This window comes from Nycticebus coucang, chromosome 8 (assembly GCF_027406575.1).
Source record: "Nycticebus coucang isolate mNycCou1 chromosome 8, mNycCou1.pri, whole genome shotgun sequence".
Lineage (NCBI taxonomy): Eukaryota > Metazoa > Chordata > Mammalia > Primates > Lorisidae > Nycticebus > Nycticebus coucang.
The window spans coordinates 54,084,401-54,156,489 of NC_069787.1; the positions used below are offsets into that span (position 1 = coordinate 54,084,401).

Sequence of the window (72,089 nt, forward strand, 5' to 3'; positions counted from 1 at the left end):
CTAATGAGGCCTTTTTATTTGGGAAAGGTTGCCCTCACCAGGGATTTATCTCTCTCGTTAGCTAGAACTACATTACACAACCACTTTTAGCTTTTTAGCTGGGGGAGAAGGGGTTTTTTTTCCATCTGTAATAGTGTTTTTCAACCTCTTTTTGTTTCATGGCACAGTTGAACCTATAGTTAAACATTTGCAGCACACTTAAATTACATTGATAACAAAAGAAAAAAAAGACACTTTGCTTTGAGCTTCTTTCAAAAATAATTTTATTAATGATCTCTAAAATTTTTGCAGCACACTGGTTGAAAATCACTGATATAGCTTCAGGAATCGTTTTTTAAGTTTCAGAATATTATAAGGGTACACATGTTTTAATTACATGGACTGCTTTTGTACCACTTGAGTCAAAGTTATAAGTGTGCCCCTCACTCACATAGTGTACATTGTACCCATTAGGTAGGATTTCACCCATCCCCTCCTCCCACTCCCACTGCTTGATTTCCATTGAATTTCACTTCCATCTGTGCTCATTGGTCAGTTCCAATTTACTAGTGAGTATACATAGTGTTTGTTTTTCCATTCTTGCAATACTTCACTTAGGAGAATGGTCCCAAGTTCCACATCAAGATTGTTGCAAAAGATAATTCATTTTTTTGATGACTGAGAAGTACTCCATGGTATACATATACCACATTTTATTAATCCATTCATGTACTCCTGGGTACTTCAGTGAATTTCACATCTTTGCAATTGTGAATTGTGCTATAATACACATTCTAGTGCAAGTGTCTTTTAGATAAAATGACTTTTTTTCTTTAGGTAAATATCTAGTAATGAGATTGCTAAATCAAATGGTAGGTCTACTTTTAGTTGTTTGAGAAATCTCCATACTACTTTCCATAGGGGTTGTACTAGTTTGCAGGCCCACCAAAGGCATATAAATGTTCCTTTGCCTCCACATTCATTCCATCATATATTGTTTTGGGACTTTCTGATAAAAGTCATTTTTACTGGGATTGGGTGATATCTCATTGTGTCACTGTGGTTTCGATTCGCATTTCTCTAATGATTATTGACATTGAACATTTTTTCATGTTTATTGGGCAACACTTTACCAGACTTTAAACTATACTCTAAGGCTATGGTAACCAAAACAGCATGGTACTGGCACAAAAATAGAGACATAGGCCAATGGCACAGAACAGAGAACCCAGATATAAAACCATCCATATACTGCCATATGATCTTTGACAAAGTTGACAGTAATATTATAAAAAGACTGGGGAAAAGAATCCTTATTCAACAAATATGCTGGGAAAATTGGATAGCCACATATACAAGATTGAAACAGGATCCATATCTTTTACCACTGACTAAAATTAATTCAAGATGGATTATAAACTTAAATCCAAGACTCAAAACTATAATAATTCGGCAGCGCCTGTGGCTCAGTCGGTAAGGCGCCGGCCCCATATACCGAGGGTGGTGGGTTCAAACCCGCCCCGGTTGAACTGCAACCAAAAAATAGCTGGGCATTGTGGCGGGCGCCTGTAGTCCCAGCTACTCGGGAGGCTGAGGCAAGAGAATCACTTAAGCCCAGGAGTTGGAGGTTGCTGTGAGCTGTGTGATGCCACGGCACTCTACCGAGGGCCATAAAGTGAGACTCTGTCTCTACAAAAAAAAAAAAAAAAACTATAATAATTCTAGGAGATAATGTTGGCAAAACTCTTCTAGATAATTGGTGTAGGCAAAGAATTTATGAAAAAGACCCCTAAGGTAATCATAGCAACAACAAAAATAAATAAATGGGACTTTATTAAATTAAAAAGATTCTGCACAGCAAACATTCAGAGAAAATAGACTACAGAATGGAGAAAGAGGATTTATATGCTATATATCTAATTAAGGCTGATAACCAGAATTTACAAAGAAATTAGGCAAATCAGTAAAAAGAAATTAAACAACCCCATTAAAAAGTGGTCAAAAGATATGAACAGTAGCTTTTCAAAAGAGACTTATTTTCTTATTTAAAATAAATACAGAAGCTAGGCATAGTGGCTCACTTCTGTAATCTTACCACTATGGGAGGCATGGTGGGAGAATCACTTGAGACCAGAAGTTCAGGACCAGTCTAGGAAATACAATGAGACTCCCATTTCTAAAAAAAATTAGAAAACTTAGCTGGGCATAGTAGCCCATGCCTGTATTCCCTGCTACTCAGGAGGCTGAGGCAGGAGGATCATTTGAACTCAGGAGTTTGAAGTTGCTGTGAGCTATGACACCTGGCACTCCTACCTGGGTGATAGAGCGAGATCCTGTCTCAGAAAGAAAAAAAAATATATATATATAATAACCTAGTAAACTATAGATATTATTAAAATTTTCCTATTTATAGCTTGCTCAAGCCAAGAGAAATATATCTTTCATCTCCTCTATTTCAAGTTTATTTAGCTATAGATTTGAAACTGCCTCCCTCAAGCAAATTTAAATCAGTTCCTAATGTTTTTTTTGTTTGTTTGTTTGTTTTTTGGCCAGGGGTAGGTTTGAACCCGCCACCTCCGGCATATGGGACCGGCGCCCTACTCCTTGAGCCACAGGCGCCGCCCCAATTCCTAATGTTTTACAAAAACATTCATTCTGACAATTGAGATTGATGCCTGGCTTTCCACATCACTCCATTTTTTATGATTGTTTTTTCACATCACTCCTTCTTGTACTCACTCCTCACATCTCTTCTCTCTCCTCTTCAGTCCCCCAGTGCCACAGGTTTGCTGTGATTTTTAAAATATCCAAGTATCAAACTCTTTTATTTTTGTCATCTGTTTGTTTTATTGGTATTGGATCCTTCATTTTGGAGAAAATTTTTTACAGAGGACTAAGATATAAAATAGACAATGCAGATCTGGTCTCTTTCAAATGGGGCGGATGCTTGCTCCCACTGCACCCCCACTTTGGTTATTTACCTTGGCATTTTGGGGAAGCTCTTAGGGGTTTTCAAAGAGGTTCAGGATCTCAATGAATATATCTTAAGAACGCCTAGTTCCATGAAAGAGATAACGATATTAGTTCCCCAATCCAGGAGGTGTATAGAAGCTGTCTGAGTTGACTCAGCTATGGAGAGAGCTGAGGGGTAGACTTTTATGGGGTTCTCCTCTGCACCCACAAGAAATGGATGAGATAATATTCCCTGGCCTGGATCTGGCTGCATAGAACTCTAAACATCTATGAGGACCCAGAGCATGCAATTTAGTTACTCATGTGTCCCTGAATATTTGGATACTTTGACATTTTGACATCATTCCAGTGGTCCAGCTACACAATTCACCTCACCAAATGCAGAGCACATTGTCCATCACCATGCCATTGTATTCATGGTTTCTTCCTCCTGGAATTAACGCCCACCCTTCCATTTCTGCCTTGCTATCTGACTCACCCATCCTCCAAGGTCTTCTCCATGAACACCTCCCCGATTCCTGGGACCAGAATTATTCCCTTGTTTGTTTGTTCATGCTCGCCTTCCCCACATTCTTCTATGTCTCCCTCACATTTCCATCTTGCCTGGGGCAGAGCAGACAGGAGAAATGCTCACTGACTCTCATTGAATAGATGCTGTGTTGATCAAGTCTTGGGTCAGAGGCCACCTGCATTTTGCACTTGGCCTTGCTTCACTGGACAGAAGTGTGCCCTGCTAAGGTAGACCAGGGAAGAACCATGTCCATAGAAAAATTGCATCTTTTCATTTGTTATTTTCTTCTCTTTGGGTGTTCAGTGGAAACAAGGCAAGAGAGAATCATTCTGTTACTTCCACAATAGCCCTACTTTTCTTCCCGATTCTGAGATTCAGCTAGAGTCTGTGAAATGTCTTTTTTGAGTGAGGCAACTTTCATCTTGCTTCTCTGTGATTATAATGAACTATCAACCAACTAATTTTTTTCTTTGAAAATCAAGTTACCTAGTTTGAGTGATCTTATCTATTCATGATCCAGCAGGTTTTTTAAACAGAAAAACCTGTGCAAAACTTTATTTTGGATCTATTGGCACCTTTTGCCTAAGTGGTTGCAAAATGATTTTAATAAATAAAGGGTAGTGTCCATGGGAACTATTTTTATGGGACAAATTATATCTACAAGTATTTATTGAAAACGACATTGTATCCAGTGTGAGTATTAGGACAGATACAAAGATAAATACCATGTTCAAATGAAGGAGACAGGATGCTTGTCCTCAAGTAAGTAATCAAGTACAAGGCAAGAAATGCTGGCCCATGACTAACTAGAAAATTCCTTTGTTGTTTATATCTAGTTTTGTGTTAGGAATTTATGGCATTTTACAAGGAAACATATACTACAGAAAAAAAAAGACTTAGAAGTGAGATAAAAAGACTAGATAAAGGGAAAACAAGGTCAATGAGAGCCAATATTGAGGCTAGTTCACAAAATATCCTCCCTGGAAACTGCTGGAAAGCAAGGACCTTCTCTACTGTACGCACAAAGATATGCCCTGTGCCTAGCACAGTGCCTGGCGGAGGGTCAACAGCTAATAAACAAAGCATGGAAGGAGCACTTCTTCTATTTTAGATGTTGTAGCAACCCTATTAACTCTGCCAAAACATTTGGAGAATCTAAAATTTGAGGCCATCTTTTATGGACTAGACTACATTGAAAAGTTAGAATTTGGAGACCCTGCTGCCCTGTCTTTCATTTAATTTTCCATTAAAATACAAATGGATGTATTTTAAGGAAAAGAATGGAAGGATATGTATTGACTTGCTACACAAGTCTACTGGCTTTTACTTATCTGAAGTATTTCTCCTTCATTTTATCATTATTTTTATACATGTATATACAGGGTGGCCATAAAGCTCATGTAAATTGCACACTATTTAAAATTGCACATAAACTTTATGGTCACCCTATACACACACACATACACACACACACTTTTTTTCAGTAAGTAGTATTTTTCTTCCCATGTTAAGGATTTTCATCTTTCCAACTAAAGATGGATAGAGAACCAGATAAACTCCATCTTCACAATTTTTCTTGCTTCTTGAGCACATGGCATAATATCTTGGGCATAGTGGGCACTTAATAATGACTTTTAAAATTCTTATTCTTTTAGACATTAGTAAGTGCTAACCCTGTACGAGTCAGGACTATATTGTGCAAGCAATGATCTGCTGCAAAGCCTTGTTTTCATACTGACACATACTGGGTAGGGTCCAAAACTCCAGTGCAAAGAAAAAGTACATCAGCGTGCACGTGGGTATCTGTCTTACCATTTTACCACCCTGAGTGCATTCTTTGGCGACCTGATTCTAGACTTTTGTGATGCCAAATTTGAAGTAAGGCAGAAAAAATTAAGACAGGAGCATCTAAAGCAAAGGGGCTGTGATAAAAAGCAAGGGCAAAGCAGGGGACTTAGACATGGAGTGCGAGGAACAGCGGGGAGAGAGAATCTTTCAAGCAACCATAGGTAAGAATAGAAGAAGCAAAGGAATTCTAAAATGTCATAACAGGAATTACAAACTGGTTCTTTAAAAAAGTGGTTCCTATGACAGACAAGTAAAGTTAGAGATACATTTTAATATTATTAATTTTGCTGGCTATCCTATGTTTGTTTATGAGAAACCACACTAGTACTGAATTGCACAGGACCAGGGAATTATTCAGGTTACAATAAGTGATATATTTTTTACTTCAAAATATACATCCTTGGTTACAGCAGTCCTTAGGAAATAACAGAACCTAACCAGGGAGAAGTAGAACAGAGCAAAACTCTTTAAGCATTACTTTGATTTAAAAGATAAATTACAATCTGAAAGATTAAAAAGAGAGAAATTTCATTAGAGCAAGTATTTTCACATAAATTAACAAGTAGTTTGAATGCTATTGACATGTATTAAGTGAATTCTGTTACAAGTATTTAATGCCCAACCAAAAGAAATTCAAAGCCTGTGTATTACTGATGAATTATAAATTAAATCAGAGTCCTTAGAAAATAATCTGGCAATGTATCTTAAGAGATTTAAAACTATCCATACCCTTTGGTGGAGTAATTATCCTAAAGAAAGAATCAAAAATGGAGACAGAATGTGAAATAGGGCTATAATGTGATATTAGATAATCTAATGCAGCCATTAAGAATCAGGTTTTAATGAATATTTAAAGAAAGCAAATATTCATATATATGTGTGCATGTGTGTCTATATATTATGACTTCAACTTTGTAAAAATATGCACATTCAGACAACCACACAGACAAAAGTCTGGAAGGACCTGCTCCAACTGTCAGGTTTAATTGGACTGTTAGAATTACAGAAGAGTTGTTTTGTTTTTTGCTCAGCTTTTTAAAATCAAATTTATGTGGATAGGTATGGCTTTAATAACATGACAAAAATAAACATTTTGGAGAAAAAAAAAAAAACTAGCTCATAACCTAAGCCAGTCTCCATGCTGACATGCAGGTCTATCAAATAGATTTGTCACTGTCTCTTCAAAGAAGGAAATTCTGTTTCAAATTCATCCTTAGCCCAAAGCAGCTAGTTCGATTTTATCAGTCATCAGCAAAGACCTGAAATTAAATAATTTATGATTTTTTTTAGCTTCATCCCTACAGGGCAAGACTCGGCACTATAATGGAATCCATCGCACTGTGTGATTGCTAGAGCTTTTCTAACATGTTGGCTTGGAGAAGCCTCGAGCTGAAGTACTTTGTGATCACCTGGGGCACGTCCATTGGGTCTGACAGTGCTAGAGAGGAAGGCAGAGGTAGAAACATGATAAAGGCGTCACAACACACACATCAGGTAGAAACATGATAAAGGCGTCACAACACACACATCAGGTAGAAACATGATAAAGGCGTCACAACACACACATCGGGCCTGGGCGAGGAGGCCCAGAGCAGACACAAGTGGCAAAGGCAGGTGCAAAGATGATTCTACAAGGGGTTTCCAAGGATCAGATTTGTTTCACAAAAACTTATCTAGTTATCAACTTCAAAGGACAGCCTTTCCCAGACTTCGTCGTTCCCAGACCAGCCTCCTTCTCCCCGCCATCTACTGTTCAGAACAGCCTTTGAGTATCTGCTTTGCATTAGCGTTACCAAAGTAACTCACCATCAGCTTTTTCTAGAATCAGACCAGGACTACTCTTCTGCCCCATTTCACGCTGCTTTCCTTCTGTTGCTGGTGTTAGAGTGGAATTCAATTTGTTCTTCACAAAAGGCCTTTCCATCACTGAATTTCTTGGGACATCCTGATACTTGGTGTTCATTCCCCTGACAAGTAGGTTTTGAGGATGAATGTGGGGTGTGGCTTGTCAAGAGCTTTGAAAACAGATCTGGCAGCGAGGGAGTGGCTGTGAGCTGTGTCCTGGCTCTGTTCAGGATTCAGGGAGATACTAAGACAAGCAGGGAAAACATGGAGCCATTTTACTTTTAGCACTATCATCTCAGTTTCATGTAGTTGGTGGGAGTATGATCAGAAATCACACTGCAAGGATGCCTTTGGAAGCACCTGGGGTACAGGGATTCAGGTAATGATCTATAATAAGGTGATTTGTGAGATGCTGCAATAAAATGCCTTGGTTCAGAGATGATAGAAAGGAAAAGGTCCAGGAGGCTCCACAAGGAGTCATCTCTTGTGGCCATCTGCAGTCTGCCTTGTGCTCATTCACCAGGAAGTAGAAAGAGGGTGAATGCAACGTTTCATGCCCTTTGTCTGGATAGGAGAGGCAGGTAGGGCAGGCCACAGCCTCATGAACAGCCTACCTGTGATACCCTGCACCAAAAGTCGTGTATGCACAATAGTCTGACTATGGATCCTGAAAATACAGGTGTTTTTATTATAGCAGTTTTCACCTTTTAGGCATCTTACAGGTGTTCCTCAAAATGACTATCTACCCAGACTTCCCTCTGGCTTGGCCCCTGGGGACGGGATGTGAGCCATCAATTATTTCTGTGTTCTAGCTGTAGACATGTGGCAGCGTGACGTGCTCCCCTCCACTGGCCATAGCTTCATCCAGGCAGACCAGCCCCGGGCACACACGGTCAGCTTTATCACGTCTCATTCATTCAATCACTTAGGGCAGAAGCACAGAGATAGAGGATACTTCATTCCTGATCATCATCATCTCCTCCTCCTTTTCACTTTACCTGTGCCCTGCAGTTGTGCCAGGTAAATAGTGACTCAGATTCCCCAGTGAGCGAGGCTTCCTCTTAGTATTTCTCATGTATACCTGGCTGCCATGCAAATACTCCAAGTGAGTTGCCTTCCCTTACATGTCCAGGCAGAATCTTTCTCTAGCTTCAGCGTGCATCTGGGTCCATGGAAGCCTGTTAAAAATAGTCTGAAGTGGAGCCCAGAGATCTCCCTTCTCACATGATTCCCAGGGGATTTTGCTGCAGGCAGCTTCTTTGATTCACTCCATGAACATTGAAATGATGGTTAGAAAAGTGGATTTTAGATCAAAGAGCTGGGAATTCATTTTGCATTATTCTGTTTTACTCTGAGAGTAGTTCTCAACCTCATTTTTCGCATGCCTTTGTTCTACTCATCTCTCAGGGGCATTTTTCTGCAGTCACCACACTTTCCAACCCCAAGAATGACTCGTGTTTTCTCCCATCTGCACATAGGCATTGCTTAACATGGACTGTGCCCTGCATTTCCTTTCTGCTATGCTGTAACATTTGATATTTCTTACCTTAAGCACAAGAGAACTAGCATCAGAGAGCCTGACCTCAAAACTCAGCTCTTCTACTTTCTAGCCCATGACTTGGGCAAGTTACTTAACCTCTTCCAGTCTCCTTGTCTGTGAAACAGAGGATTAACATTATTGACTTCCTAGAAGTAAATAATATAAAAGTTAGCATATGCTAATATTGCTTGAATAAATGAAAGTTCTGCACAATGAAGAAGCCAATATGTTGATGAATTATTTCAATATTCTCATTTGGTTCAATAGGTATTTGTTCAACTATTCTGACTGCTTTTGAATCACCCATCAGGGGAAATTTTTTCATTTTCTTCCAAGACAGAAGTGTCTTTAGCCTATGTTAAATATTTCTTCCTTGCCTAATGTCTCCCATTGGAATATTGTAAGTTATTTTTATCTTCTCTTATAGCTTTTCCTTTAAACTATTTTGCTAATGTTTTGTTGTGTTCCCCAGCCCCAGTCCAGAACATCTCAACTGTTGCCACAGGTACTAGAACAAAAACAGGAGCTTTTAGTAAACCAATTAACAGGTGTCATGTACAGGGAACATGCAATTCTCCATGACAAGGTGCCTGCCTAGGGCCTTCTTCTAACAGGAAGGCAGATCAACCACAGTCTGGGTGAGAAGCAAACAGCACCACCTACATTTGAATTGAATTTTCTCTCTCCCAGATTCATAAATGTTGTCAGCCTCTTGTTTTCCTGTGCTTGTGTAATTTTTCCTCCTTTTTTCAACTTACTTTCTCTATTGATTTAAATTAAACTTGGTTGGTGTTTTTTCGAAAAGAAAACATAACCTTGCTGGTTTGGGAGGTTTTTCCAAGGCCTCTCTACTCTAGTAAAATCCTACGTACATAGGTCCTGCAAACCAACATTATTTTTGCTGTAAAAACACCACGTGCATGTTCTGAGACATGAGCCCTCTGTGTAAGATCCCTTCACACATGCAGAAACAGCTGACATTTCAGCACTTCTAAAGAGTGAAGGCAAAGGATCCTGGCTCAGGAAGGTCAGGGCTGTCCTACTGGGGCTGGGCATGGCTTCCCTTGACCCTCAGCTCCAATATGAGCAAAACATGGGCAGTATTCCAGCTTTATACTTTCTCATACAAAGTACATTCCTGAAGATGTATCTCCGATGTATCCCTCCAGTGGAGCAATATATTCTTTTTTAAATTGTTATGTAGTGACATTACTGTAAACTTAGTGGCTTATGACAACACACATTTATTATCTCACCATATTGTGAGTCAGGAGTTCAGTTGGCTCACCTGGGTCCTCTGCTTAGAATCTCATAACAGTTCAGTAAAGGTTTTGGCTGGGGCTGTGGTCTCATCTGAGGCTTGACTGGATAAGGATCCCTTTCTAAGTTCACTCAGGTTGTTGGCAGAATTCAGGTCCTTGCAGCTGTAGGACTGAAGGCTTCTGGCTGGCTGTCAGCTGAGGGTGTCCTCAGTTTCAACAGGCTGTTCCACAGTTCCTTGCTGTATGATGTTCCTTGACATGGCCTCTTGACACCTCAAAGCTAGCAGGGAAGGGAAAGAGAGAAAATTAGGGAAAAGGAGAGATAAAGAGAGCAAGAGCAAGATAGGTGCTACAATCCAGCATAACATCATCCCATTGGCACATACGTCCCGATGTACATCCTGCTATCTTTACCATATTCTGTAGATTAGAAGCAGGTCATGCATCCTGCCCACCAGCCAGGACAGAGGAACACAGAGACCAGACACCAGAAGGTAGAGATTGCATTGGGGAAGGGGCAGCAGTATAAGAATCTATTAGCCACGCACACAAAAAGTGTGTGTTTCTTCTTTCTTAGTTTCTATTACCACTGATCTTAAAAAAAAAGTTCACCATGTGCTTAAATATAAGTATGGCCCAAAGACTTTGATAAGAGTCTTGTTGACTTCCTTTCCCATTAACAGGCCAGACAAGAACCTTCTTCTCAAATTCTTCATGTATCATTATCTTAAACAAAACATAGACCTTTGATACTATTTCCATTCCATATGCTCCAGGTCACTTTAAGATGATTGAGTTTCTGATCTAGAGTTGTTTTCTAAAGAAGGGACTTGGTAAGTGAGCCTGGGTTTCCAGTTGAGTTCTCAAAATTACACCAGTGAGATCATCACTTCACACGCTGTCAGAGAACTTCTGCTTTCGCTGGGTTTTATATCTTCCTGAGTGATGTGATCTCTAATTTTTTCCCGTAGTCAGTGCTAAGCAATACTGAGGACGTCCTAGGAATATAGGGCTCTGGTAAGCGTGTTGGAGATGGACCAACAGGTAGCTGCATGCTGACTGTGTTTTCACAGCTCCTGAGTTGAGAGAGAAGCAATGTTAGTAGCATATGGGAGCATAAGTGTAGGAGGCTCTGCAGTCAGACCCCCTGGGTTAAAAAAGATTTTCTACTGCTCACCTACTACATAATCTGTTATGTAACCTTGGGAAAGTTACCTCGGCTCACTGAGTCTCAGTTTCTCTTTAAAATGGTGACACTAATAATGTCTACACCCTAGGTTGCTATAATGATTACACCAAAGTTGCAGGGAACCTCATTCACATGCAGGACAGTGAGAGTTTTATCCCCTGGGGTTGTGTAATAGAGCACTTAATAAGTGTTCTTGCCTTCCTCTGCTATTAAAATTGTTACACGTGAAATAGTAAGCCCAAATATTTAACAGGGAAATTTATGATTAATTTCCACCTGAATTGTGTGCAGTCATCATCACTACTCCCTCCCCCCATCACTTGAACTCAGAAGCTTCTTTTGTATTATAGTCTTTGAACCACCTCCCCCACTTCTGCTCCCATGGTCCACACTTCTCCTGCTTCAGTCTCTGCTCAGCCCACCCTTCTTCTGAAAGGCTTCCCTGGCCATTCTCTCTAAAGTCATTCCCCCTCGCAATAGTCACTTTCCATCACGCCACTTTAGATTCTTCATTGCGCTGATCTCTGATTTTCTTTATACTTCCAACTTTGATTTTATGCTTCCCTAACTAGAAGGCAAACTAAATGAAAGCAGGGATTTTGTTTGTGTTGAACAGGCAGAACTTTCATCTTTAGCATGGGGCTTAGAACATAACAAGCACTCCAGAAAGACACGAAGGAGTGAGAAAACGAATGAAAATCCATTTTGGTTGTGTCTTCAGAGAGAGCCTGTGGAGGAGATGAGTTTGTTCTGGACAACAATGAAAAGAAAGATAGAGAGATAGAGACAGAAAGAGAGAATAAGATACATGGTAACAGAGCAGGAGATGCTTTTAGGGAACAAAGATTTGACCCTTTTCTCGACTATCAGACTCTGAGCCAGAAGGAGCGTGGAGGATGAAACCTGTACTATCTAAGGTATATATTTGGTTTGTAGATTAAAAGATAATAATGCCTGGCTTATGGGATTTTTGTGATAAATAAATTAATAAGTTTGCTGAAAGTCTTTTGTCAATTATGTAAATGACCTAAAGGATATAAGTAGTTACTTCCATGCTTGGAGATCATAGGGAAGAAAATTTATCCTTTTCTTTTTTAAGACTTCTACACAAAAGAAGAAATATTTCAAATTACCTAAGAATTTAGCATTTTAATTCATTCTCTTTGTGAAAAATTCAAATATTCTAGAATTCAATTTTTTTAAAAATATTAATCCAACTATATCAATAATCACTTTATTTTTTTAGGTTTATTTTATTTTATTTTTATTAAATCATAGCTGTGTACATTGATATAATCATGGGGCATCATTCACTAGCTTCACAGACCGTTTACCAAGTTTCACATATACCCTTGTAAGATGCTCTGCTGGTGTAATCCCATCAATCCCCTTCCCTCTACCCACCTCCCTGCTCCCTCCCCTCCCTTTCCCCCTTCCCCCTATTCTTAGGTTGTAACTGGGTTTCAGCTTTCATGTGAAAACCCTAAATTAGTTTCATAGTAGGGCTGAATACACTGGGTACTTTTTCTTCCATTCTTGAGATACTTTACTAAGAAGAATATGTTCCAGCTCCATCCATGTAAACATGAAAGAGGTAAAGTCTCCATCTTTCTTTAAGGCTGCATAATATTCCAATGGTGTACATATACCACAATTTATTAATCCATTCGTGGATCGATGGGCACTTGGGCTTCTTCCATGACTTAGCAATTATGAATTGGGCTGCAATAGACATTCTGGTACAAATATCTTTGTTATGATGTAATTTTTGGTCTTCTGGGTATATGCCCAGTAGAGGGATTATAGGATAATCTCATTGGAGTTAGATGTTATCTCAAAGTAGTTTTGATTTGCATTTCTCTGATGATTAAACATGATGAGCATTTTTTCATATGTCTGAAGGCCGCGCGCCTGTCTTCTTCAGAGAAGTTTCTCTTCAAATCCCTTGCACAGCCTGTGATGGGATCCCTTGTTCTATTCTTGCTAATGCGGTTGAGTTCTCTGTGGATTCTGGTTATTAAACCTTTGTCGGAGACATAACCTGCAAATATCTTCTCCCATTCTGAGGGCTGTTTGCTTGCTTTACTTACTGTGTTCTTGGCTGTGCAGAAGCTTTTTAGTTTGATTAGGTCCTAGTAGTGTATTTTTGAAGCTGCTTCAATTGCCCAAGGGGTCCTCCTCATAAAATACTCACCCAGACCGATTTCTACAAAACTCTTAGAAGTGATCAAGGAATACAGCAGCGTCTCAGGTTACAAAATCAACATTCATAAATCGGTAGCCTTTATATATACCAACAATAGTCAAGTTGAAAAATACAGTTAAGGACTCTATCCCATTCACAGTAGTGCCAAAGAAGATGAAATATTTGGGAATTTATCTCACAAAGGATGTGAAAGATCTCTATAAAGAGAACTATGAAACTCTAAGAAAAGAAATAGCTGAAAATATTAACAAATGGAAAAACATACCATGCTCATGGCTGGGAAGAATCAATATTGTTAAAATGTCCATACTACCCAAAGCAATACATAATTTCAATGCAATCCCTATTAAAGCTCCACTGTCATACTTTAAAGATCTTGAAAAAACAATACTTTGTTTTATATGGAATCAGAAAAAACCTCGAATAGCCAAGACATTACTCAGAAGTAAAAACAAAGCAGGAGGAATTACACTACCAGACCTCAAACTATACTACAAATTGATAGTGATCAAAACAGCATGGTATTGGCACAAAAACAGAGAAGTAGATGTCTGGAACAGAATAGAGAATCAAGAGATGAACCCAGCTACTTACTATTACTTGATCTTTGACAAGCCAATTAAAAACATTCAATGGGGAAAAGATTCCCTATTTAACAAATGGTGCTGGGTGAACTGGCTGGCAACCTGTAGAAGACTCAAATTGGACCCACACCTTTCACCATTAATATAGATTCTCACTGGATGAAAGATTTAAACTTAAGATATGAAGCTATAAAAATACTAGAAGAAAGTACAGGGAAAACTCTTGAAGTAATCGGCCTGGGTCAATATTTTATGAGGAGGACTCCCCAGGCAATTGAAGCAGTATCAAAAATACGCTACTAGGACCTAATCAAACTAAAAAGCTTCTGCACAGCCAAGAACACAATAAGTATCGCAAGAAGACAGCCCTCAGAATGGGAGAAAATATTTTCAGGCTTCACCTCCGACAAAGGTTTAACAACCAGAATCCACAGAGAACTCAAACGTATTAGCAAGAAGAGAACAAGTGATCCCAGCGCAGGCTGGGTAAAAGACTTGAAGAGAAACTTCTCTAAAGAAGACAGGTGCACGGCCTTCAGACACATGAAAAAATGCTCATCATCCTTAATCATCAGAGAAATGCAAATCAAAACTATTTTGAGATATTACCTAACTCCAGTAAGATTAGCCCACATAACAAAATCCCAAAACCAGAGATGTTGGCGTGGATGTGGAGAAAGGGGCACACTTCTACACTGCTGGTGGGAATGCACACTAATATGTTCCTTTTGGAAGAATGTTTGGAGAATACTCAGAGATCTAAAAATAGACCTGCCATTCTATCCTATATTTCCTTTACTAGGTATATACCCAGAAGACCAAAAATCACGATATAACAAAGACATCTGTTCCAGAATGTTTATTGCAGCCCAATTCATAATTGCTAAGTCATGGTAGAAGCCCAAGTGCCCATCGACCTACAAATGGATTAATAAATCTTGGTACATGCATACCATGGAATATTATGCAGCCTTAAAAAAAGATAGAGACTTTACCTCTTTCATGTTTACGTGGATGGAGCTGGAACATACTCTTCTAAGCAAAGTATCTCAAGAATGGAAGAAAAAGTATCCAATGTATTCAGCCCTACTATGAAGCTAATTTATAGCTTTCATATGCAGGCTATAACTCAACTATAGTACAAGAATATGGGGAAAGGGCCAAAGGAGAGGAGAGGAGAGGGGAGGTTGGGATGGAGGAAGGGTAATTGGTAGGGTCATACCTGCAGGCTATAACTCAACTATAGTACAAGAATATGGGGAAAGGGCCAAAGGAGAGGAGAGGAGAGGGGAGGTTGGGATGGAGGAAGGGTAATTGGTAGGGTCATACCTACGGTGCATCTTAGAATGGGTAGAGGCGAAACTTACTAAATGCAGAATACAAATGTCTTCATACAATATCTAAGAAAATGCCATGAAGGCTATGATAAACTGTTTGATGAAAATATTTCAGATTGTATATGAAACCAGCACATTGTACCCCTTGACTGCACTAATGTACACAGCTATGGTTTAATAAAAATAAATAAATAAATAAATAAAAGCTCTTATGACCTCGTGGGTGTCATCCTGAGATAATAATCATGTAAACAGCAATAATTTATATGTAAATACATTTATCACACCATTGTTTATAATGATGAAAGACCAGACCAATGCAAATGCCCAATGAAGACATGAGTTGCTAAATAATTACATGCCCACAAAAGTGGGATATTGGAAAGCCTTCAAAACTGGTATCTACAAAATGTGTTTTAATGTATGGGAATGTGTTCACAATGCAATGTTAAGTATTAAAAGAAGGCTTAAAATGTAAACGCTTTATGATCTCATCAAAGTGTATTTAAATAGAAAGAAAATAAGACTGAGTACTCACAGTGTTTATATCTGGGCAACAGATGAGTAACGTTTGTCCTCATCTTTACATTTCATTTTCCAAATGTTTCCAAAAAGCACACAATAGGTTTGTCTTTTAGTTTAATTTTTTAATCAAAGATATACACATATATGTATATAGTTTTAAACGTCAGATAGCACCACAAGACTTTAAGATAAAATCAGCAGTTCTCTGCAGCTTCCTTCCCTGTCCCTGAATTCCACTTCCCAGAAAAATGACGTCTTCTGGTGTTCTAGATAATGTAAATAAATTGCTATTCAGTTTTCAGTTTTTCAGTTTTAGGCATTATTGATCGACTTTCTAGAATATAAAGCGATTGAGTTCTCCTTCTACCTTCACCCCATGCTATATATGTAATCTCTTCTTTCCAACTTCTCACTATGGTAATATAATAATGTATTGTTGAATCAATTTTTATTATAAGTTCTGTTCATTCATGACATATACGGTATAATATGACTACATAACTTTTTCTATACAATGTATTTGGTTTTCTGGAATTGATAATAATTGCCTCACTTTTTCCTATCTTTAGATTCCTATCTACCTAGCAATAATTCATCTCCAAACTTTCCAAGAGAATTATTTGCCTTCACTCGACATGGTCATGCCATCAGCAATGCTGAATTGTTGTCTTATCCTCAGTGTCCTTCTGAGCTCTCATTCTTCCTAGGAGACTCATTTTTCCCCTCATAGGCTTTTAGGATGTTTTCTTCATTGTGGTGTTCTGAAATTTTATGATAACTTACCTAATTCTGGGTAATTTTGTATTCATTTTGCCAGTTACTTGATGTCCCTTTCAACCTGAAAATGCAACACCTACAGATTTAAGAAAATATTCTTATTATTGCTTGGAAAATTGTGTTCTCTCATTTCTCTTATCAACAGGCCTTGAAAGTTTTTTGTCTTATTGGTTGGTTTAGTTTAGCTTTGCTTTTACTCTTACGGAAATGCTACAACAAACATGGTTGAGCACGTGCTCACTTGTTCCTTGTACTCACTAGTTAGTTTTGCTGTACTGTAAATACTATGCAGTAAATACTGAGATGCAAAGTAGAATCGCAATATCAGAGGATATGTGCATTTTCAAATTTCGTGAATGAAATGTATGTTTATAATATAGAAAAAAGTCCCAACATAATTGGATAAGTATTTTTCAGTGCTTAATTACAATATATTCATATCCTGGGGTCACATTTGCATTTTATAATGTTCACCCCTTCGTTTGTGATGCTCTCCCCAAGCCAGTTTCTGCCTGTTTCTTCTAGGAAGGAAAGAGCAGACAGAGGCAACTGATAATCCCAGCTCCACCACTCCCTAGCAGGAAGCACCTCTCCAAACTACAGTTGGATTCTTTGCTGTACCCTGTGTTAACATTCTGCAGTCATAAGTCAAGGGGAAGAGGCAGAGTTGTGAGCAATAACCAGAGGGAAGCTCCTACTATCTTCCTCCCATTTCAACCCCTGCCAGTGGTGTGGAACAGAGAGCCAGAGGTAGGGTATGGGCTGCTCTTTAGAAGGCCATGCAGTGAAATGTACATGCTGTGTGTATAGTCTCCATTTTCACACCCGTATGGAGTGAGACAATACTTTCCTGACAGTTGAAAGTGTAGTGTATACAGCAGGTGCCACAAAAATGTAGTGTATACAGCAGGTGCCACAAAAATGTTTTAGTGCTAGTCTTCCTTATAAAGGTTGGTGCTTCTCCCTCTCCTTTCCTCTTTATGACATGTACATTTGGGTTTGGGTAGCTCAAGAGGAATCTTATTCTTAACAAAAACTATGACAGTTCTTCATATAGATTTTCCAGGAACTGACCAACATTCTTTTGCTAATAAATGTCTTGACCACAACTGGTCTGTGAAGGTGTGCATTTTTAAATAATGAACCAGCAATTCAAAATGGGCTTAAACAAAATCCCACACAAGCAAGCAGAGTTTCACACACCAAGATCATTCTGTCCTCTTTGTTTTGTATGGAACAAAAAGGCATCCAGACCCTCAAGCTTAGAGCGTTTCAATAAGTCACCCTCATGGGAAAGGGTCACGATTAAACCCACTCCAGTTCCTCCTGAGTTTTAGCTTACTCTCAAGGTAAAGAGAGTAAATTGCGTTGATCCATTGATTCATTCCAAAGCATGTAAACAGAAACGCCAAGTCTTGTCTTATTGCTATATGTGGGACATGTGAAATCCGAAGGGTGATCTTCAGTCTAGTAAAAAGTCATGGATTTCATCCATTCACAAAGAAAAGTCATGGGTTTCATCCATTCACAAAGAAAAGTCATGGGTTTCATCCATTCACAAAGAAAAACATACCGGTCTAGATATTCCCCCAGAAAGTGTGCAAATTCTCTTAAGTCAAAAAGTAACTGAAAATTCTCCGTAAATATCTATGTTTTCCTCCTTACACATGGGTCTAACCTAAAAATACATAAAAACTGTACAAACAAAACAGAAGTTTCCTCGATGGTCTCAGCTCCATTGAAGGAAACAATTCTCTTCAATCTGTGGGACAGTTTAATGATGATGGCGAGTTTTTCCCTGTTATTCTTATACAGGCTACTGTGTTTGTTATCTTTATTATGAAAGCTGTTTTCATGTCCTTGTTCATGATCATAGAGCCTATCACTGCCTCTGATAGCCTTTGATTGTTCCAGATCACAGACCACCTCATTTTTGACCTTTGCATTATCCTCCACGTGGATAGAAAGAATGGAGGTTGTCTTTGGGAGTTAGCAGCATAACAAAGTCTCCCAAAAGGATGTGAGTAAACACACACACACATGTGTGTAGGAATAAAAACAATTCTCTTCATCCAATAGCATAACATCTTGGTTTAATGTTACCCGTGTAGGGAAACAGGAAAGAAATTAATGGATGAATTTATTATCACAGTTATTATCAAGTAACCGCAAGTTGGGTCTTGTTTCGTGACCAGCACTAAATCTGTACTTGGCAGAATTTCATCACCGATGGGAAATCTGACAAGCAGGCAGAGAAACCAATAGGATTTTAGAATGTTTTTTGAATTACTCTTTTGATATTCAAAAACCTGTTTATCAAAAACATGGCAAATCTTATCTTCTGTGCAAACGTGGACTCACAGCTTTGCTCACATAGTAAGTGAGCAAAGCACAGTTTAAATTTGCTGAACTTTATTAAATTCTCCAGAGACAAAAATCAGCTTTTTAAATCCATTCCCGGACTTCTTCTGGCCTAGAGTCCAAACGACGTGCCTCTCACACTTACATGGAATAGTATGTGATGACCTCTAATCAGGAAAATAAATCAAAGAGGATGTCTTCTATCTGTGTAGAAAGAACCTTAACTTAGCATAATGCTATCCTGGCTAGAAAAGGAAAACACGTTTTTCCTAATTTTCTTCTTTCTATATATGCATGTGCACGTATTTTTTTTCCCCCAGCGAAGTCTGCCTGAAAGATCTCCTTACACATTAAGTGAATCCAGGGGGGAATTAGTCTGGCTGGAATGCTTGCTGGAGTTTTGATACTGAAACCACTGCTGTGGCTGCATTTTGGGGAGTTTCATGTTGGTTCTTCAAACTTCCAACAAGCTAAGTCACCTAAAGAAATAACTACCCAGCTAGCACAGCTCAATAAGAAAAGGACCCCCCAAAGGACCCAGAGCTTAGAATGTGCAGGCTATATTTACATTGGTTGTTTATTTGAGTTTCACCATGTTTTGCTGGTGTAGATGTCACAGGAATTGTTCTCCATGTTTTACAAGGAAAGAAATGCCAGAAAGAGGGTGAGTGGCTTGCAGGTCACGGTCAGAACCTTTGGCTTGCCTCACAGATGCTTCAGACATACACAAGAAGTCTTTGGCGAGAAGTAACAATCATTTCTGTAATTCATTTAAGCTTCCCTAGCTTTTAGGCTAGAACGGGTACTAAGAAAACAGCTACTAAATAAATGAACACACCAGCAAATTGCAACAAGAAGGATAAACCAGTTTAAGCCCACAGTGTGCCATGCTCTTTGGTCTCTGCTCCACCTCCAGCAGTCTAACTCGTGGTCACCCCTGTGGCCAGTTTCAGAAAAGCCTACGGTGATGTGGTCTTTGTCATAAGACACAGGCCTGCTATTTCGAAGCTCTCTCCCATGGAGTCCAATTCTCAGGTGTCTGCGTGTTCGTGTGTGAGGGATGTGAACAGCAGTGACAGGACTAAGCAGGAAGCTGCAATACTCATTAGCAGTCACTTCCACAGCATTTGCATTCAGCGGAACAGAAGTGCTAAAACACATTCGCACCTCAGTGACTACAGGTCCATCAGTTAAATGTCAACAGGAAGTATCTGATGGGGATTAGTGGATTATAAACTCTAAGAAAAACTCCTTGCGCGTCCATGAGGCTTCAGGACGAGAGAGACAAAAGCGATATTCTGTGCTTACTAATTGCTTGACAGTATGCAGAGGGTGCCAAAAAAATGTATACGCATTTCAGGAAAAGAAAAAAATCTGTATTAAAATTATAATACTCAAGTCACATTTGACTTCTGCCATTTAAGAGATACTTAAACATGATTTGTATTCATCTTTTGTTATTTTGTATGTGGAATATATATTGGAATACAATTTTTATGTATTCTTTTCTTAAAGTCTGTACATTTTTTGGTACCCTCTTTATACTACATGGTTCCATTTCCTGAAAGTTCCACAGGTCAAACATTCAGAAAACTGAACTGTGTGTAGTAGATAACATATTTGGCTGGAATTTTCACTGTTACTATACTTCACATGACAAGATGGACGCTTGAAGGTCTTTAGCTGATGCTGGTTCCATTTTCATTTGGAATATTGCAAACCCCATTACCTAAAGGCAATGCCGTTAGGTAATGAACCGTAAGTTTAAGGTGGGTTGTCCAAATAAAGAAAGGTAACTGAGATGAACTATTCCCACATTTATATACAAACTGAAACAATTCATTCCTTTTTAAATCTCTAGACCATAGTAAAAAAAAAAAATTTTTTTAAAGTAGCTTATAACAAAGATTATTTAAATAGGCATGTCCCTGTTCAATAGTCTAAATCTTTGGCTATACCACCCAGGTATGCTCATGCCCCTAATTCTAAGCATGAGCTACGAATATTATAACACACACAAACCTCTGCCTTGCCCACCATTAGAATTTTAAGTCCCAGATTAGGACTGGGTTTCTAGTTGAGTACAAATTTCAGTGGGATTTGGAAAAATCCTTTAAATAGATTTTTATTGGTTTTTAAGAACAGGGTTATTTTGTGTTAATAATGGGCATACATTAGGCTTTAGATAATTGCTTTATGTAACTTAGAGTTTTGGATTTCAGCTAAATAAACACTCTGTGTGTTCACAGGTGTATTGTCCTCAAGGGCACTCTGCTTTTAAGGGTGGCAGCTGTTGCCAAGGTGTTGCTGATACAGTTCTGCGTATAATTTATTGGAAACAGGTGCTGGCTTATGATGAAGATAGACAGGAAACTAAAGCAGACAACATGTTTAACCACCATTAAAAAAGTTCAGGTTCGGAGAGACAATGTGTCTGAGATGTTTGGGAGATGTTGCCAGCATCCCAGTGCAAATTTAAAAGCTCCTGCAGATCTCCATAAGGAAGAAATTGGACATGAATTTCAAGCAGCCCAGCCTAATGAGTGCCTGCTGCTCTGCTGCCATATTTAATTGATGACATGAGAAATTTTGAGTTTGTGTAAGGCTAGCAAAAAATCATAAAATACTTTCCTACGCTAATTGTTAAAAATTACTTTCAAATGAGGTAATAACTGAGTTTTCAATGATCTGGACAGTGGATTAAGTTATAATGTGTTTTCTTTATGTTCAGAGTATTTGCTGCAGATTCTGTACCTGGGTCCTTCCGTGTGGGATGATGAGACAGGATGTAGGAGCGGGAAGCCTGAGTGTTCACCCTTTGTCTTTGGATGTTATCCTGCTTGTGGGGCTGGTCAGCAGGTTCAAGGATGGCTGTCAAGTTCTGTGTTTCCCGGCATTGAGCAGGAGTAGCAGTGGACTGCACCTCCCCACTCACTGATCCCTCAGGAAAAGCGAGGAGACATATCAGCTCCTACTCTGCGAGGCCCACCTCCCTGTGAAAAGACATTTGTATATTTTACCAATTAATCCCGCGTCTAATCAGTGTGCCGCAGAATACACATGTGCAATAAACACGCATACTAAATACAGCTGAAAAAGAAGTTGTTAGAAGTGCGTGCACAGTTTTTCAACCTCAAAAACCTAAATATCTTAGCCATTTACATGTTGAAAAGATACCCAAAGGCATTAGACTACATTACGGACTAATGGCCTGCCAAATTTCACTTTTGGGAAAGGAATCCACATTTAAGTTATAACACACAAGTGTAAAAAAGAAGGCAACTGAAACAACAAAATTTGGTTAAAAACATTTTTTGACCTCAGGCTCATACCTTGTGTGCCAAAAATGTTGACAAAACTTTATACCAACACCAGCAGGCATGCATAGTTTAGTATCTGCTTTATGTGAAAAATCATTGACAATTTAATGCTTGCATTAATTTGAAAGAATTTTATGCAGTAGGTAGAAACTTTTACATTACCATTTCTAATCTCTACCAGCCGTCTTATTCCCTACTCAAAGGGAAAGTGACTGACAAGGCTAAAAAACCCCAAATCTGCTAAAGGGCTCATGCAGCTGCTTTTATCACTTTTCCAATAGCCCCATCCTGGCCTGAAAGGCAGGAATTTGTGTTTGCTTGCCGCTTGGAGCCTTCAACGGAGGTTTAGCATAGGAAAGCAAATAGCTGATGTAAAAATAAACCTTTTATTTAAAAAAAAACCTTATAAGGCTCCTTTATTTAGAAGGAGACTCAGTCAAATAAATACAGTGTTAACAAACTTATATAATGAATAATAATATATACTGTAGCAAGTGATGAAATGGAATCCCGAAAAACAAGTGCTGAAATCTGATGATTGATTACCAAACCTATAGGATAAATAAACCTTCTCCAATTAATAGCTAGTCTTGGGGATGAGTTTCTATAGAAATACCCCACAAGGAAAAATACCAATTGCAAAGGTTCAAGGAGAGTCAAGTTCTGAATTTAGCAGTACAGAGTTTAAACACAACACTCTTCCCAGTGTAGTTATGAGTTCGGAGGTCATACCAAGATGAGTCCAAGTTACTGATGGAGAAATGTGCTTTCTCCATCTGAGCTAATGGATTATCCTGGCCATGTGGGACCCGTGTGTCTAAATATCAGACGAAGCTATTTTTAATTTATTAAAAAGGGAATTGAGAACCAACCTGGTTTCCTTGAACGTGTTTCTTGCCAACAAACCAATGAAAGCATCCATTCAGAAATTTTTATTTTCTGACTTTGATTTGCATCCTTATTCTTCTCTCTGAGTCAATGCAGATAGGTTGGTCAGGAGCTTTTTATTGATCTTGGAAGGGAGCTGACTTCAGGTTTGTAACCAGCCATGCTCTGATGTCTGGGCCGCAGAGTTATGGGGAATAAGTACTAATGGGCAACCCAAAGTGGGCAGGTGTGTGCCTGCAACTCTCCCTGCACATCATTTAGCAGGATCTTCCTTTCTAACCAGTAGAAGAAATATCTATTCAAGATCCCATGAATGCTGCTTTATGGCTACGTTTTATCCCTGATCTTGAAATAGAGAAGTTTCCATGGAAACAACCATACCTATTAGACTTGTATCATGAACATCAAGGAGAATTAACCTTATACCCCTGTTGGTCCATGGTTCCATCCATCCATCTTGATTATATATTGTCTACTTATTTCTTCTCATAAAGACACCCTTAATTCTACTTTCTTCAAGAGTGGTGTATTAAGTATGTATTTTATTTTGATAGTGTGCTATCTTGGGGTTTTGCCAACAGTGGAAAGGGCTATCCCTCCCATGTTTAGCTAATTCCTACCACAGTTAGCAAACATAACCTTGGACAGGATGGCTTCCATATGCAAACCAACATGTACCCCAACCAAGCTCTTTACTGGGCTCTCATGGTGACATCAAAAGTGACCAAGTATCCTCATACCCCAACTTTCAGGATCAGGTGCCAGACTACTAAGAGATAGCCCTATGCCCGACAGCCCACCAAAATTATTCCAGCTAGCCAATCCTAAACCCACGTGGCTAGCTTAGCCTGCCTCAACCACTCCTTTCTGTGAAAAACATAATCAAGATTTTTGTCCCATTTCCCCTCACTCCTTTTGCCTCCTGGTTGACCCTGGTATTTCCCATGTGGCCTTATGTGGCACATTATGCTCCTTCCTCTTTGGAACACTCCTTAACAAACTATCCTTTCAATTGCAGTTACCTTCTGAGCTGCTGTCCTAACCATACCAATAATATCAAAACCCAAATTTCATTTTATCATGTTTTGATTTCATAATTATTATATGAAATATACATTATTATTACATAATTAATATAAGGGTGTGTAGGTTATTTTGTTTGCATTTGTAATGTAAAGTCTAAGTTGTAGCTGTGTCCTTCACCTAAGAAGTGTGCAAAACCAGTAGAATCAATATACCTTCCTCAGTGCCTCAAAGCAATGCTGGTAGAATGGGAGGAGCCTGGACTGGCGGGCAAGCATTCCTTACTATACCACAGGCAGAACCAAGTGGCTTTGGCCAAACCCTCCTTAGGTTAAATTTTCACTTCCAGCAACATGGACAAATTCCCACTTGGCTGAATTGCTATAAGGTCACATAGGTTTGCATATATGAAATATCCATGCATGTGCTAGGAAGAGTGAAATCTGATGTCATTTCCCTACTTTACCCTTCCTTATTCAAATTTTATAAACCCCACCATAGAGTACATTCTGCTTGTAATCTCCATGGAACTGGTAGAGACCTCCAAGCGGTCCATTTTCAAGCTTAGTATGAGGAATGAAATGGGGGGTAGTAGCTAAAGGCACAAAAAATATGGTCATATTTTGGGGGGTGACTGCACCCCTCATTGGATGGGTGCTCATAGGAAAATTACTATTCTGTCTGTCTTGGTTTCTTGATCTGTGAATTGGGAATAATTCCCTTTTTCATAGGAAGGTGATTTTTACAACTAGTACTAAATCCTACAGGTTTATAAAATGACTATACTGGAACATCTGAATAGATTGTAAACAACCTGGTATTTTATGTTATCTCATTTCCACGGAGGCTACCTTGAGCTACCAGACAGAAATCTCTGTCTTGGAAGTGGATCGGTGATGAACTGCTTCTTTATTGCCTACTGTTTAACTCTTTTTCACCCTCAGGAAACTTTCTCATGATGGATGTTTTCTAAGTGTGAAGGACAATAATAAGTAAGTCTCATTAATACTTAAATAATAACCAACAGAAAATGATCAAAATGTGTGAAGGGGGACATAGCAGGAGTACACGGACTTCAGAGTCAGTCTCACCTACATTTGAACTTAAACTCTGGTATTCATGTATGATGTTTGCCTCCTCTGAACCTTGTTTGCTCGTGAGTAGAGTAGGAGCAACAAATGGGCCTTACAGCTATAAATGCTGGTGACACAGTAATAGCAACCATGACATTTCAGATCTATGGAGCACTCACCACCTGCCAGGCACTGCAGTCGTTCACTTCAGCTGAAGCAACAGCCTCACAAGGTGTTTACTCTGATCACGAATTAGTTGCAGGTACTGAGGCACAGAGAAGAAAAGTGAGTGTTGGAGCCAGAATCGGCACCCAGGATGCCTGGTCTAGAGCCTGTGTCCTTAACCACTGTATCACGTGATCTCCCGGGAATGTTGCCTCGGAGTTATCAATGAACATTTTTCTTGATGTCAGGTTGCTTTGAGGCCTCTGGGATGAGGAATGTCAAGACCCCTCTCACGGCTCAAGTGCCCACCCACCTTCACTACAGAGCCCCTTCTGTCACCAGCTCATATCTCTCAAAACGCAACACTCCCTCGGCTGCCAAACTCAGGCCTTGGGAGCTAGTAGAAGTGGGGGAGTCCCAAAGGCCAGAGTGGGGGCCAGGCTGCCTAGAGAAGGGGCCCAAGGAAACTTGGAAGCAAGGCTGGAATGAGTCAATCAGTCAGCAAGTATTTATTTAGTGTGAGGCAGCTCGAGGGATCCAGAGAAAGTATTAGACGCCATCCGGTCCCTGGCTGGATTTCTGGAGCAATTCCTGCTCCGTGAGAACCAGGCTGGGCCCGGGGGCCTGCCCAGCTGGTGGGAGCTGCTACAGCCTCCACAGTGGCAGCAGGAGCAGAGGGTAAGAAAAGGAGTCAGGGATGGGCGAGCCGAGTCCGTGTCCCAGCAGGGCCCCGCACATCACCACTCTGAACCTCAGTTTCCACAAATGTACAGTGGTGTAGCACCAGTACATGCCCAGTGGGGCATGCAAGGTATTGACTGGCTGATGCATGGAAGTTTCTAGCCCAGGGCCCGGTACACAGCATGCTCAAAATATGTGGGTTCTTATTCAGATGCATCGATCATGAGACGGTGAAAGGAGATGTGTCCTGGAAGCCTTTTGTGTCCCTCCCCACATCCTTTGACCATCTTTGCTCAGTCATTGCTGTGGCAGCAACTCAACATAGGTAGAGCCGAGCACACTCTCACATGCCATCCAGGATTTTCTCATGAGGTATGAGGTGGGGCGGGGGGGGAGCTCCTGCAAACCTTCCCCCTCCCCCATGGATCTGGGAATGGGAGAGAGTTAACATCTACAGTTAACCCTCCACAAGTGGGAGACAGAGCCTCTCCTCTGTCCTTCAGGCAGACAACTCTGCAGTGGATTCTCCACAGCTCCTCAGAAGGTCTGGCTACTCGTGGGGTCAAGCCCAGTGTGGACAGAAGCTAGAACACACCCTCTGTCCCTGTCTTACTCTTCCCACTCTTCCCCCCCAACCCCCGGTTCCTGGGACCACTCCCCAGAAGAAGCCACTATCTCAGGCTCTGTGTGTGTGTCCGTGAGGGGGCTCCCCATTCAAAATCACAGTGTAGCAAAATGCTCAAGAAACCAGTCAGACTTGGGTGGGAAGTCCAGCTCTCTCACATCACCTAATGCCTGAGAACTGGCGTTTCACCATCTGGAAAATGAGGATACTTCATATTGTAGGTCTTACGTGGTTGGTTAAGGGTTGAAGGAGACATGTATAGAAAGTGCTATGTCTGGGCCCGGTACCCAGAGCTGGCTTCTCAGTAGAACTCAAGACCAGGATTCATGTGGAAGAGATTAACTGGGAGGTGATCCCAGGAAAAGCCAGAGGACGTAGGAGAGGGAAGGGAGGGAAACTAAGCAAGGATGTCAAGGATACCAAGGGTGACTTTGGCTGAATCCCCCCACCCCGAGAATGCTGGCAGCAATGCAGGGGACACACCTCAGAGAGAGGTGGTTGGTTAGAGGCTGTCCCTGGGGGCCTGAAGCTCACAGACACCTCGAGTGTCAGTACTTCCAGGCAATGTAGGCTCCAGCAGGCTGAGGGTGGCTAGCAACAGAGACCGTGGTTAGGCTGTTGGGAGTGAATGCACACTCGGAGCTGTGTGCAGGGAAAAGAAGGGAGATGAGAGGCCCCCAGGGAATACTGGAGGGGCACCAACCACATCAGCCGCAGTACATTAGTGCTGCTATATAGTTATTGAAATTTTTAAAAAAGTTGTCTAGAATAATACCGCGTTTCCCCAAAATAAGACATCCTCCAAAAATAAGACCTACTTACAGGAAAGATAAGACGTCCCCTGAAAATAAGACCTAGCGCATCTTTGGGAGCACACCTTACAATAAGACACTGTCTTATTTTGGGGAAAACAGGGTAGGAAGGACAGTAGAGCACCCAAAGCACCAGTTTTCCAACTCCCTTAGGCCTTTCCTGCCTGGAACTCATCTTCACTAACGTTCAAGAGCATGTCCTCTCTTCAGAACACTAGCCTGCTGACATGGGTCTCCTGACATTTGTCAACAGGACTCAAGGGTTTCCCAGTATGCCGGGGCTGGCAGGAGGGCAGCACTGAGATGCCCTGAAGATGACACGTGAGTTCTCTGTCTCCGTGTAGTTCACACAACTCGAAACTCTATCTGCCTCTAGTGGAGACTGGGCTGGAGGTCAAGGAGCAACAGGCAGAGCAAGGAGACCAGCTGGAGGTGGAGGTGAGCAGAGTCTTCTAAGCATGAGGCAGTGGTGGCCTCAACACAGGAGGTGGGTGCAGATCAGGTGGTCTGGAAGTAGTCTGGCAATGGGCTGGATATGCGGAGGTGCAGTGGATAGGAGGCATCAAGGGTCCCTAACCACGGCTCCCAGAGAATTGGAAGGGTAGGCAGTGGGGACAATCACTAGTATGGGAAGCAGAGGAGAAACGGTCAGTGGTGAAAGACAAGCTTTTGAGGTCTTCTCTACTTGAAATCTGTGAGAGACAGTTAAGTAAAGCTATCACAAGGCAGAAGGCTCTCTGAATCTGCAGCTCAGGATCGGCAATTTGGTGAAGCTATAAATTAGGGTTTTCTCAGAAAGAAGCTGAGCTAAGACCCACCATCCCTGAGCAGCAGCTGTGTGCGGTCTAGCCCACCAGCGGGGACTTGGGGATGAGCACATGCACAGGACTCCTTGGGCTCTGTCTGCAGTGGCGAGCACAGGTGCTGTCACGCTGCTTCCTCCCTTGCCCTTTCATCAGGCTTCCTGAAATTCAGTGTCTAAAACATGTGGCTGAAAGGACATCCCTTTTGGAGAAGAAGGTGTTCAGGGCAGGGGGGAGCTATGAATTGCTTGATTCCCCAATTTCTTTCATCCCAGCCTCTCTTCTGACACTGCAGGGGGACAATGGCCTTTTTGGGTCTCTCTGGCAAAGAGAGTTCAGGTCTTCCCTCCCTCAGCAATAATATCTTTCCTCTCTTATCCCCCTTCCAGCCCAGCCCCATCCCAGTCATAGCAGGCACATCCCTGCCAAGGGAAATGCATTCCAGAGATAAGCTCCAGCTTAAAGAGGCTCTGAATTAGGCCCTGGCCACAGATTCACAATTGAGGTGGCCTTTTTCCTCTTTCAGCAGACTGAGGCTCCTCCCCAGAGAGAGGGCTTTTAAGAAAGCCTCAGAGCTGACCTTCGTCTAATTTGGGCCTTTGGGTGGTTCCTCCGGCCCCAGTTGTCAGCCATAGACCTGTCTCTAGGACAAGGACACTGGTGGTCTTAAAGAGGGGAATGTGACATCCCTCTGGTTCATCAGAGTCAGGCTGGCACAGAAGGCCCCTAGTGGGCAAGGCTAGGGCTTCTCAGCAGACCTGTGAAAGAAATGCCTTACCCAGACTTGGAGACGAGTGAGGGGCTCCATTGCAAGAAGTGATGTCCCATCTGAGTCTTTAATAAGTACATAGGATCACCCAGATATAGAGGCCAGAGAGGGAAGGACACTCCAAGCAGAAGAAATTGCATAAACTGGGCCCAGAGGACAGAAGGGAAATAGTCTACTCGGGTTATCTTTGGCTGGAGCGTAAACTCACAAAGAAGAAAGGAGTGATACGTGTCCCAGGAAGGTGAGGCAGGCCAGGCCCTGCAGTGCCATTTAACCAGGAAGGTGGGTGCTGGGGAGGGAGCAGGAGCTCCAGAAAGGTAGGAATGCTGACTCTGAAGGTCTTTGAGAAGGAAATAATCTGATCATATTTGGACTTTTAGTTTTGGCAACTGAGCAGAGGAGGCTCACTTTGGGAAACAGAGCAGTGGGGACTGGAGGTGGGAGGCGCAGCAGCTGATGTCCCCCTGAGGGATCCATGTGCCCCACCAGAGTAGTGGATGGGCATGAAGGGGTGTGGGTGGAGTTCAGAAGTGTTCAGGAACTAGAGCATGTTGAACCAAGCGACTGAATAGACATAAGGGGCAAGTTAGAGGGAAGAGTAAGGTGAGGGCTGGGGCTCTTCACTGCAATAGAAGATCAGGAAGCAGATGGCAGTGGGGGCGTGACCATCTGATCTGCATGCATGTAGGTAGCCAGGTTTTGCTCAAATCTGGGTCTACAGTTTGCAGCTCACTCTCAGGCTGCTTCCCCATGTCTTTTCATCAGTCTGCCAGCAATGTCGTATCTAAACCATTTTTCTTCATATTTTTATTGTTTCAGGTTAATTTGAGGGTACAAAGAATTAGGTTATAATGTTTGCATTTATTAGGTAGAGTCCTTCTTATAATTGTGTTCTGCCCCCAAGAGGTGTGCCATACACTCTAATATTGTGCCCGTTAAGCGGAAGCACACCCATCCCCTTTGTCCTCCCCTCTCCCCACTCCATCATTCCCTTGCTCCTCCATCTTGAAATGAGATTTTCTCTTATGTGGGCATGAATTAGATCGTCTACTGGCTTCATATTACCCTGTTTTCCCCAAAATAAGACAGTGTCTTATTTTAAGGTGTGCTCCCAAAGATGCTCTAGGTCTTATTTTCAGGGGACGTCTTATCTTTCCTGTAAGCAGGTCTTATTTTTGGAGGATGTCTTATTTTCAGGGAAGCAGGGTAGTATTGAGTACATTGGACACTTGCTTCTCCATTCTTGTGATAATTTACTAAGAAGAACATATTCCACCTCCATCCAGGTGAATACAAAAGATATAAAGCCTCCATCTTTTTATGGCTGAATAGTATTCCATGATATACACATATACCAGAACTTGTTAATCCATTAATGGGTTGGTGGGCATTTAGGTTGTTTCCACATTTTAGTGATTGTAAATTGAGCTGTGATAAACAGTCTAGTGCAAATGTCCTTATGATAAAAGGATTTTTATACTTCTGGATAGATGCCTAGTAATGAGATTGCAGGATCAAATGGGAGGTCTAATTTGAGTTATTTGAGGATTCTCCATACTTCCTTCCAAAAAGGTTGTATTAGTTTGGAGTCCCACCAACAGGCATGTCTAAACCATTTTGTTGAAAGGCCTGCAGAGTAATTTGTGATTATTCAGCCCTATCCCCACACCCCCACTGCTCTAGCCACACACACCCAACTCCCAATCACCAGCACCTATGCTGCCTCGCCTGCTACCTCTCTTGCTGGGAGTTACCATATTCCTGGAGCAAGTCCTCACCCGTGTGTGTGTGTGTGTGTGTGTGTGTGTGTGTGTGTGTGTGTGTGTGTGTGTGTGTTTATTTTTCTGAGAAAGAGTCTCACTCTGTTGCCCTGGGTAGAGTGCTGCAGTGAATAGCTTACAGCAACCTCAAACTCCTGGGTTCAACCAATCCTCCTGCCTCAGCCTCCTGAGCAGCTGGGACTATAGGTACTCACCACCCTGCCCAGCTAGTTTTCTATTTTTTGTAGAGACAAGGTCTGGCTCTTGTTTCGGCTGGTTTTAACTCCTAAAGCTCAAGCAATCCACCTGCGTCGGTCTCCCAGAGTGCTAGGATTTTAGACATGAGCCACTGTGCCTGGCCCTAACCAGTGCTTAAATACCCCAGGTCCCCCAGCCCTCAGGTGGGCAGGTTCCTCAGAAGGGGACGTGCTCCACTGGCTGATGCTCTGTGCTGGCTGACTCCATGCGCTCCCTGGAACAGCAGCTTAGCAGACACTCTTTATCCCTGACATTCCTTCCTGTCCCCACACCTTTGGTGTCCTCACTTCCCAGTCAAGGTCTGTTTAAGGCAGTGGTTCTCAATCTGTGGGTTGTGACCCCTTTTTAACAATGAAAATACATTGCGGCATTAGGAAGGTTGAGAACCACTGGTTTAGGGTGTAATTCAAACCTTGACTTCAGCACCATGGTGAGAACAACGATGGAACAGAATGAGGTTCTTCAGTGAAGTATGTAGAGAAACGGGAGAGAAGCCCTTAAACAGCAGAAGGTCAGTGTGTAAGGGGTGGGCTGGGAGACACCTTGAAAGGAAGCTGGGAAGGCTCAGCCAAGGAAGTGTGAGAAGGAAGTCTCAGGAACTGGGAGCAGGCGGTACACACTGTCCTGCTGATGCGACCATTCTGGAGGTCATTGATGAACCTGGAGAGCAGGGTCAGGAAAGTGAGCAGAAGAATTCAAGCTGCAGGAAGTTAAGGGAGGTGGGAAAAGATAGGTGCCCATTCTATTTCTTCTCCTCCTTCCACTCATCAAATCTTCCCTTTCTCTGACCCCAAAGGGAACTCCTCACTTGCCCCAAAGTTCTTTGCGTCCACTTCAAACCACAGGGCCTTTGCACATTCTTGTCCCTCTCCCTGCTACTCATCTCCCTGAGCTCCAGCACCTTCATGTTGTGAATTTCAGATTCATTAGGATTTTCCTGATGCCCAAGACCCAATTAGCTTCTTTCATTGCTCTCTTAAAGCTCTGTCACTTTTCTTAAAATCATTTATTTCAGCTTGTAATTACCCTTTAATTCATTTCATTATTTAGTCATCTTGCCTACTTGATTTTAAGCTCTGCTTTTCTCACCATTATATCCCCAGGGCCTTGCCTAGTGTTCTCTAGGCATGATTCAGTAAATATGATCAAATGAATGAGCACTCCTTCTGGTTCCTTCCCCATCCTTGATGTTAATAACTTTGGTTCCAAACTGAGAATGAGCATTCTCAACAATATTAACCATCTCACTTTCTTATTCTTCAAATTAAAGTAATACCCCACATCTATATTTCTTCGGTTTGGTTATATGTACCATTGCATTCTTGATTTCCGGTGTGCTCAGAGTTTCCTGTTGGACAGTTTCACAGTCTGCCTCTCCTCAGGTAACATTATGAAGCCGGGGCTTTCTTGGTAGCTTTGGACATAGACAGTCAAAACCAGTGCACCGCTCGGCTGTCAGAGCCTGAGGAAACTTTAATTACAGAAAACATGGACATCATGGGGGATGTTTCTAAGCTTTTCAAACTATAGGTCCCATCTGGAAAATTTCAAAAAGGTTGGCCATTTGGTGTGTTCCATGTTATATAATCCATGCTTCACATGTCTGCCTGTGTTCAAAAAAAAAAAAAAAACTTCAGGACACCATCACTCCAAAGTAACTGGGGTCCTTATGGAAAATTTTCTCAAAATATTCATGGTTATGCCCAAATCCAACTGTGAACCTTGCCTTTGCTTTCCTCTTTGAACATGCATGTGGGAATAAGATCTTGTGCTCACTGAAGATTCTTTTAGTCTTTGGCTGCCCCCATGGCAGGTGGTAATAGCCACTTTAAAACATTGAGATCAGTGCAGTAAAAAAGATTTATGAATATTAATTCTTTTTATAGCAGGTCATAATGTGAGCTGGAAAACAAACAGGGTATGGTTTCATTCCAACGCTTTACTGCGGGAATAGGGTTGGTTGCATGTTGTGGAAAATATTAGTTGGAGATGCTGGTTTGAAAACCAATTTGTTGAGAATGGCTTTGACTATAACTTGCCAGACACCCTGACTTTGTAGAGTCTCTTATGGAGAATAAGGATCACAAATTTTATAGCTGTCATGTTGTTCATAATCAGCAGCTTTACCTAAAGAAAGTTTAAAAGCGTATACTTGAAATGCAGATCCTAAAACACTACAGTGCCTAATATGAAGAAGAAAAATGACAGTGCTTTGCAAATTTTCTAGAGCTATAGTTTAAAAGGTTGAGTGTTCTCCCTGGCTGGTCACTTCTCTATAAGCCCAGTGTGGCCTTCATCTTTACCCCTCCCACGAAATGATGTTCTCAAAAGTCACCAGGTTGGTAAATTTGGTAGCCTTTCTTTGCATTCTTTGCAGTATTTTGACATCCTTGACCCTTTCTTCTCTGACATTCTCCCTTCCCTCCTTACCAGCAAAAAAAAAAAAAAAACCCTCAAAGGCTGTGGAACTACAATTAAGAGCTCACCAAGGTTCAAATCTCAGCTCTACCTTTTACCTGCTCTGTGACTTTGGGCAAGTTAATTCACCTCATTGTTGTCATCTACAAAGTGGGGGTAACATACTCACCAGGGTGAAGGATTCAATGTATATCAAGTACTTGGAATAGTATCTGCTACATTGCAGCTACTCAATTAACACTTTCATTGTTTAATAACATTGCAAGGTCAAAGATAAGCCTGCCCCTGCCTGTTAATTTTTCAATGATATGTTTTTGATGCCTGAGCTGAGTCATCAGTTTCTCTCTTTAATGTTTCGAGTCTTAATTAAGAAATCCTTTCTAATTCCAGAGTCATAAACATATTACTTATGTTTATTTCATTAATTTTATTCTTTTACATTTCCCTTTTAATTCTTATTCCACGGAGAGTTTATTTTTATTTGGAGTGAGGTAGCAATTTAGTTTTAGCTATCCATAGAGGTTATTTGCCAAGGAATCAGTCCTTTCTCCCACTGATTTGTGATGCCATTTCTATATATAATATGCCAACTTTCCAGATGTACCCTGAAATCTATGCAGATGCTCTAATATTCCCTTTATCTACTGTCATGCTCACATTTTATAGATATTCTGTTTTAATTACTATATACAGCTTGGAATATATCTGAATACCCAGCAAGAAGAATCTCCCTGCCCTTTTTTTCTAAATGTTCTTTGTTATCCTTGAACCTTTATTCATCCATATTACTGGGTATCCTAAAAGTCACCCATAAAGTTGCCACCCGTAGGGCAAAATGGGAAATTGTAGCTAACTGTACCTTTATTTCCAAAATTTTACAAAATATTTACAAAATATTCTCTACACATTGGCCACCTCTTTGTAAAGTTTTGTGTTTCAGAATCCATTTCCCCCAAAGAAACTTGAATTTTAATTGGAATTACATTAATTTTCAACTTAATTTGGGACATAGTGATATTATTCTATGTTAAATTACCCACCCTGGGCATAATATTTATGCAGGACTTTCATGTATAAAATAAAATTTAAAATTTTTTCATAAAGATTCTTCATTATTTTTGTTAAATTAGCTTAAAGGAAATACACAGTTTTTTTTTTTTTTTATTGTTGGGGATTCATTGAGGGTACAATAAGCCAGTTACACTGATTGCAATTGTTAGGTAAAGTCCCTCTTGCAATCATGTCTTGCCCCCATGAAGTGTGACACACACTAAGGTCCCAACCCCCTCCCTCCATCCCTCTTTCTGCTTCCCGCCCCATAACCTTAATTGTCATTAATTGTCCTCATATCAAGATTGAGTACATAGGATTCATGCTTCTCCATTCTTGTGATGCTTTACTAAGAATAATGTCTTCCACTTCCATCCAGGTTAATACGAAGGATGTAAAGTCTCCATTTTTCTTAATGGCTGAATAGTATTCCATGGTATACATATACCACAGCTTGTTAATCCATTCCTGGGTCGGTGGGCATTTAGGCTGTTTCCACATTTTGGCGATTGTAAATTGAGCTGCAATAAACAGTCTAGCACAAGTGTCCTTATGATAAAAGGATTTCTTTCCTTCTGGGTAGATGCCCAGTAATGGGATTGCAGGATCAAATGGGAGGTCTAGCTTGAGTGCTTTGAGGTTTCTCCATACTTCCTTCCAGAAGGGTTGTACTAGTTTGCAGTCCTACCAGCAGTGTAAAAGTGTTCCCTTCTCTCCACATCCATACCAGCATCTGCAGTTTTGAGACTTTGTGATGTGGGCCATTCTCACTGGGGTTAGATGATATCTCAGAGTTGTTTTGATTTGCATTTCTCTAATATATAGAGATGATGAACATTTTTTCATGTGTTTGTTAGCCATTCGTCTGTCATCTTTAGAGAAAGTTCTATTCATGTCTCTTGCCCATTGATATATGGGATTGTTGGCCTTTGTCATGTGGATTAATTTGAGTTCTCCATAGATCCTAGTTATCAAACATCTGTCTGATTGAAAATATGCAAATATCCTTTCCCATTGTATAGGTTGTCTCTTTGCTTTGGTTATTGTCTCCTTAGCTGTACAGAAGCTTTTCAGTTTAATGAAGTCCCATTTGTTTATTTTTGTTGTTGTTGCAATTGCCATGGCAGTCTTCTTCATGAAGTCTTCCCCCAGGCCAATATCTTCCAGTGTTTTTCCTATGTTTTCTTTGAGGATTTTTATTATTTCATGCCTTAAATTTAAGTCCTTTATCCATCTTGAATCAATTTTTGTGAGTGGGGAAAGGTGTGGGTCCAGTTTCAGTCTTTAACATGTAGACATCCAGTTCTCCCAACACCATTTATTGAATAGGGAGTCTTTCCCCCAAGGTAAGTTCTTGTTTGGTTTATCAAAGATTAGGTGGTTGTAAGATGTTAGTTTTATTTCTTGGTTTTCAACTCGATTCCAAGTGTCTATGTCTCTGCTTTTGTGCCAGTACCATGCTGTCTTGACCACTATGGCTTTGTAGTACAGACTAAAATCTGGTATGCTGATGCCCCCAGCTTTATTTTTATTACTAAGAACTGCCTTAGCTATACGGGGTTTTTTCCGGTTCCATACAAAACGCAGAATCATTTTTTCCAAATCTTGAAAGTACGATGTAGGTACTTTGATAGGAATGGCATTGAATAGGTAGATTGCTTTGGGAAGTATAGACATTTTAACAATGTTGATTCTTCCCATCCATGAGTATGCTATGTTCTACCATTTGTTAATATCCTCTGCTATTTCCTTTCTGAGGATTTCATAGTTTTCTTTATAGAGGTCCTTCACCTCCTTCATTAGGTATATTCCTAGGTATTTCATTTTCTTTGAAACTATGGTGAAGGGAGTTGTGCCCTTAATTAGCTTCTCATCTTGACTGTTATTGGTGTACACAAAGGCTACTGACTTGTGGACATTGATTTTATATCCTGAAACATTACTGTATTTTTTGATGACTTCTAGGAGTCTTGGGGTTGAGTGTTTGGGGTTCTCTAAGTATAAGATCATGTCGTCAGCAAAGAGGGAGAGTTTGACCTCCTCTGCTCCCATTTGGATTCCCTTTATTTCCTTGTCTTGCCTAATTGTATTGGCTAGAACTTCCAGCACTACATTGAATAGTAAAGGTGACAGAGGACAACCTTGTCTGGTTCCAGTTCTAAGAGGAAAAGCTTTGAGTTTTACTCCATTCAGTAAAATATTGGCTGTGGGTTTGTCATAGATAGCTTCAATCAGTTTTAGAAATGTGCCACCTATGCCTATACTCTTCAGTGTTCTAATTAGAAAAGGATGCTGGATTTTATCAAATGCTTTTTCTGCATCTATTGAGAGGATCATGTGATCTTTATTTTTGCCTCTGTTAATATGGTGGATAACGTTTATGGACTTGCGTATGTTAAACCAGCCTTGCATCCCTGGGATGAAGCCTACTTGACCATGATAAATGACTTTTTTGATGATAAGCTGTAATCTATTGACTAGGATTTTGTTGAGAATTTTTGCGTCTATATTCATGAGTGAGATTGGTCTGAAATTCTCCTTTTTGTTTGGGTCTTTTCCTGGTTTTGGTATCAGGGTGATGTTTGCTTCATAGAATATGTTGGGGAAGATTCCTTCTTCCTCAGTTTTTTGGAATAATTTCTGCAGTACAGGAATAAGCTCTTCCTTGAAGATTTGATAGAATTCTGGAGTGAAGCCATCTGGACCAGGGCATTTTTTGGTTGGAAGATTTTTTATTGTTTCTTTGATCTCAGTGCTTGAAATTGGTCTGTTCAGGAGGTCTGTTTCTTCCTGGCTAAGTTTAGGGAGAGGGTGTGATTCCAAATATTGATCTATTTCCTTCACATTATCAAATTTCTGGGCATAGAGTTTCTGGTAGTATTCAGAGATGATCTCTTGTATCTCTGTGGGATCAGTTGTTATTTCCCGTTTATCGTTTCTGATTGAGGTTACTAGAGATTTTACTTTTCTATTTCTAGTTAGTCTGGCCAATGGTTTATCTATTTTATTTATTTTTTCAAAAAACCAACACCTTGTTTCATTAATTTTCTGAATGATTCTTTTGTTTTCCATTTCATTGATCTTTGATTTGATTTTGGATATTTCTTTTCTTCTACTGAGTTTAGGGTTAGATTGTTCTTCTTTTTCCAATTTTATATGATCTCTTGTGAGATTGTTGATGCGCTCTCTTTCTGTTTTTCGAATATAGGCATCTAAAGCGATGCATTTTCCTCTCAAAACTGCTTTTGCAGTATCCCACAGGTTTTGGTAGCTTGTGTCTTCATTGTTGTTATGCTCAAGGAAGTTAATGATTTCCTGTTTTATTTCTTCCTACACCCATCTGTTATTCAACAGAAGATTGTTTAGTTTCCATGCCTGGGTGGGGTTGAGCATTTTTGTTAGAGTTGAGTTCCACCTTTAGTGCCTTATGGTCTGAGAAGATACAAGGTAAAATTTCAATTCTTTTGATTCTGTTGATATTAGTTTTGTGTCCCAGGATATGATCAATTTTGGAGAATGTTCCATGGGGTGATGAGAAGAATGTATATTCTTTATTTTTGGGGTGGAGTGTTCTATATTACTCTATCAAACACAGTTGTTCTAGGGTCTCATTTAAATCTCTTACATCTTTGTTTAATTTCTGTTTAGAGGATCTGTCCAGCTCTGTAAGAGGAGTGTTAAAGTCCCCTGTTATGATGGTATTATCAGATATCATATTGCTCAGACTGAGTAAGGTCTGCTTCAAGAATCTGGGAGCATTTAAGTTGGGTGCATAGATATTTAGAATTGAAATGTCTTCTTGTTGTAGTTTTCCCTTGACCAATATAAAGTGACCATCTTTGTCTTTTTTGACTTTAGTTGCTTTAAATCCACATGTATCTGAAAATAAGATTGCAACTCCTTTTTTCTTCTGAATTCCATTTGCCTGAAAAATTGTCTTCCAACCCTTGACTCGGAACTTTAATTTGTCTTTTGAAGCCAGGTGTGTTTCTTGCAGACAGCAAATGGATGGCTTGTGTTTTTTAATCCAGTCAGCCAATCTATGTCTCTTCAGTGGGGAATTCAAGCCATTAACATTTATGGAGATAATTGATAAGTGTGGTAGTATTCTATTCATCTTATTTGGTGAGAGTCCATTGCTTAGTTTTATCTTTTGCATCAGTGTGGAGGTTTGGTTCTGTCCTTTGATTTCTGAGTTCTTACTTTGCTGCTGATCCATTGTGGTGGTCAGTGTGCAGAACAGGTTGAAGTATTTCCTGTAGAGCTGGTCTTGTTGTGGCGAATTTCCTCAATGTTTGTATATCCGTAAATGATTTGATGTCTCCGTCAATTTTTAAGCTTTGCTTAGCAGGGTACAGAATTCTGGGCTGAAAATTGTTCTGTTTGAGTAGATTAAATGTAGATGACCATTGTCTTCGTGCTTGGAAAGTTTCATTAGAGAAGTCTGCGGTCACTCTGATGGATTTGCCCCTGTAGGTCAACTGGCGCTTACTCCTGGCAGCTTGCAGAATCTTTTCTTTTGTCTTGACTTTGGACAGGTTCATCACAATGTGTCTTGGAGAAGCTCGGTTAGAGTTGAGGCGACCTGGGGTCCGATATCCCTCTGAAAGCAGTGTGTCAGAATCTTTGGTGATGTTTGGGAAATTTTCTTTTATAATATTCTCTAGTATGGCTTCCATTCCTCTGGGGCATTCTTCTTCCCCTTCTGGAATTCCTATAACTCGTATGTTGGAACGTTTCATAAAATCCCATAATTCTGACAGTGAACGTTCTGCTTTCTCTCTCTTCTTTTCTACCTCTTTTACTATCTGAGTTATCTCAAGAACTTTGTCTTCTACCTCTGAAATTCTTTCTTCTGCATGGTCTAACCTGTTGCTGATACTTTCCATTGCATCTTTAAGTTCCCTAATTGACTGTTTCAGTTCCTTCAGCTCTGCTATATCCTTTTTATATTCTTCATATCGTTCATCTCTTATTTGATTCTGTTTTTGGATTTCCTTTTGGTTATTTTCCACTTTATTAGCAATTTCCTTCATTGTTTCCATCATTTCTTTCATTGTTTTCAACATGTGTATTCTAAATTCCCTTTCTGTCATTCCTAACATTTCTTTACAGGTGGAATCATCTGCAGTATCTACCTCATGGTCCCTTGGTGGGGTTGTTCTGGACTGGTTATTCATGTTGCCTGGAGTTTTCTGCTGATTCTTCCTCATGAGTGATTTCTTTTATCTGTTTCCTTGCCCTAATTTTCCTTTCACTTCCTCTTGCTCTTTAAGTTCTTGTGCCTGTGGACTAAGGGTTACAGGACCAGAAGGGTGAGAAGGTCGAAGAGCAAAAAAGGGATGAAAGAAAGGAGGACCGAGTGATAAGAAAAAAAAGAAAGATAGAGAAAGGAGAGGGGGTGGGTATAAGGAATATTGACAAAAAGAAGAGAGGCACAGAAAGGGAGACAGAGCAATATAGGTGTACAGTAGGGTACTTGGACACAACCTTTAAAAAAAACCACCTTCTGGGGGTGCCCAGTTGGGTGGTTCCCTTGAGGTCAGCAGCTCTTTGCTAACCTGATCAGACACAGTACCCCACCTCCACCCAGTAGAGAGGAAAGACAAAAATGCTATAAATCAAACCAAAACAAGCAAACAGAAAACTTTACGGGGATAAAATTGGGTGAAAAACCAAATGATAGTGGTAGAAACACTAGCAGAAATGAAGTTCTAGTTATTAAAAATGTCAGCAATGGGAAATTATAATTAAACTAGAAAAATTGAGAAAGAAAGAGGGATCTGTATGGAAAAGACTGAAATTAAAAAACAAAAGAACACCAACAACGTCAAAATAAACAAAAAAAACCACCAAACAAAAAAAAAAAAAAAGAAAATAATACACAACCAAAAACAAGGCAGTTTGTATATGTTATTGAATATTGTCTGGGCAACACGTGGTCCTCTGGGGTATGAGATGTTAATCACAGTTCTGATACGACTGGAGGCTGCTGATTTCTCAAGCCCCAGCAGGTAGACACCCTAAATCTCTCTTCAGCCCACTTAAAGGCAGTTTGAACTTGTAAACTTGCTGATCAGAAGCTTTCCCAGCTTTCTCGCTGGAATCACTGCTGAAGTGGCTATCCACTTACCCAGTGTGCCAAAACCGGTCTCACTCTGCCCCCAGGGTTAGGGCTGCAAGGCGGCTCAGACCCCACCCTTAGGCTACTTGGTTGCTGGGGTACCAGCTCCCACCCGTTTCTAGCTCTGCGACCCTGAGGGCGGAGCTTTCTGGGGCAGATCACTGACAATGGTTCCGTGTGACCCACTGCCAAACACTATTAGCTCCGTCTGGCTCAGTGGCTCAGACTGCGGCCCCAGACAATGGCCAAAGTTCTCCGCACTCCCGCTCAGGCTCTCCCCAAGGCAGTTCAACTCAGTGCCAAGTCCAAGGACACCAAAACAGTTCACAGGCAAGGCCTCTCTGGTTTGCAGTCTCGCTGCTACTGAACTTACAGTTGTGGGCAGGTTTAGACAGATTGAACACACGCGACCACTTGCCGGTTTTTCACTGTTTTAGTCCTCCTCTTGGGGTCCAGAAGTCTCTCGCTGACTCCCTGTATCCTCATAGGAGTGATGAAAGGCAGATCCCACCAGCCAGAGATGCCTGGAGTCCTATCTCCCCAGATTCACGGTGCCCAGATGCAAGGAAGCTGTTACTCGGCCGCCATCTTGCTCCGCCTCCCGGAAATCCACAGTTTTAATGGTTATTATAAATTTTCTTGCTTTCTTATACTTTAAACAGGAATTTGCTTTAATAGATGCATATTATTGGTTTGTACAACATTGTCTAGTTTCTAACAATCTTGATGACCTGTATTACTAATTCCAATGGTTTTCTGCTGATTTTCATGGATTTTTATATATGTTATATTTCATCTTTTTCTTTCTAATTCAATATTTTTGTTATTTTATTTTTATTAGCTTATTGCTTTCCCAAATATTTTCTATAGTAGTAGTGGTAATTCTTGTCTTTGTCCTGCCCTAAAATGAAATGCTCCTAAAATTTCTCCATTGAAATTATGTTTTCAATTAATTTTGCAGATTAGGTTTTATCATATTAAGAAAATTCCCTTATATTACTGATTTTCTAAGAGGTTTTTTACCCCATAAGTGGATGCTGAACCTTATTATATGCTTTCTGTATTAGTATTGTGACCCAGTAGTCTCCCAGTCCATTTTTTTTAAAGGGTGAGGGAGGGGCTTCAGGATGGCTAACTAAAGGAATATGGTACTTGCCTCCTCCACAAAGAGCCCAGATAGCAAGAATATCATCCAACTTCCAACATCACCTCTTAGAGAATGCTGGAATTCAGAGAACAGAGAAGTGGCAGGAAACACCTAAGTTAAAGAAGGAGAAAGAAGTGAGGAAGCTTACTCCTCAGGGATCAGCTGGGAGCAGAGAGGGACTCCTTAATGCAGGGGAAGAGAGCGTCAGTGAGTCCTGTTGGTTCACATCCCCATCATAGACTCCAGCAATCTAGCCACAGGAAAGCAGCTCCACCCAGTGAGCTCTAGGATTAACGTAAGGAGCTTTCTGGGGACTGTGCTGTGACACTGCTCCAGAGAGGGAGCTCAGGCTGGGTCTCACGCCCCCACCCCCAGAGTCATAATCAGTTAAAGCAAGCACCATTTTGAGAGCCCAGTACCCAACGGACTGCATCCTGCCCTAGACCCCAACAGCCTTTGTATCTCCACATCCCTAGAGTTCAACTAACATTTTCTGTACACAACTGGGTGCTGCTACTGGCTACTGCCACCAATGTCAAAGCATGAGCCATTGGCAGCAATCACACTTCCCCCAGAAGCAGGGGCACTGCACATTTAAAAGCACCCTGAATAAAGGGCACTCTGCTTATAAGCACCACTTAGTACTGAAGTGGGCACTCCTCAATTACCTGTTTATGTCTCCTACTACTGATCAACTCTACTCTTTCCAGGAGCAGGGCCTCAGTGCAGCCATTGACACTCCAATTGAGCATTCTGCTGGGAATCCTATCTCTACCCACCACAACCAGAACCTGTACATACCACCGGAGGGCCTGAGAACAGGTCCACCTGGGCCAACATTACTCTCCACCCCAGTGCCTGAGCATTCCAGCTAGGGGCCTGAGGATTATCCTGCTCCATCCAGCACTATTGGCCCCTAAACACTCCTCCTGGGGACCTGAAGAGGGACCTACCCATCCTGCCACTACAACCAGAGGTGGCATCCACAAGTATGCACCACCTGGAAGCCTGGGGACTTGCCTGCCCAGCCCAATGAAGCCACTGGCAATACCAGTGCAGACTACTTAGGACACAGAAGATTTTCTCACCAGTACTAGTGTCATTGCCTATATCACACCCGCTTCCCAGGGACATTAGGACTTGCCCATCTGCCAGATTCACCACTGCCAGTGCCAGCACCAGAACAAGCCAGCCCAAGGATTGGCCTCCTAGTCCTGCTAATACTGGATGCCATATACTGGGGGTCAAGGACAGGCACATTTGGCAAGCTGCTGCCACCACTGGTGTCCAAGGAATGGCTCACCTAGTGTCCCTGCCCCTAGCAAAACTTCACTACAGACTCCACTAACAACTGCACCCTAAGCCACTGAGGAAATCACAGAAATTACTGACACTGTTTATAGCCAAAGAAATAATATGGAGACTACACTCCTGAATGCACCCAGAATCAAAGCCAAAGCACTCTACCCAACCAACACCATAGATACATCTTTAGGAAAAAGTCCTACCTATAAAAGCAAATTTAAATATTCGGAAGAAGCGACTATTACACCAGATGTGCAGATATCAATGTAAGGATACAAAAAACATGAAAAAGCGAGGAAATATGACACCTTGAAAAGAACACAATAATTTTCTTTTCTTTTTCTTTTTATTGTTGGGGATTCATTGAGGGTACAAGAAACCAGGTTACACTGATTGCATTTGTTAGGTAAACACAATAATTTTCAACAACAGAATCCAATTAAAAAGAAATTTATTAAATCCTGGGTGGCGCCTGTGGCTCAGTCAGTAAGGCGCTGGCCCCATATACCGAGGGTGGCGGGTTCAAACCCGGCCCCGGCCAAACTGCAACCAAAAAATAGCCGGGCGTTGTGGTGGGCGCCTGTAGTCCCAGCCACTCGGGAGGCTGAGGCAGGAGAATCGCCTAAGCCCAGGAGTTGGAGGTTGCTGTGAGCTGTGTGAGGCCACGGCACTCTACCTGAGGGCCATAAAGTGAGACTCTGTCTCTACAAAATAAATAAATAAATAAATAAATAAATAAATAAATAAAAAAGAAATTTATTAAATCCTAAGTAAAGAATTCAAAATAATGATACTAAAGAAGTTCACTGAGATAAAGGAAAAATAAGATAATACAGAGGCATCAGGAAAACAATTTTGGATATTAATAAGAAATTTATCAAAGAGGTAAATATCCTAAAAAATAACCAAATAGAAATTTTGGAACTAAAGAATTAATTTCATAAAATACAAAAAGCATTCAAAACTTCAACAATAGACTAGACCAAGCAGAAGAAAGAATTTTGAAATTTGAAGATGAATCTTTTGAAATAACTTAGACAAAAATTAAAAAGAATTACAAAGTATGAAAAGCACCTAAGTGATTTATGGGAGGTGATAAAGTGACCAAATATTTGAATTTTTGGTGTCTCAGAAGGCAAAGAGAAAATGAAAGGAATAGAAAAATAATAGCTAAAAATGTCCTAAGTGTAGCAATAGATTTAGACTTTCATATACAGGAAGCTCGGCTATCCCCAAATGTATACAAATTATAAAGGTCATCTTCATGGCACACTATGCTTGATGTGTCAAAAGCCAAAGAGAGAATGCTAAAAACAACAAGAGAAAGTCACTTATAAGGGAATCTAAATCAGATTTACAATGGACTTCTCAGAAGAAAACTTATAGGCCAGGAGAGTATGGGATGACATATTCAAAGTGCTTAAAGAAAGAAAAAAATAATAACTATCAACCAAAGATACTACATGTAACAAAGTTATCCTTTATAAATGAAGGAGAAATAAAGTCCTTTCCTAACAAGCACAAGCTGGGGAAATTCCTCTGTACTAGACTGGCCCTGTAAGAAATGCTTAAGTGATCCCTGGAAGCAAAAGGATAACATCTACCATCATGAAAACATAAAAGTGTAAAATCTTCCACTAGGGCAAACAAACAAATGAGGAAGAGAAAGAACCTGAATGTTACCACTGCAAAAAATTACCAAGCCACAATGATAAACAATGAAAGGAGGAAAAAAGGATGAAGAACATACCAAACAACCAGAAATTAATCAATAAAATTAAAGGAATAAGCCCTGAAATATTAATAATATTTTAATGAATCAAACTTTCCATTTAAAAAGATATAGATGAGATGAATGGATAAAAAATATGACCCAACTGTATGCTGCCTACAGGAAACTTATTGCACTAGTAAAAACACACATAGACTGCAAGTAAAGGGATGGAAAAGATAGTCCATGAAAATTGAAATCAAAAAATGAGCAGAAGTAGCCATACATAGATAAGACTGACATTAGGTCAAAAAAAGTAAAAAGGAGGCAAAGAAGGTTATTCCATAATGGTAAAGGGATTAATTCAGCAAGAAGACACACTTCTAAACATATCTGCACCAAATGCTGGAGTAGCCAGATAAATAAAGCAAATATTATTAAATTTAAAGGAGAGATAGCCTCCAATATGATAATAGTTAGGGACTTCAAAATACCACTCGCCGCATTAAGAAGATTGTGTAGACAGAAGATCAACAAAGAAACACTGGGTTTAAACTGCACTTTAGGCTATAAGGACCTAACAGACATTTATTGAACATTTTGTCCAGCAGACACAGAACACACTCATTTTTCTCATTAGCACACAGAACATTCTCTTGGGTAGACCATATATTAGCAAAGCTGGAGGCATCATATTACTTGACTTCTAAATATATTATGAGGGTACAGTAACCAAAACAGCATGGCATTGGGATAAAAACAGACACATAGACCAATGGAACACAGTGGAGAACGATAGAGAACCCTAAAGAAATCCACAGCTATACAGCCAATGACTTCTGAAAAAGACAACAAGAACATACCTGGGAAAAGGACACCCTCTTCAATAAATGGGACATCCATTTGCAGAAGCATTAAACTGAACTCCTATCTCTCACTAGATACAAAAATCAAGCAAGATAGAATAAAGGCTTAAACATAAAACCTGAAAGTATAAAACTACTAGAAAAATACCTAGGGGAGATATTTCAAGACATTGGTCTTGGCAAAATTTTTATGGTTAAGACCCCCAAAACACAAAAAACAACAACAAAATGGACAAATAGGACTATATTAAACTAAAAAACTTCTGCACAGAAAAGGAAACAACAGAGTAAAGGGACAATCTGTTGAATGGGGCAAAGTATTTACAACTGTTCATCTCACAAGGGAGTAGAATATACAAGAAACTCAAACAACTCAACGGAAAAAGAAATCGCATTAAAAAGTGGGCAAAGGACATGAATAGAAATGTCTCAAAAGAAGATATACAAATGGCCAATATGTATATGAAAAATAATGCTCAAAATTACTAATTATGAGGGAAATGCAGATCAAAACTACAATGTGAAATATCATCTCACATAAGTCAGAATGGCCGTTATTAAAAAGACAAAAAATGACAAATGCTGGTAAGTATGCAAAAAAAGATGGGGGGACTCATACACTTTTGATGGAAATGTAAATTAGTACAGCCACTGTGGAAAACGTGATGATTTCTCAAAACATGAAAAATAGAACTCCTCTATGATCTAGCCAGTAAATCCCACTACTGGGTATTTATTCAAAGGAAGGGAAATTCATATATAAAGAAATACCTGCACACCCATGTTTATTGCACCATTATTTACAATAGAAAAGATATGGAATGAACCATTGACAGATGAATAAAAGAAAATGTGGTTATATATACATGATGGAATACTATTTGACCATAAAAAAGAATGACTCTGTCATTTTTAAAGATAGAATGGGTGGTCATAAGGTTAAGTGAATAAGCAAGGCACAGAAACACAAATATTTCATGTTATCATTCATATGTGAAACTAAAAAGTTTTATCTCATGGAATTAGAGAGTGGTAGAATGATATATACCAGAGGCTGTAAGAGTATATGTGTGTGTCAGCAAGGGATGAAGAGAGGTTATTTAATGAGTAGAAACATACAGAAAGATAGAAAGAAAAAGTTTTAATATTCAATAGCAGAGAATGAATGACAATGTATTGTATATTTCAAAATAGCTGGGAAAGAAGACTTGACACTTTCCTAACACATAGAAATGATAAATATTTGAGGTGATGGATGCCATAAATACCCTAAGTTTATCATTATACTTTCTATGCACATAATAAGATCTTGAAAAAACAATACTTTATTTTATATGGAATCAGAAAAAAAACCTTGAATAGCCAAAACATTACTCAGAAATAAAAACAAAGCAGGACGAATCACGCTACCAGACCTGAGACTGTACTATAAATCAATAGTGATCAAAACAGAATGGTACTGGCACAAAAACTGAGAAGTAGATGTCTGGAACAGAATAGAGAACCAAGAGATGAATCAGCTACTTACCGTTATTTGATCTTTCACAAGCCAATTAAAAACATTTAGTGGGGAAAGGATTCCCTATTTAACAAATGGTGCTGGGTGAACTGGCTGGCAATCTGTAAAAGACTGAAGCTGGACCCACACCTTTCACCATTAACTAAGATAGACTCTCACTGGATAAAAAGATTTAAACTTAAGACATGAAACTATAAAAATACTTGAAGAAAGTGCAGGGAAAACTCTTGAAGGAATCGGCCTGGGTGAATATTTTATGAGGAGGACTCCCCAGGCAATTGAAGCAGTATCAAAAATACATTACGGGGCCCTGATCAAACTAAAAAGCTTCTGCACAGCCAAGAATATAGTAAGTAAAGCACGCAGATAGCCCTCAGAATGGGAGAAAATATTTGCAGGTTATGCCTCTGATAAAGGTTTAATAACCAGAATCCACAGAGAACTCAAACGTATTAGCAAGAAAAGAACAAGTGATACCATCTCAGGGTGGGCAAAGGACTTGAAGAGAAAATTCTCTAAAGAAGACAGACACACAATCTATAAACATATGAAAAAAAGCTCATCATCCTTAATCATCAGAGAAATGCAAATCAAAACTACTTTGAGATATCACCTAATCCCAGTAAGAGTAGCCCAAATAACAAAATCCTGAAACCAGAGATGTTGGAGTGGATGTGGAGGAAAGGGCACACTTCTACACTGCTGGTGGGAATGCACACTAATACGTTCCTTTTGGAACGAGGTTTGGAGAATACTTAGAGATCTAAAAATAGACCTGCCAATCGATCCTATAATTCCTTTACTAGGTATATACCCAGAAGACCAAAAATCACAATATAACACAGACATCTGTACCAGAATGTTTTTTGCAGCCAATTCATAATTGCTAAGTCATGGAAGAAGCTCAAGTGCCCATCGACCCACGAATGGACTAGCAAATTGTGGTACATGTACACCATGGAATATTATGCAGCCTTAAAGAAAGATGGAGACTTTACCTCTTTCATGTTTACATGGATGGAGCTGGAACATATTCTTCTTAGCAAAGTATCTCAAGAATGGAAGAAAAAGTATCTAATGTACTCAGCCCTACTATGAAGCTAATTTATGGCTTTCATATGAAGGCTATAACCCAACTATAGCACAAGAATATAGGGAAAGGGCCAAGGGAGGGGAAGGGAAAGGGGAGGTTAGGGTGGAGGGAGAATAATGGGTGTGGCCACACCTACTGTGCATCTTACAATGGGTACAGGCGAGACCTACTAAATGCAGAATACAAATGTCTACATACAATAACTAAGAAAATGTCATGAAGGCTACGTTGAACAGTTTGATGAGAATATTTCAGATTGTATATGAAACCAGCACATTGTACCCCTTGATTGCACTAATGTACACAGCTATGATTTAACAATAAAAAAACTAATAAAACTAATAAAAACCTTTAGAAGAAGCTAGAAAAAAAAGAAAAGATATCATATGTATCTATAAACATATACGATTATTATATATCAATAAAAAGTTGTTATGTTGCTAGATTTTCTTATTTTGAACTATTCTTGAATTAGGTTCACTTAAATATACTTTCAGAAATATATAGGTCATATTTTATGGGAGACTTTTTAAAGTAAGTTCAGAAGTTAAACTGGTATTTTATTTTTCTCATTTATTGAAATAATCTTAAGTCTGATACTTAAAGTATCATACTTTCAATAAATAAAATATCAGACTTAAGATTATTTCAATAAATCTCCTTTGTGGGAGATTTACCTTTTTGAGAGGTACACTCTGCCTGTTTGGGTGACCCAGCAGTGCCTGGTACCCTCAGTATAGTACAGGAGCTAGGGTCTCTGTGTTTCTGGGGAAGACCCTGAAGATTACTGAATGGTAGCTGTCCTGGGGTGGCCAGGTTTTGAGAGGGCTCCTCTCTTATTTGTTGAAATAATCTTAAGTCTGATATTTATTTATTGAATAATCTTTTATTCAATAAAATTTCTTCATCTGTTTGGAGTATTAAAATTATACTAGCATCACAAAATGAGCTATCCTTTATTTTTGATGTTTTATGACAACATCTATAAGATAAGAATTGTATATTTCTTGCCTCATTTGTAAAAGCCTCTATGAATATCAAATTTGGTGTGGGAATGAGTCATCACTTTGATTTCTTAAAAGAATGCAGGTTTATGCACATTTTGGCATTTTTTTATGTTTCTATAAACTTATCTTCTTTTTCTAGGTTTCCAAATATATTGCCATATATATGGTTGATATCCTGTAATTTGTCCCCATTTTGTTTATTTCATTTTTCTTTCCCCCATTTTTTCCCAAAAAATATTACCAGAGAGGGTTATTTATTAGTCTTATAAAAAGCTTATTTTTGTATTGTTAAGATTTTTGTTTATTGTTATTCTCCATTTTGTTGAGTTATGCCTTTATCCTCATATTGATATCTTTCTTATTTAAGGGAGATGTTCTCTCCTTTTTATATCATTTTTAAATGACCTCTTAGTTTATTCATTTTTCAATATCTGTTTTCAGAATGTATTCAAAACTATGATTTATCCTCTAGGAACTGTGTTTGCTACATCTAACAAATGCTGACATAAACTGCTTTCATTGTCATTAAGTTATAAGTATCTTGTAATTTTTCCCAAGCTCCATTTGGTAATAAATTTCATTTTATTTTGCTTTTGCATAGTATTTAAAACCATAGATTTTTTCCAGCTAATTCAATTTATTAATTTTAAATTTTATTACACTGAAGTCAGAGAAGATTGTCTGATACTGAGCCTTAAAATATATTGAGACTTTCTTTGTGTCTGTAGTATATAATGTGATTTTTAAACTAATCAATTTATTCAAGAAAAAATGTATATTGGATGCAAATTTGTATCAATAACTTATTATTATATTGTAATCTGCATTCTAGTTTATTCTATTGGATTTAGTATATTTGTTTCTGAGACCAGTTGATTTAAAATCTCCAGTGTTTTCCTTCTCTCTTTCTCTTATTTCTGTCATCTGTTCTTTACATATTTTTCTCTCAAAATTGTTATTGCTTATGGACTTTTAAAAATCTAAATGCAACATTCTTTTTATTCCCTATGATTTTTTAAATCTTACACCTCTTAAATTCTCTTTCAATGCTTATTTGTGTAGCATGTTTTCTTCTGACTTTTATTTTCCTTTATTCTTTGTCCTTATATTTGAAGTGCATCTTTTTTTAATGCTATATAAGTAGGTCTTGCTTCACTTTTTGTTTTTATTTAATTTGAAAAGCTCTGGCTTTTGGTTAGTGTATTTATTTATAATCGAGACACATCTCTGCTATTTAACATTATAATTTTCAAATTTGCCATTCTTCATTTTTATTTTGAAGATTATAATATTTTCTACTTTTAGGGGAATGACTTTTTTTAAGTTATTGATATAATTTTTATTTTCCACTGGTGATCTTCAAACTTTTTACAACACATATTTGTCTTTATTTTTTCTTATAATGCTTAAAGCTTATAAATATTTATATGTTCTCCATTTACAAGAGGATAATACCTACTCACCTACTCTAGTCTCCCTCAATTCCCATTTTTATATCAGCTTTCTAGGAGAAGACCTAGAATTGAATAATGGGTGTGGCCACACCTACTGAGATATCACCTAATCCCAATAAGAGTAGCCCAAATAACAAAATCAAAATAACAAAATTACAACTGAATAAATTTGTTAATTTTGAATTTATAGGGCACATTTCCCTTTAGACTCATCAAAGAATATAAGAGAAAACAGCTTCTCTTTAATTGCCTTTTACAGTTTAATCATCTGTTACATATGTTTAATAACATTTGCTATGAGGATAAAAGAAAAATTATATAAATTGTTTAAAACATCTTCTGGATTCTAGTAAGTGTTCTCACAATTGCTTTCTGTTCTCAAGCGATTCATATGATATTTATAAATACAGAATTAGAACTCAAAGGTCCTTTGGACAACAGAAAGTAGAGATGTTCTTAACCTGTTGATCCATCTGAATATTGAAAAATTATATGTAAAACTGTGTACAGGTAATACATTTGGGCATGTATGCAACGATTTTTCTGAGAAAAATCCCTCAGTCATATTCTCAATAAGTCTAATAACCAGAAAAAAAAAATTATAGATCAACCCACCCACCCTCACTTTAAAGATCCTAAACTGAAAACAAAAAAGATCTAAGATGTGACAGTATGTTGTTGGCAGAGCTGAGAAGTGCATAGTGCTGGAGTTTATTTCCAAGAGCATGATGAATTTCTGATCATCTCAAAGTTGAATCTTAAGAATGTACTATTAGAGCTAAGCACAAAGTAGACCCTCAGTACATACTGATTGGAACAAGGAATATTCAAATGAAAGAAATAGCACCAGAATAAGGCTGAATCTGAACTATTTAAATCATAGAATGAAATTTACATTTCAACACTGAAAAGTGCCCTTTTTTAATTAGCTGGGGGGGGGAAGTTCTAAAATAAAACATAAATCTTCCACTGTATGTTAAAATTAGAAAAATTAGTTGCATAATGTTTATATAATATTTACTTATAACTAAGTTTTCATTCAACTTGGTTTTTTTTTTCTTTAGTTTTTCTAACTTTGACCATTTCATTTGAAATGACCCATCCATTTGGTAAAATAAATATTTATTTTAAAACAAAAACAGGAGACTTCTACTTCCAGGAAAAAAAGATAGACATAATAATCACTATTCCTCCCATTAACTACAAATAAAAACTCTAAACATTATATATAAAATAAACATAAGGTGAAGATAAGATAAATCAGCTATGGATCTTAGGACTCAGAGAATGACAAAGAGTGAGCTCTCCAGGTTTTCTTTTTATGTCACATATCCCAGAGTTGAAGCTAAAGAAGCTAGAAAAATGGAAACAACAGCAAGCACACACACACAAAAAAAGGTCCTAAATGCCAAAAATTCTTCTAGCCAAGATATCACCAATGGGACAGGCAGCCTATTAGAACAAAATACCTCCAGAGTTCCACTCTAGCCAAACATAATGGAACAGAGACCTCCTCCAACCTCACCTATGCTTGCAAAAGACTAAGTTGGGTCCCTAGATGTTTACTAGGTTATAATAAGGTGCGTCAATACTCCTGCTCAAGTGATGTCAGAGAAGACTGAATAGGGAAACCAGTATTCCTGCTAATGGAGCACCTTCCTCCCCCTTTGCCATTGTCATATCAGAGGAGGCCTAGCGTAGAGTCAAGACAATCATCACCACTCAGCAAGGAGGCTACCCTCCCATAATGTCAGTGGAGGCCACGTGTGGAGAAGCAATGAGGCACTCCTACCCTTCCCATTGGTATGGCATAAGAAGGCAACCCTTCCACACATCCCCAGCATTAATGAAGATCCTTTACCTTCCTCTGTTGTCAACAGAAGCAATGTAGATAACCTGAACTGTACCCTCATCTAGCACTAACAATGCAGTACCTTCATACCCCTACTAGAGTGGCGACACAGAAAATCAGTTAAAACAGATTTTAAGTAAAATCCAGAATCACATAACATAATGCCAAAAAGGACCTAGTTTCACTATAAACTTGTTCAGCATGCCAAGAACTAAGAAAATGTTAACTAGAATGGATAAATATAATACGTACCAATATGAATTTGACAGAAATGTTAGAATTATCTGACACAGATTATAAAGCATCCATAATAAAAATGTTTGAAGAGCAACTAAAAAATATTCTTGGAACAAATTTTAAAAAACAAGTAAAACATCTTAGTGAAGAAATAGAAAGTCTTAGATAAATGTAACAAAAAGCATACGGAATTTCTGGAACTAAAAAATACAATTACTAAAATTTTAAAATAGCTACAAGAATTCAATGGATGGGCACAGAAGAAAGAGCAAGTAAATTTGAGGATAGAGCAATGGAAATTACACAATCTGGACGACAGAAAGAAAATTGCCTTAAATATACAGGTCTTCAACAACCTTTGTAGGATTTTAACAAGAGATGTAACATTTGTGTCATCAGAGTTCCAGAGGGTAAGGAGAATAGAGCAAGGCTGAAGAAAAATAGAGCAATGAAATGATGACTCATAACTTCTCAATTTGGAATACTTAATACATAAAGTTTCAAGAAATTGAAAAAATTTCAAACAGGGTAAATCCCCCAAAATCCACACCAAGACATATCAAACTTCTAAAAACTGAGACAAAGAAAAAAATTATAAAAGCATCAAGAAAGGAACAGCATCTTAGATATAGGGTAAAAAAATACTTTAATGACACAACATCTTTCAACTGCTGAAAGGAAAGAATTTTGAAACTAGAATTCTATTTCCAGAAAAAATACTCTACAATAAATGAAGAGAAATCATGAAAAATTTATAAGGAAAAATTAACAGAATTTTGTCATCAGAAAGTCTACCTTAAAATAATGACTAAAAAAAGTTCTCTAAGCAAATTATAAATTTTAGAAAGTAAAAAAGAAGAAAGAACAATAGAAACAGTAAAAATATTCATAAATACAATTCATTTTTCTTCTTTTGGATTTATGAATTATGCTCAATAGTGAAGTTAAATTGTTAACACTGTTTAATGTAGTTCAAAATGTAGCTATAGCTTTCCCCCCATCCATTCATTCTCCCAAGTATCTCTTCCTCCTCCCTAGTAACCATTTATTGCCACTCAACAGAACTACCCATATTCCTCCCTCATCTTCCTCTCCTCTCTGAAATGAAAACTTTTGGATATTTGGTAATCACTATGATTCTCCCTATACAGATGGCTATGGCCACACGGTGCCCTTGTCAGACAGGGGGAAGGCCTTCTGCATCATCTACTCAGTCATCAGCATTCCCTTCACCCTCCTGTTCCTGACGGCCGTGGTCCAGCGTGTCACTGTGCACATCACCAGCAGGCCTGTCCTGTACTTCCACGTCTGCTGGGGCTTCTCCAAGCAGGTGGTGGCTATCATCCATGCTGTGACCCTCAGGTTCGTCACGGTGTCCTGTTTCTTCTTCATCCCGGCTGCTGTCTTTTCCGTCCTGGAGGAAGACTGGAACTTCCTCGAATCCTTTTATTTTTGTTTTATTTCCCTGAGCACCATTGGTCTTGGAGATTATGTTCCTGGGGAAGGCTACAATCAGAAATTCAGAGAGCTCTACAAGATTGGGATCACATGTTACCTGCTTCTTGGCCTGATTGCCATGCTGGTAATTCTGGAAACCTGTGAACTTCATGAACTGAAAAAGTTCCGAAAGATGTTTTATGTGAAGAAGGACAGGATGAAGACCAAGTGCACATCATGGAGCACGACCAGCTGTCCTTCTCCTCCATCACACACCAGGCCACCGGCATGAAAGACAACGAGAAGGAAAACGAGCCCTTCGTGGCCACTCAGCTGTCGCCCTACCCAGACAGCTCTGCACACCATTAACCCAGCTCTACTGCAGCAGGAGCAGCCCTTTGTGGCCACTCAGCTGTCACCCTACCCCAATGGCTCTGCACATCATTAACACAGCTCTGCTGCAGCAGGGGCAGGTGCGACGGAGGTTTCATTGGGCTCATTTTTATCTGAGTCTGAAAGCTAAGATGATGCCATTTTAAGAAATACCTATAACCAAAATTAGAGCAGAATTAAATGAAATTGAAAACAAAAGAATAATACAACAGATCAATAAATCAAAAAGCTGGTTTTTTGAAAACGTCAATAAAATGGATAAACCTTTGGCCAACCTAATCAGGAAAAAAAGAGTAAAATCTCTATACTCATCAATCAGAAACAACAAAGAAGAAATAGCAACAGACTCCTCAGAAATCCAAAAAATCCTTAATGAATATTACAAGAAACTGTATTCTCAGAAATATGAAAATCTGAAGGAAAGTGACCAATACTTGGAAGCACATCACCTTCTAAGACTTTGCCAGAATCAAGTGGAAATGTTGAACAGGCCCATATCAAGTTTGGAAATAGCATCAACCATACAAAACCTCCCTAAAAAGAAAAGCCCAGGACCAAACTTTTAAAGAGGAACTAGTACCTATATTACTCAACCTGTTCCAAAAGGTAGAAAAAGAAGGAAGACTACCTAACACGTTCTATGAAGTCAACATCACCCTGATCCCCAAACCAGGAAAAGACCCAACAAGAAAAGAAAATTATAGACCGATATCACTAATGAATATAGATGCAAAAATATTCAACAAGATCCTAACAAACAGAATCCAGCAACACATCAAACAAATTATACATCATGACCAAGTCGGTTTTATCCCAGGGTCTCAAGGCTGGTTCAATATACGTAAATCTATAAATGTAATCCAGCACATAAACAAATTAAAAAACAAAGACCATATGATTCTCTCAACCGATGCAGAAAAAGCTTTTGATAATATCCAGCATCCCTTCATGATCAGAACACTTAAGAAAATTGGTACAGAAGGGACATTTCTTAAACTGATAGAGACCATCTACAGCAAACCCACAGCCAATATCATATTGAATGGAGTTAAATTGGAATCATTTCCACTCAGATCAGGAACCAGACAAGGCTGCCCATTGTCTCCACTGCTTTTTAACATTGTAATGGAAGTTTTAGCCACTGCAGTTAGGGAAGAAAAGGCGATCAAGGGTATCCATATAGGGTCAGAAGAGATCAAACTTTCACTCGTCGCAGATGATATGATAGTATATCTGGAAAACACTAGGGACTCTACTACAAAACTCTTAGAAGTGATCAAGGAATACAGCAGCATCTCAGGTTACAAAATCAACATTCATAAATCGGTAGCCCTTATATATACCAACAATAGTCAAGTTGAAAAACAGTTAAGGACTCTATCCCATTCACAGTAGTGCCAAAGAAGATGAAATATTTGGGAATTTATCTAACAAAGGATGTGAAAGATCTCTATAAAGAGAACTATGAAACTCTAAGAAAAGAAATAGCTGAAATATTAACAAATGGAAAAACATACCATGCTCATGGCTGGGAAGAATCAACATTGTTAAAATGTCCATACTACCCAAAGCAATATATAATTTCAATGCAATCCCTATTAAAGCTCCACTGTCAACTTTAAAGATCTTCGAAAACAATTCTTTGTTTTATATGGAATCAGAAAAAAAACTCGAATAGCCAAGACATTTCTCAGAAATAAAAACAAAACAGGAGGAATTACGCTACCAGACCTCAGACTATGCTACAAATCGATAGTGATCAAAACAGCATGGTATTGGCACAAAAACAGAGAAGTAGATGTCTGGAACAGAATAGAGAACCAAGATATGAACCCAGCTACTTACCGTTATTTAATCTTTGACAAGCCAATTAAAAACATTCAGTGGGGAAAAGATTGCCTATTTAACAAATGGTGCTGGGTGAACTGGCTGGCAACCTGTAGAAGACTGAAGCTGGACCCACACCTTTCACCATTAACTAAGATAGACTCTCACTGTATCAAAGATTTAAACTTAAGACATGAAACTATAAAAATACTAAAGGAGGGTGCAGGGAAAACCCTTGAAGAAATCAGTCTGGGTGAGTATTTTATGAGGAGGACCCCCCAAGCAATTGAAGCAGCTTCAAAAATACACTACTGGGACTTGATTAAACTAAAAAGCTTCTGCACAGCCAAGAACACAGTAAGTAAAGCAAGCAAACAGCCCTTAGAATGGGAGAAGATATTTGCAGGTTATGTCTCCGACAAAGGTTTAATAACCAGAATTCACAGAGAACTCAAAGGCATTAGCAAGAATAGAACAAGGGATCCCATTGCAGCCTGGGCAAGGGATTTGAAGAGAAACTTCTCTGAAGAAGACAGGCGCGCAGCCTTCAGACATATGAAAAAATGCTCATCATGTTTAATCATCAGAGAAATGCAAATCAGAACTGCTTTGAGATACCATCTAACTCCAGTGAGACTAGCCTATATCACAAAATCCCAAGTCCAGACATGTTGACGCGGATGTGGAGAAAAGGGAACACTTTTGCACTGCTGTTGGGAATGCAAATTAATACATTCCTTTTGGAAAGAGATATGGAGAACACTTAGAGATCTAAAAATAGATCTGCCATTCAATCCTGTAATCCCTCTACTGGGCATATACCCAGAAGACCAAAAATCACATCATAACAAAGATATTTGTACCAGAATGTTTATTGCAGCCCAATTCATAATTGCTAAGTCATGGAAAAAGCCCATGCCCATCGATCCATGAATGGATTAATAAATTGTGGTATATGTACCCCATGGAATATTATGCAGCCTTAAAGAAAGATGGAGACTTTACCTCTTTCATGTTTACATGGATGGAGCTAGAACATATTCTTCTTAGTAAACTATCTCAAGAATGGAAGAAAAAGTACCCAATGTACTCAGCCCTACTATGAAACTAATTTAGGGTTCTCACATGAAAGCTATAACCCAGTTATAACCTAAGAATAGGGGGAAGGGGGAAAGGGAGGGAAGGGAGGGGGGAGGTGGGTAGAGGGAAGGGGATCCTTCCAGCGGTGCATCTTACAAGAGTATATGTGAAACTTGGTAAACGGTCTGTGACGGTATTGAATGATGCCCCATGATTATATCAATGTACACAGCTATGATTTAATAAAAAAAAAAGTAGCTATAGAACATATTTTTTAAAGTTTTTTATAATAAGGTAATTTTATTATAAACAGGTGGTGAAAATGCTAGTTTTCCACATTCCACTAGAATTGTTAAAATGATTCTGATAAGTTAGGTATATAGCCATGTAATAATTTGAGAAAGTGTTTTGAAAAGCTATGTAAGAATAGGCTCAAATATACTATAGATAAATCAAAATGTGATTTCAAAATTTTTAAATAATCAACAATAAGGCATAATAAAGAAAAAGGCAAATAAAAAAGAACAAATAGAAAAAATAAATAAAATGGCATACTTAAGCTCCAACATGTCAGTAATTATATTAAATGTAAGTATTCTAAAAATATCAATTAAAAGAGGTCAGCAGGGTGGATTAAAAATTATGACCCAACCATTCAGTTCCATTCAGATTAAAAAAACAAGATACAACTATATATTGCCATAAGACACTGTCCTCACCCAAATGAATACACACAGACTAGAAATAAAGACATGGAAAAAGATATTCCATGCATATGGAAATCAAAAGTAAGCAAAAGTAGCTATACTTATATATAATAGACTTTACGTCAAAAACAGTAAAATTTCAATTAAGCAAAAGGATATAATAATTAGAAATATACATGCACCTGACACAAGAGGACAAAATAAATAAAGTAAATATTAATTGACCTAAATGGAAAGATAAATGTGATACAATAATGGTAGAGAATGTCAACACACTTTTTTCAGCAAAGAACAGATTATCCAGACAGAAAACTAACAAAGAAACATTGGAGTTAAACTGTACTAGACCAAATGGAGCTAACTGACATTTACAGACCATTTTATCCACAGAATATGTTCTTTTCATCAGCACATGGAACATTCTGTAGAATAGACCATATATTAGGTTATAAGAGAAATATCAGAAAATTTTCAAAAGTCAAAATTAGAGGCAGGAATTTGAGGCTGCAGTGAGCTAAAATCACAACACTGTGCTCTAGCCTGTGTGACAGTGTGAGGCCCTGTCTCTGAAAAAGTTATTTAAAGTACCTTTTGGCCACAATACAATAAACTAGAAAACAGTAAAAAAAGGAACTTTGGAAACTGTATAAATAGATTAAATTCAAGCTACATGCTCCTTAACAACCAATGAATCAATAAAGAAATTATGAAGGAAATTTTCTAATTTCTTGAGACAAATGACAAATGTCCTAATGTTATAATTGGGTAAATGAGGTGAAAGCTATATTGATTAGTATGATGTAAACACTCCAATTTGTACAAATAAACAACACACTGAAATTGGCATAAATGTATTTATGATCTATATGCAAAAGACTTAAAAAAAGAAAATAGAAATGCAGCATATTAACCTATAGGATAGAGCAATAGCAATAATAAGAGGGAAGTTTATAGCAGTAAACATCTACATCAAACAAAGAAAGGTTTCAGATGAATATTCTAATAATGAACCTCAAGGAATTAGAAAATAAGAACAAACCAAACCAAAAATTAGTAAAGAAAGGGAATAACTGATCACAACTGATTAATAAAACTGAGACTTGAATACTACACAAGATCAATAAAATGAAGATTTGGGGGTTTTTGAAATAATAAAATTTATTAACCTTTAGCTAGATTAACATAAAAGGACCCAAATAAATAAGATAAAAAAGGAGATTTTACAACTGATAGCACAGAAATACAAAGGTTTGTTAGAGAATATTATGAACAGCTATATTCCAATGAATTTGGAAACTTAGGAGCAATATATAAATTCATGTACATATACAGCCTACCATGAAAAACTGGAAAACCTGAACATACAAATAACTAGTAATGAAATTAAATCAGTAACAAAATGCTTTTCAACAAAGGAAATTCTAGGAGTAGATGACTTTACTGCTGAATTCTACCTAATTTTTTTTTTTTTTTTTTTTGTAGAGACAGAGTCTTACTGTACCGCCCTTGGTAGAGTGCCGTGGCTCACAGCAACAAGGCTCACAGCAACCTCTAACTCTTGGGCTTACGCGATTCTCTTGCCTCAGCCTCCCAAGCAGCTGGGAGTACAGGCGCCCGCCACAACGCCCGGCTATTTTTTTGTTGCAGTTTGGCCGGGGCTGGGTTTGAACCCGCCACCGTCAGCATATGGGGCCAGCACCCTACTCACTGAGCCACAGGCACCACCCAAATTCTACCTAATTTTTAAAGATCTAACACTTCTTTTTAAGCTTTCCAAAAAAATTAAAAGGGAGAGAATTCTCCAAACACAAATTATAAGGCCAGCATTACCTTGATATTAAAATAAAAGCACATTAGCAGCAACAACAACAACGAAAAGCTACACACCAATATCCCTGAGGAACATAGGTGGGAAAATACTCAATACTAGGAAACCAAATCCAACAGCATATTCAAAAGATTACACACCATAATCAAGTGGAATTTATTACAGGATGCAAGGATGATGGTTCAATATACACGATTCAAAAAATGAAGAGTAAAACCCATATGATCATGTTAATACATGCAGAAAGAAAGTATTTGATAAAATTCAACATCTTCTCATGATGGAAACTGCTAAGAATTAGATATAGAAGAATCATACCTCAAAACAATAAAAGTCATATATGACAAACTTGCAGATAACATCATACTGAAAGGAGAAAAATGAGAACTCACTCCTCTAAGATCTGGAAGAAAACAAGAATGCCCACATTCTGGGTGGTGCCTTGGCTCAGTGAGTAGGGCGCCGGCCCCATATACCGAGGGTGGCGGGTTCAAACCCAGCCCTGGCTGAACTGCAACCAAAAAATAGCCGGGCATTGTGGCGGGCGCCTGTAGTCCCAGCTGCTCGGGAGGCTGAGGCAGGAGAATCACGGAAGCCTAGGAGCTGGAGGTTGCTGTGAGTCCTGTGACATCATGGCACTCTAACGAAGGCAGTAAAGTGAGACTCTGTCTCTACAAAAAAAAAAAAAAAAGCCCACATTCTTATTTCATTCTCATATTACTAGAATAGGAGGTCCAGAATTATTAAGTATAAGAAAGAAATAAAGCACATCCAAATTAAAAACAAAAAGTCGAGTTAGCCATTTTCATAGATGACATATATCTTATACTTAGAAAAACCTTACATTAGCAGCAAAAAAACTTTCAGAACTGATAAACAAGTTCAGGGAAAAAAACTCAGCATAAAAATCTGTAATATTTATATATGCCAATAATGAATAATGTGAAAAAGAAATAAAGAAAGCAATCCCATTTATAATAGCTACCAAGAATATGAAATACCTAGAGATCAACTTAACCAAATAAGTAAAAGATCTATATAAGGAAAACTATAAAATATTGGTGAAAGAAATAAAAATAGGGAACCAAAATATGAAAAGATAACCTATAGTCATGAAGTGGAAGAATTAATATTGTTAAAATGTCTGTGTTATTTAAGGTGAACTACATATTCAATGCAATCCCCATCAAAATAACAACGACATTCATTACAGATATAGAATAAACAATCCAAAAATTTGTATGAAAACACTAAAGATCCTGAATAGATAAAGTAATCCTTATCAAAAAGAACAAAGCTGGAAGCATCAAGTTACATGACTTCAAAATATACTACAAAACAGCATGGTACCAGCATAAAAAACAGACCAATGGAACAGAAGAGAGAGCCCAGAAAAAATGCATACATTCATACCTAACTGATTTTCAATAAAGTCACCAAGACCATACAGTGGGAGAAAGAAGGATTGTCTCTTCACTAAATCCTTCCAAGGAAACGGGATATCCATATGCAGGAAGAATGAAACTAGATCCCTATATCTCACCATATACAAAAAGCAACTCAACATAAACACTTAAACGCAAGACCCAAAACTATGAACTACTAGAAGCAAACATAGGGGACATGCCTCAGGATTTGGTCTAGGCAAAGAATTTTTAGATAAAACCTCAAAAGCATAGAACAACAACAACAAAAAAAAATAGATAAATAGGATTGTATCAAACTGAAAAATTTCTGCCCAGCAATGCAAACAACCAACAAAATGAAGAGACAACTACAGAATGTGGGAAAATCTTTACCACCTATCCATCAAATAAGGGATTAATATTCAGTGTATATAAGGAACTCAGACAATAGCAAGAAAACAAAAGAAAATAATCTAATTAAAAATGAGCAAATGATCATGGTCTTTCTGTGTTGCTATAAAGGCTGGATAATTTATAAGGAAAGGAAATTTATTTGGCTTACAGTTCTGCAGGCAATACAAGAAGAAAGTTTCCAGCATCTGCTTCTGGTGAGGACTTCAGGCTGCTTCCATTCATGGTGGAAAGGGAAGGGGAGCTGGCATGTGCTGAGATTACATGGCAGGAGAAGAAGCAAAAAAGAGAGAGAGGAGGTACCATTTGTTTCTTTCTATTTTTTAACAACTAACTCTCATGGGAGCTGCTAGAGTAAGAAATCACTCATGACTGTGAGAACAGCACCAAGATGTTCATGAGGGATCTGTGCTGACATCCTATTAGGCCCAACTTTTAACACTGTGGATCAAATTTCAATATAAGATTTGGGAGGATCTAAACCAAACTGTAGAAGTCTGAATAGATATTTCTAAAAAGAAGACATACAAAGAGCCAAAAATACAAGAAAAATGCTCTACATTCCTAACCAGCAGGAAAATGCAAACCTCATGGGGTATCATTTCACCCCTCTTAAAATAACTGTAACAAAAAGACAAAAAACAATGCTGGTCAGGATGCAGAGAATGTGGAACTTTTACACACTCTAGGAATGCAAAGTAGTACAACCACTATGGAAACCACCATGGAAGTTACTAGGAAAACTAAAAATATAAACAGCATATCACCTAGGAATTCCATTACTGAGTATATATCCACAGTAAAGGAAATCACTATGACGAAAAGATGACTGCACCCATGTATGTACTTCAGCGCTATCCATAACAACCAAGATATGGAGTCATCCTAGGTGTCCATCAGCAGATGAATGAGAGAGAAAATATGATAGCATATGCATATAAGAGAATATGATTCAGCCATTAAAAATAATGAAATCCTGTCATTTGCAACAACATGGGTGAGTCTGGAGGACATTTGATTAAGTGAAATAAGCCAGACATAGAAAGACAAATGCCACATGGTCTCAGTCATCTGGAAGCTGAAAAAAATTTTATCTCATAAAAATAGAGAGTAGCATAGTGGTTACCAAAACTGGGAAGAAAAGTGATTATTTCAAAATCACAAACTGTAAAATGGTATAGTTCGGTTAATGGCTACAAAATTGCAGTTAGATAGGCAGAAAGAGTTCTCATGTTCTATAGCACAGCAGGGTGACTATAGTTGAAAATGATGTGTTATATATTAAAAGAAATCTTGGAGGATTTTGAATGTTAATACCAAAATTCTAATAAGATTTATTATAGCTATGGGCAATATTATATTTACAAGAAAAGGCAAAAGAGCTAAAATAATGAAAACAATTTTAAATAAGAATAGAGTGGGGAGTATCGGCCTACTCAATCTAAAGACTTATTATATAATATAGCAATCAAGATTGTGAGGTATTTCTGATGGAATAAACATATGGATTAATGGAACAAAATAGAGAACCTAGAAATAGACCTACATGTATACAGCTAACAGAGTTTTGAGAAAGATACAAAAGCAATCCATTGGAGGAAGGGTAGTCCTCTCAACTAATGGTACTGGAGCAACTGGATATCCATAGGCAAAAAGCAAACATAACCTTCACATATTATACAAAAAATTATTTGAAATGAATCACAGAATTTAACATAGAAGATAAAAACTATAGAATTTTCAGATAAAAGTATAGGAGAAATTTTCAAGATCTAGGGGTAGGCGAAGAACACAGAAAGCATAATACAAAAAAAGAAAAATTGATAAATTAAGCTTTATCAAAAGACCCTGTTAAGAGAATGAAAAGACAAGCTACAGACTTGGAGAAAATATTTACAATCCTCAGACCCAATAAATAATTAGTATCTTAGGAGGTATTGAAAAAAGTTGAAAAAACACAGTTCTATTAGAAAACGAGCAAAAGATTTGTAAAGACATTTATTTCATTGAAGAGGATATATAAATGCAGTAGAAGCACATGAAATGATGCTCAGCATCCTGCCATCGGGTAAACACAGAACAACGATGAAATATCATTACACGCCCATCAGAATTAGTGAAATAACAAATTGTGGCAACACCAAATTAGCTGAGGATGTAGAGAAATTCGACCACCCCTACATTGCTGATAGGAATGTAAAATGGTACAGCCACTCTGGAAAGCAGTTTTGCAGTTTCTTTAGAAATTAAGCTTGTAACTTTCATTGACCTAGCAATTGCCCTCCTGGGCTTTTATCCCAGAATAATCAGAATTTATGTTGACACAAAAACTTGTTCATGAATGTTCATAGCAGCCTTATTCACAACAGCAGCCAAAAAATTGGAAATAACTCCAATGTCCTTTAGTGGGTTAAACAAACTATGGCAATGCCGACACCATGGAATACTGCTCAGCAATAAAAGGACATGATCTATTGACACACAATTTGGCTAAATCTCCAGAGAATTATGCTGAGTGATAAAAAAGAAGAGTCTATTTCAAAAGGTTACATACTGTATGATCCCATATATATAATATTCTTAAAATGACAAAATTATAGAGAAGAAGCACATGCTAGTGGTTGCCGGGGGTTAAGGATGGAAAATGGACAGCAAAGCAATGGGTAAAACTAGAAAAGAGCGAAATGAGGGATCCTGGCTGCCATGCAAATGTTCTGCATCTGGACTGTGTCAACACTGGCATCCTTGTTGTGACATTTTGCTACAGTTTTGCATGACGCTGCCATGGGGGAAAATTAGGCAAAAGGTATGATGGGATATCTTTGTATTATTTCTTACAACTATACGTGAATCTACAATTATTTCAAAAGCACAAGTTTAAAAGAACAACAAACGCAGCAGCAATTTTACAGCAAAATAGAATTTAAATTACTTCTTTTTTTTTTGCTTTGTTTACTAAGTAATTTTCCTGAAATAAACTGGTCAGTGAAGGCATCCTTGGCCATTCACGTTGTTTTCAACATGTCCGATATGGTCTTGACTATTAAGTAGAAAGCTGCTATGGACGTTTACACAGGCTTCTTGTGGCTGTGTGTTCTGTTTCTCTGCCTAAATACCCAAGGTAAAAGTTCTGCCCATTTAGTTATTTCACAGGTCGTAGGCCTTTCCCATAGTGGCTGCACCATTTCATACTTGTCCCAGCAGTGTATGAGTGTCCCTTGTTCTGTGTCCTTGCCAGAACTTGCTGTCCCCACACTGTGCTTCCCCTGTTTTCAGGAAAAAGTCACCCAGGCCTTTTCAGGCCTCCCCTTCCCAGTAGGCCTGGCCAGACTTCCTGACTCAGTTTCACAGCCTTCTCGCTCTAGTCTCTCAGCAGTGGGGGGCTTTCTGGATCACCTCAAGTCTCCATCATGACTCATCATACCCTCTTAAGTTAAGAGAATTTAGGAAACAGACACAATCCAGTGTCATTTGAAATGGTGACACCATCACACATCCTTGATAGGAAATACAATAGAGAAATATTACTTTAACACACCATGGATATGAAAAACGAATTAAGAGAAGGTGCCAAATCAGTAATAATCCATTAAAAACTGTTGTTTGGTGAGATATTGATGTCTGAAACTCGCCATTGGGTGGAGAACCTTCAGCAACCTCTTTAACACATGAATTATTTAAAGTATATGGGTTAGTTTCAAAGCGTTTGGAGACTTTCCTGTTATCTGTTCTTGATTTTTAGTTTTATTCCATTGTGGCCAGAGAATAAACTAGGCATGATTTCAATTATTTTGAAGTTGTTGAGGCCTATGTTCCCCAAAAGAAGGCTGCATGCAACGTGCTGCCCTTCCTTGGTGCCTGGCTGGCTGCTCCTGAAGCCTTGTCATGGCACCAGGCCGCATCCTACCTCTTGATTTTTTTCAGATTCGTGTGGCTATGTCCTAAATGTAAGACCCATTCTGTGCAGGGGTTTTATGGAAATCTTGCTGCTGGCTACCTGGCCACTCATTGGTCACCCACACTCCCTAGTTTCCTGCTTTTACCTGTATGATCACATCACACCTCTGGCATGGTAACAATTGGCTGTTTGATCTGGAGAGCAGATTTTTTTTTTCAACCACAGCACGATAGTTTGGGTACCTGTAAGTAAAAGTTAGCTTTGAAAGGCTGGGAAGATAATTCCAAATGAGTTTTAACATGTAGTAGAACATCCATTATTGACCACCTCCCTCAGTTGACCTAATAATGTTCAAAGACCAGACATGCACCACATGTATGTATCAATACAGTAGGCCTAGTTCCTTATGTTGACCACCTCTAGTCCAGTTTGTTACTGTCCCTTGGGTGGCCAACTTACAGAGGTATAACTGTAGTTTCTTCAAAGGACCTACCTTTGACCCCACTTCTTTAACAGAGGCTTAAGTATTTAAAATGGTCTAAAATTTGATATTCAATTTTAAAAGGAATTTTTACATATTTTTAAAACACTAAGGTATAATATCTACTGATGATAATTTCAATACAGACACAGATTTTTTATTGGCCCAATAACTGTATTTCTTCCTCAGGCCAAACTGAGATTAAATAAGTGCTATGCCTTGACCTTGTTATCATCATAATTTGTTTTTATTGTTAGAAAAACCTATATATCACATGATCACATGACATATGTAAGAGAAGGAGGAGGGAAGAAGCTGATTTATACACTCTCCCGCAAATCATATCCATGTCCTTTCTTAGAGGCCCCTTGACCGAGGGCTAGCACCATACATGTGGTCACTAGCTGTGGGTGGGGTCTACACTCTGGGTTTATTTTGACAAATGAAGAGCTAGCTCAAATACCACATGTGACCTGCCTGAGACCAAGTCACAGGTTTCTAAAATGTTGTGCCACCCTGGAGGTGTTGGTGTATATAGAGAGAAGTGGCCATCAGTTCCAAGAAGTTGTTCTGTGTCTAGAGCTAGTATGTTCATTATGCTGAGCAGATTTTATTTTCTGGACAGTGCAGAAGAATGAAGGTGGGATTGTTCATGAACACTGCTGATTCCTTAGAGTTTACTGAGTTGCATTAGAAAATAAGGAACATGTCCAAGGCGCAGGCAGCTCCTCACTACATCTGGGACCCAGCATCACTGGGTCATCCTAGGAAGCAATGACAGAGAGGTGGTCAGGCACAGCATCCCTGTCTTGGACTCTGATGACCTTAGCAGTGGTACACTTGGCAGTAACTATGAAGGAAAGGAAACAGTAGTGAACACATGGGAAGCAGCCATCAGGGAAATCTAGAAAAAACTTCAGGGTACTTTGGAGGCATAGGGCTGACAAGAAGCCACACCACTCAAAGTTAGGATCAGGATAATTTGGAAGTTAGACACAAATCTGACCCCATTTTACCATCACTGGCTGATGAAGCTTGCTAATTGGGTAGATATATGACTACATCTAGATGAATTAATTTTTAGTAACTACAATATTTTCAGAACTTTACAAGGAGTCACTATAATCATTACAGAAGTCTTACAGGGCAGATACTGTCCTCACTTTACACATTGAATTAGCAAGGCCCAGGGTGTTTAGTATGAATAGTTTGCATGAGGTCACTCAACTGGTCAAATGGAAATACAACTGTCCTCAAAGGCTGGATGGCATTTCCACCTTAGCTCTATACCAGAAGTTCCCTGGCGGGGCCAGTCATCATACCTCATCCTACAGGGGGAAGAGCAGGGGCACCTGGCTACAGCAGAGGAGGGAGAGTTCCCTAGAGGAGTGGTATCTGGGTGGACAAATCCACACCTCTGTCTCCCTATCTGAGGAGACCGGATGTGTCAGTCGGGAGTGGGAGATCAAATGAGTGGGAAAGATTACATCACAGCCGGGCAGAAGCTTCTGGAGCTTGCCTCACAAATGACTCATTGCGATTACCTGGAGAGTGCAAACCCCTGACATGCAGGTCATCATCTCCCTGACAGGAACAGATAACAAACTCGTTTCTGCCCAAACCCGACATGTGAGACCAATCTCAAACTGCCCACTCCTTCCTTCCTGTGACCCGGGAAACAGCCCTCACTGATGGATAACAAGATTGGCGATTCCAAGGATACCAATTCTAATCTGTTTTGTCAGGTCAACCCAGACAGATTAGTTTCTAAAACAGTTGCTCAGAAGATTGATTTCTTTCAATAATTACATAGAAAGTATTTGCTATTCTCTTAAAAGCATTATATGATGACAGAAAAGAAGTTAGAACACAAGAATGTCTATATGTTTTACACTCCCTGTTTCCAAACTGTGTGAGATAGAGATTAGACTGGGTGACATGCAGTGTGTATCACCTACCTAAAAGTGGCAAAATTTTAGCTTGAAATTTAGCTTGAAATAAATGGTTACCGTTTATAATTAAACTTTCAAAGGGTTGTCCAATAATTGAAAAACATTATCTCCTGCTCTCGTTCCAGCTGTCTTTGGAGCTGACTGGCTCATTTAGGGGCAATAAGCCTTTGATATTTGAGTCCATCATTCACTTTAACGTTAAACAGACAGGCTGGGGAGAGGAAGTTGGGCTGGTGATGTGCTAATTCTTATTTGCGATTTACCCCCAAGGAACCATAAGAAACCTGCAACTTATTGTACATTAAGAACTGAAACTGGAGACGGCCACATCTGGTTTGTTGGCTGGTTCCCCCTCCTTTGTAAAAAATAAAACAGCGACCCAAAATGCTTAGGCTAGATAGTTTAATTATAATAGTTAATTTATCAGGGAAAAAAGGTTGGAGGCTGCATTGCCCCAGAGAGGGAAGTTGAGTACTTTTGCAAGAGGGGTTAGAAGCATCTGTAAGTAAAAGAAATTTTTTTTAGGTATATTATGAAATTTCTCAGAGACATTGTGAACAGAGGTAAAGCTTTTAAAATTGCATTTGAGTTTTTCAGATGGAGGGGCCAAGTGGCTCTAAAGCTCTGCAGGGCTCTCTGTTGGGTACCAGTTTTGGTCCCTTGTGGTGCCCCATGGTCCCAAGGAAGAGGACAGGGGGTGGATTGAGGTAGAAAGTAATCAGCTAAATAAGGGCAGCATTAGTCTATTCCTGGGCCCCTTTGTCCATTACAGTATGAAAAATTACATCTTATAACTATATTGCCATGAAGAAAAAAAATTATAGTAATATTATATATGAAAACATTTCAATGATCCCCATCCCTCTCCCTCTCTTCCTTTCTCTCTTCAACGCTCCTCTCTTTCCCAATACCTCTCCTCCCCTACTCCTCTCCTGCTGTCCCACTCCCTTTTCTTTCCAAGTCTCCCCATTTTTTCCTTTGGTTTTGGCTTTGTCTTTCCATAACATTCTCTACAGCCTCTTATTCTAGCCATACCAATGTCTTGCCCGCTCTGTTTTTTTTGTCATGTCAAACTCACCTTTGACATGTTGCTTTGACTTTAATTAAACACATGAGCCTGGAAAACTTACTCAGTCCTGCTTTTTGGAAAAAAAAAAAAAAAAAAAAAAAAAGACAAGCATAATTTCCAGGCCAGGTTTTCCTTTTCAGCTCCTATACTCTTAGCACTCCATGACTCTAACCTCTTATTTCACACAGTACTTTCTTTTCCCATAGTCAACCAACTTGGCCTCAAGTCAATTGAACATTGATTTTTTTTTTTTAATGCTATGAATAAAGAGACTAACAGAATGCAAATGATCCAGTGACAATTGGAATGAATGCCTCTACATGTTTAGCCTTCTGAAAAATGACTTTTTTTTTCTTTTTTTCTTTCTTTTTATTGTTGGGGATTCATTGAGGGTACAATAAGCCAGGTTACACTGATTGCAATTGTTAAGTAAAGTCCCTCTTGCAGTCATGTCTTGCCCCCATAAAGTGTGACACACACCAAGGCCCCACCCCCCTCCCTCCGTCTCTCTTTCTGCTTCCCCCCCATAACCTTAATTGTCATTAATTGTCCTCATATCAAAATTGAGTACATAGGATTCAGAGATGCTTTTGACTGTAGTCCAGACCCAAACAAAGCGGGGTCAAAATTTCCTGAGAATCACAATGTAGTGAAGCCTGGGGTTTACTGGGAAAATCTTTTGTAATGAGATTTCCAGTTCATATTTCCAGGTGTGGAAAGTGTTTTCCCAGAAGTTTAATGAAAGCACCAACAGGGTAGGTATTTGCCTGATTCAAACAGGTAAACACATGTGTGGTCATCCCATTACACATGGGCTTTATTGATTCTACTATCATTAGTGATGTGGAATTAAGATGTTGAAATGAACTCCCCATGCTTCAGTCCTAGAGAGAAAATCCATGACTCACATGGATGAGTCTTAGTGAGTGAGCTTGGCTATATAACTGTATGTCTCCTGGGAACTCCAGAGCTTGGAAAAGAAGCTTTTCCTAAAAGTAAGCAGCAAAGCCATTTGTGAAACTGCAGCCATGATTTAGAAGCACTTGAGAAGACGGCGAGGAAATAATGAGAAAACAAATGAAATGCCAAGAAGTTACCATTTTCTCTTCCACTGTGTTCTAGACATGACATAAACAGAATCTCATTTCATCTCCTCAAGAGACCGACCAGGAAGGTATTCTCTCTGAGCAGCCCCACCACAATCATCACCCACTTTTCAGATGAGGCAAGTAGGATGGAGAATCCAGACAAGTTACATCCACTTGGTGTGTAACCCATTTCATGATCCTTTTGGCCCCAAACAAGCTATTCTGCCAGCTGCAGTACTTGGAGACTTACGAGCAGAAGCCATTTATATTATGCCTCCCAGAAAGCTGATCTCATTATTTAAATGGAAAACATTAGCATTTTCTTGGAAGCTCCAAAGTTCCTATGGTTGGACAGGGAAACCAGTTGGGGGCGAGGGATTGGGGTTGGGTATGTGAAGGGCGTGCCCCCAAACAAGGACCCCCTATCTGCAGTCTGCTTCAGGCACTGCATGTGGTTCCTACACCCTTCTGAACTCAACATTACAATTGTCACAGAAAAGTCCTTCAGGATGATGTAATATAAAGATGACATTCCCATATATCACTCCTAAAATGAAAGTAAACAGGAGGAAATTATTAAACATTGCAATATCACATATGTTGTGTCTAATTTAGAATTCACCATAGACTCAAATCACTGTTTACAAAACTATTGTCTGAGTGCCAGGTACTTTCAGCAAGATTCCCTGCATGCAGGCAAAGCACAATAAGCATGTGTTCTATTTGAATGCCAAACTTGGAGAGGTTACCTTATTAAAAACTCCAGTTCCCTTGTTTATATAAATGCCAGGTGTTTATAAAATATCGTAGATCATAAATACTATTTCCCTTCATATTATCTTCTCTTCAGCCTCTGTCTTCAACATGGTATTGGGAAAAGTGTCAGAACTTGTGAAACCACTTTGAATCCAAGAGTAAAGAGTGGATATTTTAAAAAATGTATCAATGCAGAGACCCCTGAGAATAATGGAGACAAGCCAAAGAAATGGACTTGTCTCTTTAGGAAACTCTGCAGGTAGTCCAGGAAGAATGAGTTTAGTCAACCAAGAAAATATCACTTGCTGGGAAATGTCTCAGTGGTGACAAAATTAGTTTGTGAAAAGAGAACAAGAAACTTGACCAATAGGTTGAAATAATAAAGTTCCTTTAGTGGATGCCACATTAGAAGAGATTTAACAGGTAGCAGTTTCCTGGCTGACTCTAAATTCTTTCTGTTCACTAGAATTGCATTTGGCTGCTTGTAGCTAACATAGGACTACAGTGGCTGAATCAACTAGAGATTTAATATTGGTATCCTAGCAAAGAGTCTTTCAAAATTCTTGGCTGCTCTTGGTTTTCTATTCTATGATGTTTAGAGTATCTTTCTTGACTCCACAGTCACAAGATGGCTACTCTGACTTTAGGCATCAAGGGCAAACTTTAGGCAGAAAGAAAAGGTAAGGAGCAAAGGCCAGGAGCCTTTCATGGCAGACTTTGTGCTTACATTTTATTGGCCAGATGACGGTCACGTGATGACTCTTGAATTGCAAAGGAGTCCGGAGCAGTGTTTTTATTCGGGTACCTAAAACAGATCTGGACTTCTCATAGAGTAAAAGGAGAGTGGATTTGGGACAGC

The 72,089-nt window shown here is 39.0% G+C and overlaps 1 pseudogene; it reads left to right on the forward strand.

Moving 5' to 3' along the window:
- The first annotated feature begins 25,391 nt into the window (after positions 1-25,391).
- On the forward strand, positions 25,392-54,796 carry LOC128591336 (potassium channel subfamily K member 1-like; annotated as a pseudogene).
- Positions 54,797-72,089: the final 17,293 nt, after the last annotated feature.